Genomic DNA, 72,089 nt, shown 5'->3' on the forward strand with positions numbered 1-72,089 from the left:
GCCGTCAGGTGTGTCTCCTGCAGCATTACTATGTGAGCCCCTCTCCTCTGCAGGTAGGAGTATATCTTATTTCGTTTAGCCATACTATGCATGTCTCTTATATCCCAGGAGACCATCTTGCAATTTTGTAAATCACCCATGCGAAAGCAGTAATCCCTTTTTGTCTCTGTACATCCACTTGTTGTGCATTAGGCGCATTATTACATTGTTTACCTTCTGAAGTACTTGTCGGATGAGGCACCTGCGGGGTTTTCTTATAACTGCAAACAACAAACTCCCCAACTCCCCTTTCCCAGAACAGGTGTCAGAACAGCCCCCCATAGTAACTATTACAAACTGGTATCAGTACTTAAGGGGTGGGTGAGATTAGTTCTCCAGCCGCGCAGAGCTCACAATGCCGGGCACTCCCCGTCCTGTTCCTTCGAGCCTCGGCGTTTCAGTTCTCATCGAGTCCCAGATTCATCGCGGCAGGACCCTACATAACAGCATCAGTTCCTGACCATGGTATCAGATTATATCATCAGATGTTCCCGGCGTCACCACTGGCAGTTCCATGCTCATAACCGCCGAGCTCTCAGATTCCACGTCGGAGTCTGATCCTCGCTCTTCTCTCGTTGTCACCTCAGACTGTGGGCTAGCTTCTCCCCCGCTTAGCAATGTCACGGTAGCAGTGGCACGGTGTCTCTCCTCTTGGGCTTCCTCTAAGGTGGGTGCTACTCCTCTGCGCCAGGGTCCTCTGGAGCGCTGTTGTCTGCTCCTGGGTCTGGTTCTGTGAGGTGCTCTCGTGCCTGTGGGACCTTCACGCTCATCTAACCATTCTCTTGTTTCTTGTGGTGTACAAAAAAATGTCACCCCTCTGCCACCCTCAGTGTAGCAGGAAAAAGCATGGCGTACGGGAGGTTTAATGTCGCAACTGTTTCTTCATCTCCAGGAAAGTGGCCCTTTGTTTTTGCACCTCACGGAAGAAGTCAGGGAAAATTCGAACTGTGTTGTTTTCCACTCTCAAATCCTCACCTTTTTGAGCTTGAGCAAGGATGTGGTCCCGGTCCTTATAGTGCAGTAGACGGCCACGACCGGCCGTGGTGGGGCCCTGGAGGGGTGGAGATCATGCAGGCACCCTGTGTGCCCTCTCAAAAGCAAAGAATCACGGCAGGCCATCCAGTGCGATCTCAGTTCTCTAGGTACCCTGTCAAGTCTTTTAGTTCAACTTTCTCGGTTAGCCCCACTATGCGGTTATTGTTTCTTCTTTATCTGTTTTCAGCATCCTCTGCTCGGGCTATTAGGGTTCCTACTTGCTTCTCCAGGGTGGATACATGGTCTCCCGTTGCTGATACTTCCGGTTTGAGCTCCTCCATATTTCGTTCCGTCGTTGTAACGCTTTCTGCCAGGCATCTTTGGTCCTCTTGCAGTAGACCCAAGTCCATAGGCAGTGTGTCTATTTTAGACTCCGGAATTTCCCTGGAAGTCGTAATGCCATACTGTATGTCTTCCAAAGAGGGCCCCCTGCCAGGCCATCAAAAGGAGCTGACAGCGCAGCGTTTGTATGTGAAGAGGTAGGTCAGCCAGGTTGCAAGCTGGTGTCTCCAGCCATGTCCTTTTTCCTGTTGCTTTTGCCCATTGTTTGGTGAGTCTCTGCTGTTCCACCGTAGTGCTGACTTATCATGTGCCTGAGTACAGGAGGCAAGCTTTGTCTGCCTCCCCCCAGGCCCAGCCAGTTCTTCCCTGCAATGCCTTCACCGCAGTCCCTGTCATAAGGGGAGCGTTCCCTCAAATTGCGCATTTCTCCACGCTCTCACCTCATTAGGGCGTGGGGGGAGAGGGTCACCAATGCCTTTGTCACCTCCTGCTGCCTTTCTCGTGCAGTTGGGCCGTGCTCTGTCTCCTGTGATGCAGGGGTGCAACACGCCTCATTCCCCACCGTTTTCTCTTAGAGGCAGGGGTCGTAGGCCTGACAGCCCCAATCATTGGGCTCTCCTCCTCACTCCCATCGAGGGCCCTTACTGCAGCTGGAGGGAGGCGGGCCACCAGCAAAATACTACCAGGCCGGGTGCATCCGCTGGGCCGTGGGTTTGCCCCTGCAAATTCTGTCCCTGTACCTCGCTGGGGTCCCTCTCCCGGCAGCCAGACTCAGCGGCCCTCGGGGGTCCACACGCGCTCCTCGTGCGGCTGCTCTGTTTGTGCCCGCCATTTTGAGAGCGAGCATCTCTGTGTGCTTTGTTGTCACAGGCTGTCTCTGGGCCCCACTGATGTTCTCTCGCACGTTTTTCTACGTGCCCACCCCTTCCTGGACCTGGTGGGGTAAGGTCACCCAGAATCCGGGACTATGAACAGGATTGGTGTGGACAGGGGGTCCCGGGCCGGAGCTCCTCGCTTTCACCTCTCACTCCATGGGCTCCAGGCCACGCCCCTCCTCGCTAAAGGTTAAAGGCGGAGCCTGTGCTTGAATGTTTGTAACATTAGATTTGACATTTTACCAGCCCCTCCTCACTGCTAATATGGCCATAGTTCATGATGTTGCAGGCTTTCTGACATTGGGAGCCATTATAGCATCATAATCAGCTGGGTTGGTGTTGTATGGCTCTCTGGAAAAAACAGAAGTTTCATATGAGTCACCAGTGTGTAAGTTGGTTATTTCTAAGAAGTATATAATACCTGTGATGATGAGATAGATCAGTGAGTTGAGCGCCTTCTCTGGTGCAACTTTCAGATCACATCTGGGAAATCCATTAGGTGAAGTAAGTGCTGTTGACCTCAGGAATAGTAGCACATACTAGCAGCGCCTACAGGCATTTTAGTGCATGCTCTGCACTTATTTGATTTTATGGTGCAACCACATTGGCAGTAGGGGATTCATTTGACTGCTATAAATAGCAATACTGACCCTTCATCTTAAAGAATATAAATTGTTTCAAACTTTGGCAATAATTAGGATACCTTGACGTTTGACTACTTTTGGGGCTGACTTAAAAAACAATATATACATTAGTAAGTAGCTTGATGTAAAATCAGCAATCATTGCTTATCTAGCTCACAGCACTGACTGATTGCCTGAAGGCGCTTAGGAGTTGTTACCATGACATACTTGTGGGCTATGACCTTTCCGCGCTGAGCAAGTAAATGCACGAAAACATTGAATAACAAACTGTTTACAGACTATGGATGCACCTACAAAAGTTGAATTTGACATATTTCTACTTCACCATTCACAGATTACATGTGCTGAAGGTAGGGATTTATTTACAAAAACTGTTGAGGTGGGAACCTTATTAACGGAACACATGATCTATAAATGGCAAATTGAAAGATAAAATACTGAATAAACCTCAAATGTTTAATGACCACAAATATTAAGAGCCAAATTTATGAAGGTGTCAACCAATGCAGCGCAGCAACCAAAAATGCTGTGCTGCATTGTGAGGAGAGCACCATATCTACAGAGATATGGCTTTTTTCTCCCCCCTCCCTAGCACCGGTGTAGAATTTTGCTGCTAAATGACACACACACACCATGATGCCATTCTACAAGGTTGTGTGTAAGTCTGCATAGGTTTTGTACTGGAAGGGTTCCCTTTCAGTACAAATTACGCCTAGACCAGCTTTAAGAATGCCCTTCTTTGTATATGTGCTGTATGGTGCAGCGCACATGCAAAGTCAGAAAAGAAAAGAGAAATAAAAACATTTAACTTTTTAATGCCTGCATCCAAGTGGTGTTAATTTTCAATGCAATAGTCTGCCTGCTATTGTTAGCAGATAGGGTTTTGCATAAAAAAGCATGGGTGGTTGCACGGTAAAGCCTATGTACCACCCATGTAACACCCCTTGAAGCTAAGTGCTGCTTTGTGTTACTTTCTGGCAACTTTCCAGCACAGAGCAAGTTTTGCACTGGAAAGGAAATAACAAAAAAGTTTTTGGTGCTGGTTTGCATCACTTTTGTGATGCAAACCAGCTCAAAATATTATTAAAACTGACTGAGCGTTTTTCACAGGAGATGTAAATGCAGTATGTGTCAATAAAAATAAATGTGTTCCAAAGTGTTTCACAAGTGACATGGGGGTGTAAACTGGTAATTTCAGAACCTGCTGAATTTTTGAATGGGTCATGTCTACAGAAAGATGTGTAAATACGCCAAAGGGCTATTTAGATAAATTTGATTTGGAACTACTTCTGGGGAGATGCTGCAGTTTGTGGCAAACAAAACTAACAAGAACTGTTTGGAATGAATAGAAACATTTAAAATACTTTTTGCTTGAACTCTTTTTAGGCTGGTCATGCAGGCTGCCCATGTGCCATGTCGCTTCTGACGGCTATAGTCCACTCCACTTCAATGTAACCTAATCTACCGCAATCCACCCCAATTCACACCACTCCAATCTACACCAATCTAACCCACTCCAGTCTACCCCTCTCTAATCTGCCACACTCCACTCTATTTCAATCTGCCCCACTCCACCCTACTCCAATATACCTCACCCCACTCCAATCTACCCCACTCCACCCTACTCTAATCTACCCCACTGAGACCCACTCCATCACAAGCTACCCACTCCACTTCACTCCAGTGTACCCACCCCCAATCCAATCTAGCCAACTCGAACTCCAGTCTACCTGGGTCTGCTCCAATCTACCCCACTCCACTCCACTCTACCCACACCATTCCAATTTACCCCACTCCACTACAATCTCCAGTCGACTGCAATCTACCCCACTCCACTCCACTTCAATCCATACTACTTCACTCTACCCCAGACCACTCAAATCTACCCCATTCCACTCCACTCTACCCCCACTTCAATGTACCACAATCTATCCCAATCCACTCCACTCCATGTGCCCCAATCCACTCCAATCTAGTCCACTCCAATCCACCCAATCTTTCCCACTTCACTCCAGACTGCCCCTTGACTACACTCTATCAAATCTACCACACTACACTCCTCTCTACACCATCCACCCCACTCCATTCCAATCTACCCCACTCAACTCTACCACATTCCATTCAAATCTACCCCACTCCAGTCTAACTCACTACACCCCAATGTACCCTATTCCACCCCTCTCCAATCTACCCCGCTCCACCTGAATCTACCCTTCTCCAATCTATCCCACCCCAATTTACCCCACTTCAATATATCCCAATCTAGTCCACTCCACTCTAGTCTACTCCACTCAACTCCAGTACACCCCACTCTAGCTTAATCAAGCTCATCCAACTCCTGTCTACCCCACCCACCCCAATCTACCTCACTTCATTCTACCCCACCTCAATCTACCCCACTCAAATCTATCCCAATCTCCACCACTCCAAACTACCCCACTCCAATCTACCTCACTCCACTCCGATCTACCCGACCCAATTCCAATCTTCTCTTCTCCCATCCACCCAATCCGCCTACTCTAATCCACCCCCCAATTACACTCCACTCCAATATTCCCCAATGTACCCCCACTCCACCCTAATCTATCCTACTCCAATCCGAATGTACCTCACTCTGGTGCACTCTAGCCTTCCCCAATTTACCTCACCCAACTCCAACCTACCCCATTTCACTCTACACCAAATACCCACCTCCAATCTAACCTACTCCAATTTATCCCATCCACTCCAATCCACCCCAATCTAACCCACTCCACTCCAATCTACCCCACTCCAGTCTATCCCAATCTACGCCAGTCCACTCTGCCCCAATCTGCCCCACTTCTCCCCACCCCAATCTACCCCTCTCCGCTCTACTCAAATCTACCTAACTCCACTCTGTCTCAATGTACCCGTCTTCTGTAATCTATCTCACCCCACCCCACTCAATGCCACTCATTTTTAGCCATGCTGAACAGCAGCCACACTGATATACAACATGGCTAAACCACATCGCCAAAGGCAATAAGTCTTACATAGGCGAGACATCTTGGCTTAGCCAATGCTTGTTTTGTTTGGAAGATATCGCAATGCAGTTGATGGAATCCTTCCTGAGGTGGTAACATTTTGTGCCAATTCCGATGATACTGTGCACCAGAAAGCCTGCAGAGACTAGGAAGGATGATTATGGAATTATTAATGAGCAGGATTTATTCAACATTTTTTCTCGCCCTTTCTTGTTCTCTTTCTCTTCAGTTGCTCTCTCACTCCTCTCCTGACATCTCTGTTTATCACTTTGTCTCTCTCTCTCTCTCTCTCTTTTGCTCTCTCTTACCTGTATTCACTTCACGCTCTCTACCCCCTCTTATCATCGTTCTATCCATGTCTCTCTGTTCACTCTTCCCTGCCGATCAAAATATTTGCCTGTCCCTCCCATTTTTTCTGCGCACCACGAGCTCCATGATGCTTACAATTGGCCCGGTCCTTGAAGGCTACTTTACCTCCCCGTGCCTACGTTTGCAAAAATGTAATTGAGTAATAATGATAGATAGCTGGAGAGCTCCCTGCTGCTAGTTTTATTTTGTCATCACAGCGCAGAGGACATTAGAAACATCCCATCAATACAAGATTACTATTATTATTTTGTGCATGAGGTCCATAGAAGCATAAATATGCATACAAATCTTTCTCAGTTGTGGAAAATGTTTTTATACTAAAGTGAACCATTTCATTTGTGACTTAAAAAGAGAACAATCAGCAAACAGTCAGAGCATGAAGTACAGTTGATCAGACCGGAGGAAAAGCACCATAATTTGTTGATTTCCTCAAATGGCAAAGGATTCAAGGTCACAAACACAGATGTTTGTTTAACTTATCAGAACAACGTATTATATCACAGACCACGTTCCGATCTGTAGTAGAAAAACGCGGCCAGTAATTCGTACAAGAAATAAAGCAGACTTTTTAATGACGTTGAAATTGCATCAGCAATTTGCGTGGCTAGATTTTAACTTTAGCCTTTACTTTAGGCTCACCAGAGCTTTCTTACATACAGTCCTAAAAACAATGTAAGAGGATATGTGAGTCACTTGCATAATTCGGAAACAACATTTGAAACGCATCTACAGGAGAAAAGTATTAAATATATGAGATAAATCAGGAACAAATGCAGTTTTGGGCTTTGAGGAAAAAACACGGGATTTACAGATACTGCACCAAATGAATTGTTCGCCTTGGCCAGCGTGGGTTGCATTTGCTCAGAATATCCTTCAGTCACATAAAATAAGCATGCACATTTTTGATAAGCCAGTGGGTAACTTGTGGTTTATTCTGAGGAAATCGGGTTTCCCAACCACATCACCACAATTTATGTGTAAGGGTTAATGCTTGTCTGTTTCTAGATGTGTGTGTGGGGCTGACTTTCCATTCTAAGAATGACAGAGTTCACTCTCTACATCCTTCAACTGGTACCAAATGTTCCAATACTTAATCAGGGAAATAGAAAAATTGTTTTTTAGAAGGTCTTTTCTAGGCCTTAGTCATGTTATCGCGTCTGACCTTATTTGGTTAATTGACATTAATTTGTAAGACGTGCTTGTAGGTCTGTGGACCTTTTGTCTGCACTTATAGTAGTTCCCACCATAAGACTCCGAACCAATACAAATCTATAACAATAACAATCAATAGCATCAATAATCATAAGAGTCAGTAATTTCCACATACCATGACCTCTCGGGCATGAATGACCACACCTTTATGTAAAAGTTAGAATGTTTATTTCCCTATATTAACAGTGCTAATATCACATGACTTGGGGGCACATGTACGTACCATTTTTCCTGTTGCAAATGGCCCGATTCGCAGAATCTGACCGTTTGTGACAGGAAAAAAACATGTTGTTATGTGCAGATCCTATTTTGCAAATCAGTAATCTATTGACCGAATCGCAAAATAGGTTTGCGGGGCTTTCCCTTCCTAACTGCGTGTCGCAGTGCGATGTAGCATTGTTTTGTGACCAAGAATGCGGTCACAAAACAATCGCAGTTAGCACCAGTTTCAAACTGGTGCTAACCCATTTGCAAACGGGAATGGGTCCCCATGGGACCTCTTCCCCTTTGTGAATGGCAGTGAAAATATTTTTTCAGAGCAGGCAGTGGTCCCATGGACCACTGCCTGCTCTGAAAAATTTAAAAGAAAACTTTTCATATTTGTTTTTGAAATGCATCTTGTTTTCCTTGAAGGAAAACGGGCTGCATAAAAAAAAACTTTAAAAAACTGCTTTATTTAAATGCAGTCACAGACACGGTGGTCTGCTCTATCCAGCAGGCCACCATCCCTGTGCGGGCAGCCATTCCCAATGGGGTCGGAAATTGCGACCTACCTCATGAATATTCATGAGGTAGGTAATTTGTGACCCCATTGGGAATCGCAAACAGTGTAAAGTACACTGTTGTACATCCGGTTTTGAGACTCGCAAATTGTGAGTCACTGTACGTCCAGTTTTACAACTCCCAAATTGCGGATCTTTGTACATGTGGCTCATAGTCTCAAAATCAACTGATAAGCATATAGAAACAATACTGGCTGCCCAAATCTCCTAAAGAATCACAATTTATTCAAGGCTTGGACCACCACACATTCTAAGGTTGCAGTACAAATCAATAGCAAGAATAACTGCACAAAAGAAATGGCACACATTTAGATTCAGCAAATAAAAGACATCAACCGTTATTACATGTAGCGAGCATCATTAGTGAGCAGCCTAAATAATATTCAGATTAGAATAGCATGTTTGGACTTCATGCAACAAAAAAAAATTGGAAAACATCTAACTGTGGCTCTATCAAAATTAGCAGTCGGACCTAGGGACAAAAGCAAATAGACATAACAAACAATAACATCGTCTCATATCTTGCCTCAGTATGGTTCAGCAAGCTGTGACAGTCCTCCTCAATTGGACATCAGTTCGGTCAGCAAGGCATCAGAATTCAGCAAAGTTCAGGAAAGCAAAGTCTCTTCATGCAGTTCGAAAAGAATAATAGCTAATAGCGTCTCGGGCGGGTAAGAAAGAAAGAGTGAAATTACGCATCTTCTCTCAGTGCAGTCTGGCTAAGTTAGGTTTCCTAAGAAAAGCCTGTCGATGATTGGCTTCTCTTCTCCTGTTCCCGTCGTTGGGCTTGTCAGGTAACAACTTTGTATCAGCTTATACTCCAGTCAGTGCATCCGTTGTCCTCTCTTGGGAAGGTTGTCTTTACACACATGTATGCCCAGCTAGTCCAGCATATTCTAGCACGCAGTTCTCATGGGAAAGAATTTCAGCTACTAGCATTTGGTCAATGCAATGGAAAATTACAATTTAATTCTCTAAGCAGCCATTTCATAATTTTTCTAAGCAATGCAGCTTGACATGAGGTCGTGCAACTAGGCCCAGGACCTCGCTAAAGCAAGGGCTACAATTAATAAAGCAAATGCATAATACATAACCTTTAATATGGCATACTACTACGTTAATTCAAGCATTAGCTCAAACTTTTACATTAATAAGCTGTTAATAAGTACACTTCATGAATGCTGGTGGACAATCTAGTAGGCACAATTTCAAATGGGTGTAATATTTTTCTACGCTAACTCATTTTCCTTGCAAATTCAACATTCAGAATACATGAATATTCATTAGTAAAAATTCATCATTACCAATCCCTCCTGTGATGACTACATATGTCATCACATCTACATCTTCCCACACAACGTTTCTGCTTCAGCTAAAGTTTGTCATTTTTATCCCTCTTAACCTTTGTTCCCTCTTTGAATTGTCCCTAATTTTTTTTTCCTTTTCATTTCTTCCCTTCACTGATCATTTTTCATTTTCTTTAATTTAATCATGCAACACAGTTTACATATTCCCCATGCTCCAATTATACAAGTCACAATAATCAATATCCCTGATATTATTTTCAATATTATCCCTTTTCTAACGTTGCTGAGTCAATTTCCAACTGAAGCATAACCTTTGCCAACGTTCTACCAAACACCTGGTTCTTTCAATTCCTTCAAATCAGTACTCACATTAGTCAGATTAGTAAGTAAGCTTCTAATTTCTCTGCTATTATCAGGAATATATAAGCAGCAATGCTTCAAATTAAGCATTTTGCAAAATCCTTTGCTAAAAGAATGTTTAACGCAAGGCACTTCTGAAGAGTGATAGATCAAACTGTAGTCATTTCTGTATCCATTAGGATCATGGCTCCTGAAAAATTTGTCAATATGTTATCCACAAAAGTAGATAACTTTTGAATCTTTATGGAATTCGGAACAACTCCTACTGAAGTAATCATTGCTCTAAATGTATCTCCCACTATACCAGAAGGAGAGTCTCTCTTTTGTTTAATGTGAAGTATTTCAGTCATTTTCGGTAACCTTTTCAAGTCCTCAAGTTGGAATATCTTTGGGCAAACCATCCCCAAGTAACGTGTGACACACCATCCTCTTGGAAGACGGTAATAATCATTTGGCCCACAGATGTAATATATAACAGGAATCGCTGGATCCTGTCCATTCAACATAAATGTTACAAAAACACATGTCTACATTCACTCGTTCCCACAAACAAAGTGTCAGTATTAGATTTAGGCCTATATACACAAAGTTTTCCTACGTGTTGCACAACTAAAGCAAATTTCCCTTTCGTCTTTATTTCACTATAAGCGTAATCATTTCTAAAAGTCCTTTTTTCTAAACCCTTTTCTAACTTTTCCTTTAATGCCTTTCTCCTGTCATCTGTCAGATCTAAGAAGCTCTTTTCTAATGGTGTAAGCAAGCATGTCAAGTTATTCTTGTGCGCATATGCTGTGCCAAAAGTTAATGTAGGTTCAACGAACCCTCTCACTAATTCTACATCGTTCTGCTTAGCTGTTCTACTCAGGTACTTAATTATGGGGACAAACAAAAACACAACATCATGGTTAGAATGGGAATACTGAATGCACTCCTGGTTATAGAATCTTGTTAGTAATAGACTACAATTTATCCTATAAGTGAGAGACAAACTATGATAGGTAACTCCTTCGACTGATGAAGGAATCTGTGGGCATACATAACAATCTCTTGCATCCATTGTCTCAATATACTCACTCAATAAGCGATAGAGGACATTTAGAGGAAAGTTACTCTTGTGCATTGTCTATGTGTAGATACTTCTCATCTAATCTGAGCTTCTCTGTTTTTGCTATTGTGGTAGTTATCTCTAAAGCTAAAGTATGGTTGGCTTTACTCTTGTCAAGAACAGTCATTCCCACAATCAATTCCAGACATAATGTCATGCAGACTATCGCCAAACCAATACTCATGTATTTACAGCACCTATTCTTCCTACCCTGCTGGTTAAGGTTACTCATGATCTGAAAGTCAAAGAGAATATTTAGTAACTATGCAGCAAAATAAATAAAAAAATCTTCAATCTTCTTTCAGCAATTATTTACAGCTTTCAGTCTCACTTCCAGGATCCTTTGTCAAAATCCGTAAGGTTGTCAAAAATCAATTTAGCAGCTTGTCAAATCAGGTTATCTTGTCAAATCAGGTTTTCAAAAATCTTTTCTGGTTATTTTCAAAAATGTCCTTTTTTTCTTTGTAGTTCTCCCAGCTTGTAATTTCCAAAGTTCAGTTCATTGATTTCCTTCAAGTGCCAAAATATTGACCTGCAATATCTTGATCAAAACAAAAAGACAAAAAATCTCTTTGCCATTCACTTGTTGTTGCATATGCCCATTCAGGACCTGAGTACCTTCGACTTGCTATTCCCTTTCTTTTCAACTTTTGATCTCCATTCAATTCTCCTTCACTCAGGTCTTCTCTCCTTGTCGTATCTTAATCTTCCTCAATTGTTGTCACTGCAACTGCTTCCTTTCTCTTTGCTTGTGACTCTGGCCATTTATCTCCTTTCAGTGGACCCTCTGTCTATGCTCTTTTCAGTGTTGAACTTGAAACTACTTGTTGCTCTGCAGGATTTTCTCTTGACGGACCTGCGACTGGTTCAGGCGGAGGCAGACCACATTGGCTTTGACCCGCCTCAACTCCTTTCCCCTCAGGGTCTGGCGTTTGCTCTGTTTGTCTCTCAAAATCATCTACTTCTGGAAGAGCACTCTTCTGACTAGACTCTCCTGCTCCTTCAATTGAGACAGGCTCACTGTTACTCTCCTGTAAGTCTTCTCTTTCGTCTCTCACAGGAGTGACTGAACCATTCTCAATGTGCTGAGATCTGGTCTCAGTGAGTTTTTTTTCTCTTTCGCCTCTGAGGTTGGTCTGGTCATTGAAGGTACTCTCAACAACTCCTCTTCATTGTCCAGAGGACATGCCACTTTTTTCGTATGGCTTGCGTGGATCCAGTTTGGAACTCCAGCGCACTTCACATCTGTGGTAGTGATCAGCACTACCTCAAAAGGGCCTTTCCACTGAGGCTCCAAACACGTCTTCCTCACATGTTTTCTGATCACAAGCCAGCAAACAGCTCTCAGGTTGTATCCTTGATCTTGAGATGGTTGCTGTGTGGTAGCTTCCACCTGATGAGAGAAAGAGTGAACCACATCAGCCAGACCTTTGCAGTAGTCTAACACCAAATCATCTGTTATGTTCACAAGAGTATTTGCAGGAACCGCTGGCAACCTCATTGCTCCGCCCATGAGGATCTTATGCGGTGACAATCCTATCTTCCTGTCGGGTGTATTTCTCACTGTCATCAGAACTAATGGCAGTGCATCTGGCCTTTTCAGATTTGTTGATGCACACATTTTCACTGTTCTTGATTTCAAGTTACCATTCTTCTATTCCACAAGTCCTTATGCTTTAGGGCGGTAACTACAAAGCAACTTCTGCTCAACATTTAAGGCTAAACATAGTCATTTAATTTCTTCATTGTTAAAGTGACTTCCTCTATCTGATTCTGAAGAGATCGGAAACCCAAAATGTGGTATCAGTTCCCTAAGCAGTAGTTTTGCTACTGTAGGGCGGCAATTTATTTGTGTCAGGCAAGCTTCAATCCAATTACTAAAGATGCAGACAATCACCAACATATATCTCAATCCTCCACACACAGCCATCTCAATACAATCCATCTGCATTCTGCTGAATGGACCGCCTGCTCTTCCAATGTGGCTTCAATTGGCCACTGTCCCTTTTCCTGTGTTCATTTGTTGACAAATGATGCAACAATGGCAAACTTCTTTAGCAACTTGTCTAAATTTCAGATTGAACCAATTCTGTTTGAACAGTTGAATCATTGCATCCCTTCCAACATGTGCTTATCCATGATAATATCTAGCCATTTGAGTCAACAAACTGTTTGGCCAAACCAATTGACCCTCTTCTGAAATCCACAGTTCATCCTGTCGCTGTACACATTTAGTTTTGACTCATGACCATTTGTCCTGCCTGTCAACATTATTTTGCAATGTTCTTAGTTCTTCTAAAGTATCTACTACATGTAATGTATAACTTTGGCATATTTCATCGTCTTCAGGTAACAATTCCCACTTATCCTTGAACGATATACAGTTCAATGTGCAACACCTTGCAAATTGATCCGCATATCCATTTCCCATTGACACAAAATCTTGCGATTTCATATGTACACTGCTTTTCATCATGGCAATCTTTCCAGGCATTTGGATAGCTTGCAACAACTCTTGAATTCTCTCACTGTTTCTTACTGGTGAACCAGAAGGGGTCAGGAAACCTCTCTGTGTGTGACCATAACTTCCCAAAATCATGCACTATTCCAAATACATGCTGGCTATCTGTATAGATGGTAACTTAAAGCTGAGCTGAAACATGGCACGCTCTAGTAAGGGCTACCATTTCCCCTACTTGTGCAGAGTATACTCCTCAAAGCCAAGATGCTTCAAGTATACCAGAAATTGTGCACACAGTATATCCTGCTCTCAATATTCCAGTATTATCCCTTAGACAGGAACTATCAACAAAGACAATTTAGTCATTTTCTTCCAATCTGGTGTCCCTAATATTAGGTCTCAGTTTTGTGCACAGATCGGTTACTTCAAGAAAATCATGCTCAATATCTTCCAATTTTTCAATCTCAACATTTTCATTTGGGAGTAAGGTTGCCGGATTAAGCACTGTACATCTTTTCAGTGACACATTAGGTGACCCCAAGATGCTCGTCTCATAGCGAGTCAATCTGGCACCTTTCAAGTATTGCGTCTTTGTCCTTCTAAGTAAAACTTCAATGGAGTGAGGGACCATAATAGTCAGGGGATGCCCCATCACAATACCTTCAAAATGTGTGACTGAAAAGTTAGGAATTCATTGGTGACAATAGCCTACCATCCCCCAAAACAACCTGATAGCGCTCTGTGTTGCTGGGGGACTCATCTGCAATATAGCTGTGACCTTTTCTCTGGATATTTTCCTTATTCCCTTCTCAATCTGGTGACCCAAATATTTCACTTCTTTTTGACAGTATTGTAATTTTAAGTGGAGACACTTTATGACCATTCTTTCCCAAATGGTTCAGTAAGGCAATCGTGTCATATTTGCACTCTTTCTTCGTATTGGATGCAATCAACAAATCATCAATGTACTGTACCAATGTTGATTGGAAAGGCATTTCCAAGGACTCAAATTTTTTTTTCAAGATCTGATTTAATATGGAAGGTGACTCTAAAAACCCTTCAGGAATTCTACACTAACAGTAAACTTGATCTAAGAAGAGAAATTGACAATCATCATGAAGTGGCACCGAAAAGAAGGCTTGTGACAAGTCTATGATGGTGAACCATTCATTGTCACATGGAATATGAAACAATATCACAGCTGGAATTGGTACTAAAGGACAACATTTGATCACAATGTCATTTATTTTTCTCAAATACTGGACAATCCGAACTTTCCCACAGGGCTTTTGCAATCCCATTATAGATGAATTACATGGGCTGCTCAGCACTTCTTTCAAGACCCCTTGGTTTTGAAAATTCTGCAATTATAGGAGCAACCTAACCAATGATATCCTGTTGCATTTGTGGTACTGGGAAATCTGGGGAAAAATTGTGTTCGGCTTTACCGGAACATTGACTGGCTCAACTCCCTTTATCAGGCCAATCTCTTTCCCTGTCAAATCCCACACTTTCTCTTTAACTGGTCCTTGTAAGTCAGAGGGAACATCTTTTACTGTAAAAACTGGAAAGAAACTAATCAGAGGGTACTCTCATTTATGACTTCACACTCTGTCTCTGGCGCTGGGTCATCCACATCATCACAGACTGTCTGGATCTCAATTCCATAATTTGAGCAAGAAATCGAGCATCTGGCTCTACACAGCAAGTCTCTTCCCAAGAGGGATACTGGAATTGAATCACACATTATGAATTTGTGAAATCCTTTAATATTGGCAATTTTAACCTGAACTGATTCTGTGATTGGATTGGTCAAATACTGATTCGCTACTCATACAATCTGGACTGTTTTCCCTGAAAGAGGCAGGTTTGGAACTTTGGCAGTTCTCACTGTAGAGAGTGTTGCTCCTTTGTAAACCAAGAATGAAACTTTATGACCCACTACATGTCCCTTCACATATGGATCTTTCTGATCTACTTCCAAGGAAGCTGCAAGCACACATTTCTCTTCATCAGAACTCTCACTCACCCAGTCATCGTTATTCCATTCTCACTGTACAATGGGAATTGGTGTACTATGTTATTACTCTGGTTAAGCCTTTGACCTGTGACCTGTTGAGGAAGCATCACCTGCTGCTGTTCCATTGGGAATTGAGGTATTTGTATTTGCTGTCTAGGTACCATTTGAACCTGCTGTTGCATTGGCTGTGACTGTGTCGTGTCATCTGCACACATGGCATTTACACCTGCTGCATGGGTTGAACATTTTGCATCTGATTCACATTGTTATGGAAATTTGGATTATGAACTCTCATTATTGGTCCTCTCATATTTTGGAATGAATTGATGTCACTTGTTTGCTGAACAACACCTTCCTGTACCATCACTGGACACTCCTGCTTCTTATGTCTGATTGTTCCTCAAGATTGACAAGGCAACAATCTCTTCATTCCCTGCACATCATTCTGAACCACTACAGTACCTAAATCGGGACTACGGTTTCTATTTCCAATTCCTCTGCGACCTCTGCCTCTCATCTGATTTTGAAATACCATGATGCCCTGTTGCACCTGCTGCTGTGGAAAATGTCCCTGCATCCCTGTTTGTGCAGCTCTAATCTGCATCACCATCACCTTTTCTTTCAACTTTCTCTGCTTCAACTCAATCTTGTCACTGCAGTTCTTGCATACTGCAATACCCCATCGGTCAGCTTTGCTTGCAAGCAAATCAAATGACTTTGAAATACCTGGCTAATTTCAGGTCTCAGTCTTTCCACAAATCTAAACACAAAATGAATCATGTCTTTTGGCTCAATTGTTTCTGTACCACTGCAATGCTTAAATGTCTGCAACAATCTCTCATAATACGCATGTATCGACTCTTTCGCTTCCTGAGCTGTCCTGTCTATTCTCTGCCAGTCTCTGTTTTTGGGTGAAATTCTCATTTTAAAAATTAAATCACTTTGTAGTAATAGTTCAATACCTCAGGAGAAGGTGCACCTGTAATCGGATCTCTCTCTGGTTCTTTTGTCAGCCAATCTATACTCCTCTTGCACTCCATCCATAAGTCAGCTGGAACAACTATCTTTAATAGAGTGTTCAAGTCCTCCCACAGGCATTGTTCAAGTTTCACAAACCTATCTGTCTGAGGTACCATTCTACTGGTTTCTCTCTCAACCTGGGATAATCATTTGTAAAGGATAGAATGTCACTTCAGCTCCAAGGGACGAGCAAAATTCCCTATTGGACTCTCTCTCATTGGTAATATTTTTACTGGATCCTCACCCTGCTGCACATTTGCAGTAAAATTCACAGAATCCCTTTTCCTTTTATCTCTCTTCTTTCCACATCTGCCTTCCCACTTGTCTAATGCTCCCCATGTCTGCATGCTTTGAAGCAGCTCCCTAAGGTATGCTTTCATTACTGCAGATCTCATGTGTTAAAAAATCTTTTGTGTCAAAATCTAACCTGCAACTCCTCTTCAAATGTTTTGTTTTCTCTATCTCTATTCCATACTTCCCTGCTAAGTCTACTAGCTTCTGATGTACCTCGCTTGCCTCTCTTGTAATTTTTGGCACAAATACATCAATTCTGCTTCGGTGTAAGATTTAAGTCTGTTTACACCCGTAGTTCCTTCAATGAGCTCACCCGCTTCCATCCCTAGTCTCGTATAGTTCAAATACTCCCCTCCCCTAGGAGCACTCTGAAGGGTATTCAGCTTATCTAACCATTCAGTCAATTTCTGGGCAGTCAAACCTTGCAGCAAAATGTTATTAGGCTGAGCATTAACCAACGATTGCACAACTACATTTGGCGACTGCAGTTTCAAGCTATGACTGACCTTTGACCCTGTTCCAGTATTCGAAAGAATTCCAAACGGACTAAGGTCTAGCAATGATCCTGTTCCGTCAAAGGTCTTTCCCACAGGTCAGCATATTTGAGTATTCTCATTGAATCCTCCCTCATTGAATTCTGACTCAGAACTCCCCGTCTACTTGCATTGTCGGTCTCCTGTGCAAAGAAAGGTACAATTGGACCAATGGTGACTAGTACAGATATGGCATCTGGGCTTGGTCTGACATTCAGGTTCTGTGGGTGCACAATTCCCGTATTCTGGCCTCATCAGTACAGACATATCTGTCTGAGTCCCTGTTATCGGAGTGTACTTTGGCATTGCTTGTGACTGCACTTGTTGTATTAAGAGTGGAGTTGGTTCTGTCTGAACCAATGTCGGTTTCGGGAAAACCTGTCCTGTTGGCACTATTAGGTTAGTGGCAGTTTCCACAATAGTTACATAAGGGTGAATTCTTGGGACATTTAGCTGTGTCATCTGATTTTGTGCTACAGGTATAATAGATAGATTAATACTGCTCTGCATTGGGCTCTGTGTCATACTAGGATTAATCTGTACTGGAGTCTTCGTCATGTTAACCTATGTTGGTGCTGAAGGGTCTACCCTGGTGTTCAGACCGCTCTCTTGTGCTGCATATGGTGGGTGACGATTTCTCAATAATTGTAAAATAAACTCATTATCATCTGACTCTTCCTCAAGTGTAAAGGATCTACTAGACTCTTTTGATCTCCGCTCCCCACTCTCGGAAGGGCTTCCGTTTGTCTTTCTGGTAGCTTTCCTTCCTTCTCTCTCGCTTTCCTGTGTAATTGCAGGAAACAATTTAATCCCCTGTAAAGTCTCAGTTCTCCAACATTTCTGATCACTGTCCCATCTATCCTCCGCTAGTGTCTTTTCTGTCTTTCTCATTCTCCTCTCAAACTTCGCTTACTGTTGCTGTCTGGCTACTAATTCCCAGATTGCTGATGCCTCGATCTGCACTGGTCTCGGAGGAGGTTTCAGGTCGTACAGCACCCTCCTCAGATTCTCTAAGCTCCTCAAATTAACTGTTCCATTAGCTGGAAATTCTAAATCATTCACACTGTCACTAGAACACCGAGAACATCCTCAAACAATCATTGCAAAGCTCCGAGGTTCTGGTAAGTCATTATAAGTACTCAGGGGGGCATTTCTTTTCACTTTGTATCATCAAATCTGAAAAATCCAAACTTTCACCAAGTTCAACTACTTCCCTACTCTCACACTTCAGAGTACGCACACTCCTTCTACAACTTCATTTGGAGTACGCAAACTCCCTAAACCCTCACATACATCACAATTCACCTGCAATTTGCAGAAGCTTTGCAAGTGCAAAACCTACTTCATTCACACTGTCACAGAACACTGAGAACACCCTCAAACAATCACTGGCAAGCTCTGAGGGTCTGGGAAAGTCATTGTAAGTACTTAGGGGTGCATTTTTTTCCACGTTGTAGCATCGAATCTAAATAATCCACCAATTTATCTTACCAAATCTGTGGATTATTTTGCTCTTTGTAGGAGAGCATGGTAGCTGACCCATACCCCACTACCATCTCTGGGAAAACCTATTATTCCTCACTTCCTATGTCTGAGGCCAAATACTCTTCTACCTATCTCTGGACTTTATGATGGGCTCTTAAAGAGACAAACCATGTACTGGGCCTTTATGATGGGCTCTTAAGGAGATGAGCCATCCTCTGCTACCATCTCTGTTTGTGTGTCTGACATTATTTGGTTAATTGAGTCAACAAGGGGGGGGAGGGACCGGGAGATTATATGGTCCAGTGTACAGTCTCCCAATAATAGTGAATAAGTAAGAAATACACTGTTCCAATGAGGCTGCCAAACTAGGAGACCAGTAGTCTCAGGAGCAAGAGCCCTCAAGCATCACAATGGATGACTAGCATCATCATCGGGAATTGCTCCTCACCAGGCCCACACTGCAATGCCTGGCGGGCACCCCGATAGGGGGGCTCTGAACCGTACTACTCTGATAGTGACCGGTAGGTTCAACTATACAGACCAAGATGCTTATAATTCGGCACCAGTACACAATCGAGAGGGAAAAAAAGGTTAAAATTGGTTATTCATCACACAAGCACCATCATAATTTTAATCAGTTAAATAGGGATGAAGACCAAGGTTTAAATCAAAAGTTGAAAGTCACAAATTGAGATGTAATGCTCAATAACTTTCAAAAACAAATAAATTTCAGAGGACTCTTGGTATTATAGGACCTCTGGGCTCGGGTCGACATGGTTCGTGTCTAGTGGTCCAACCGGATCCATTGACACTTCATCAGGACCAAACATAAACAAATTTATTTTTTTAAGTCACCTCTTCATCAAAAAGAAAACCTCAAATTAGGGTAAATAACACCGGTCACTTACATTTAAGTAAACTGGTTAGAACAGGTCACCCATCCCCAAGTAGAGAACGGGTTCCTTGGGAGGCACGTTTCAAGGACTCAAAATGACAATATTAATCACAGGTCCATAGTGGTGGACCTACCCTCTGAAATGAGCGACCCGATACAAATCAATAACAATAACAATCTTTAGCATCAATATTCATAGGAGGCAGTACTTTCCACAAACCATGGCCTCTCTGCCATGAATGACCACAACCTTATGTAAAAGTTAGAATGATTATTTACAATGCTAATATCATGTAACTTTTGTCTCAAAATCAAATGATAAGTATACAGAAACAATACTGGCTGTGTACATCTCCTAAAGAATTGCAATTTAATCAAGGCTTGGACCACTACACATTCTAAGGTTACAATTCAAATCAATAGCAAGAATAACTGCACAAAAGAAATGGCATACATTTAGATTCAGCAAAGAAAAGACATCAACTGTTATTACAAGGAGCGAGCATCATCAGTGAGCACCTTAACTAACCTTCAGATTAGAATAGCATGTTTGGACTTCATGCAAAACAATTTTGTCAACACCAATTTGGAAAACATCTAACTATGGCTCTATCAAAATTAGCAGTTGGTACCTAGGGACAAAAGCAAATAGACATAACAATGAGTAACATTGTCTTATACCTTGCCTCAGTATGGTTAACAAGCTGTGACAGTCTTCATCAATTGGACATCAGTTCAGTCAGCACTAAAATTCTGCATTAAAGTTCAGGGAAGCAAAGTCTCCACATGCAGTTTGGAAAGAATAATAGCTAATAGCATCTCGGGATGGTTAAGAAAGAAAGAGCGAAATGGCGCATCTTCTATCAGTGCAGTCTGGCTAAGTTAGATTTCCTAAAACTACTTCCCATGTTGGTATTGGTCAAAAAATTAAATGTTTACATTCGGTCCAATGAAGGTAGAATCCCATCTAAGAACTTACTAGTTTACTGTTCACATGTCGATGATTGGCTCCTCTTCTCCTGTTCCCGTTGTTGGGCTTGTCGGGTAACAAATTTGTATCAGCTTTTACTCAAGTCAGTGCATCCATTGTTCTCTACATGGAAGATCGTCTTTACACACACTAAGTTTTACAATGTATCCCTAGCTAGTACAGCGTATTCTAGCAAGCAGGTCTCATTGGAAAGAATGTCAGCTAGTAGTATTGGGTCAATGCAATGGAAAATCACAATTGAATTCTCTAAGCTGCCATTTTATAATTTGTCTAAGCAATGCAGCTTGACATGAGGTCGTACAGGTAGGCCCAAGACCATGCTAAAGTAAGACCTACGCTTAATAAAGCAAATACATAATACACAACCTTTAATATGACATACTACTACATTAATCCAAACATGAGCTCAACATTTTACATTAATAAGCTGTTAATAGGTACACTTCATGAACCTGATGGCCATTCTAGTAGGCACAATTTCAAATGTGTGTATTATTTTCCTACATTAACTCATTTACTATGCAAATTCTACATTCAGAATACATGAATATTCATTAGTAAAATTCAGCATTAACAGTCACTCTTTTGGTCAATCTGGCAAGCAATGACCTCTTTATTATGCTTATTCTCAGAAAAAATCTCATAAGGAGAATATTTTTTCCTGGATTGCTGTAAGCCCCTGTATCAGTGTATTAAGTCTCTGTAGATATGTTGTTTGTTGTATTTGATTGTGGCCTTATGCTGATGAGGTGTACATGACTGATTTAACATGGTCCAGGCTGATTGGGTAAGCAAATGATTGGGATGGTCTTTTCTTTTTTGCTTGCAACTTTAACACTGTATTCCTTCTGCATTGTTCTGATCCAGTGCTTGACCCATGTTCCAACCACTGATGGTCCATCTGACCAATGCCTTGCCTCTTTATTGATCAGACTAATCAATAGTGCCGTCATAGGTTTTCTGAAGTGACTATCTGGAATGTTATTCGTTGAAATACTTAATTATTGCCATTGGAGGAATGCAAAATGTGTTTGAAAAGAAAACTGAGGTGGGGGTAAGCTTAGCTTGGCATCTGGGTTAAGGACCTTGCCTATAAGTTGCTCCCTGAATCTCTCCGCTAATTGATCAGCAGTGATTCTCCCCTGCAACCTTCCAGTTGGCTCAGTTTGCACATGAGTTGTTAGTTATAGGTTCCCGAAAGTCCAAAAATGGATGAAGCTTACAGTTAGTTCCACACAAATGAGACTTTGAAAAAATAAAACAGTGAAGGTTCATAGGATTTATCAACAATTTTAACAATTAAAGGCAGCCAAATGATGGGCAGACAGAATGGCTCCCAGAACATCCCACAAAATATTCCAAAGAAAAAGAAACTGTTGCATGGAGGCATCCTCAGCACTGGAACAACACCAAAGAAGTTCATCCCTCCTCCTGGCTCATACCTTTTCTTATACTCTTGATGCCTACCTCCATGGCACATTACATGTGACCTATTGCTAAGAACCTCTGAAAGCCACAGAGTCTGCAAGCAGCAAAGATAGCCTCCAACCTACAACATCCACAAAATGTTAATTTCCATTCATGGGGGAGGGGATTGGTTCGCTCAAGTGTCTACTTCACTGTTTCTCTCCATCTCCATCATCTCCATCGGTCAACTGTACCATACAGTAAGGGAAAGATCCCCACTACCTGACTGAAATGGTTGCTCAGTCAGGTAAAGTTAAATTAATACAGAGGCAGGGAAATAGAAGCTGATGAATGCAGATGTTGATTGCTGTTAGGCCACACCATCATCCCCCAGTAGTTGCAGAAAATAAGCAGTTTAAAATAGTACCATATCCTGATAATCAAAATAAAGGGATCTTTTGTGGAGGTTTTACCTTGCTGAATACCAAACCACATGGAACGCGGTTGATAGAGCATAACTTGGCTGTGACATTATGCTTTGCCAGAAGAAGAGAAATGAACCATTTAATCTCATATATATTGCATGCAAACTATATCCATGAAAATGTGGCACATTAAAAGCAAAAGACCACAACATCATATTGCCTTTATGAGTAAATATGCAAGACGTTACATGTAAAGTGTTTTTAAACAATGTTAACCCAATACATTTATATTTTAACAAATTATGGCCCTCATTACAACCCTGGCGGTTGGTGATAAAGTGGCAGTAATACCACCAACAGGCTGGCGGTAAATACTTCTAAATTATGACCATGGCGGAAACAGCTCAGACAGACAGCCACTTTAACACACCGACCGCCAGGGAGGAATCGACAGGCACCACAGCGGTAACCGCCTACAGCCAGGCGGAAGACAATGTTCCGCCCACTATATTAAGATACAGGAAACCGCCTGGCGGAAACTGAGCTCAGAACTCAAAGGACTCACCTGTGGAGACTCAGGGAAGAACCACAACACCATGGAGCCCGAGCTGCACATATTCTCAATGTTGATTTATGTCCTGCTCCACTACAAACACCAACTACTGTGAAGATGACCACAGTGAGTACAGCCGCCTAGCACACGGGGAGGGGGGAGGAAAAAAAGAGTGACGCACAACACCCCCCACACCCCGAACACCATACACACAAGCAGATGCAGTAACTTAACATATTTACCCCGTACCCCTCAGGAATAATGCAAGGACAACTCCAATAGAGAAAAGTGAGTGTAATAAGATAAATATAGTAGAAATATGTACATCCAACTCAAAAGTATATACATATTTACAAAAGAAGGGACACTACCCAGTCCTCAATGTTTGTGGGCCACAGGGCCACATTACAAAGTCCAAGGCCACACTTCGCCCTTTCAACAACACGGAGAGAACACTGCAGGGGCATCAGGTCAAAAATAGGCAGGCACCTCAGGGGGACAGGGAACGGGGTGTCACTTCAGCCGGCAAATGGAACAACACCACTGGTCCTGGAAGTGGCAACATGCCCTGTGCTTTGTCCTGGGGAGTGCAAGACCACAGTCTCTCCAGCGGGGGACTTGCTCACTTGCTCTGGAGGGGGCCTTGTGCCCTGTGCTTTGTCCTGGGGAGTGCAAGGCCACAGTCTCTCAAGTGGATGGCTTCTCCACTGGTTCTGGAGGGGGCATCGTGCCCAGTGAGTATCATCCTGGAGGATGGGGTGAGTGGATGGCTTCTCCACTGGCGCAAGAGGGGGTATCGTGCCCAGTGAGCTTATCCTGGGGAGGATGGGGTAAGTGGATGGCTTCTCCACTGGTTCTGGAGGGGGCATTGTGCCCAGTAAGCTTATCCTGGGTAGGATGGGGTGAATGGATGGCTTTTCGACTGCCTCTGGAGGGGGCATCGTACCCAGTAAGCTTCATCCTGGGGAGGATGGGGTGAGTGGATGGCTTCTCCACTGGTTCTGGTGGGGGAATCGTGCCCTGTGATGCAGATCTTGGGGAGTGCAACGTCACAGTCTCTCAGCTGGGTGTCATACCCACAGGATTTGCAAGGGGCAGGCCGCACAACAGTCCATGGAGGTAGGTATGCTGAATGTCCACCGGCGGTGGCTGCTGTTCAGTGGTGGCAATGGTGCTGCTGCTGCTGGTAGTGGTGGGGGAGGCTCCACCCCATCCCTTGCAGCCTCTGATGGCTGTCCACTAGTGCTGCTGGTGGAGCTGGTGGTATTAGTGGTGGGGGAAGGCTCCATCCCATCCCCTGAAGCCTCGGACGTCTGCCCACTGGTGCTGCTGGCAGAACTGGTGGTGGTAGTTGTGGGGGGAGGCTTCAGCCCATCCCCTGCAGCCTTGGACTGCTGTCCACTGGTGCTGCTGCCTGAACTGGTGGTGGTTGTGGTGGGGGAGGCTCCAGCCCATCCCCTGCAGCCTCGGATGGCTGCACCACCATGGTTGGTGGTGGGGGTGCCAACTGTGTCCCAGCACCAGGCCCCTTGTCCTTACTGCCTGCTGGTGCAGGCCCCTAGCCCTTCCTGCCAGCAGCTTGGGATGGCTCCCTGCTCCTTTTAGCAGCAGCTTGAGATCGCCCCTTGGTCCTTTTGGCAGCAGCTGGGGGTTGTTCCTTTCTCCTTTTGGCAGCAGCTGGGGCTGGCTCCTTGCCCTTCCTTGCTGCAGCTGGGGGTGGCTCCTTGCCCTTTCTTGAAGCACTTAGGGCAGGCACCCTTTCCGTCTGGCTGGCTGGTGGCCGGGATCATTTCCCACCTGGAGTAGCTGGGGACACTACTGTGCCTGTGGACTGGGTGGCCAAGGTGCTTGCCTGGGTTCTGACCACCCCGGCCTGACATGAAGGACGGGGGAGGAGAATTAGGGAAGAGTTCAAAGGTGTAGAAGAAAAGCTTCTTATAGACATTGGGGTGGCAAGAGGGAGAAGGTCTGGGAGTGGTTGTAGGAGATGTCTGTCTGCTGTTTTTGGGTGCAGGTGCCTGGGCTGGATGCTGTTGTGTGGGGAATGGCTGTTGGGTGTCTGAGTGATTGCGTTTGTGTACTTTGGGAGGAGGGGGCACAGACACAGTGGGAGAGGACACAAGGGAAGTGCGTATGAATGCGGGTGTGGTGACTGCCAGTGTGGTGTGTGCTCTGATAGGTGTGCTGGTGATGATGGTAGTGGATGAGGATGTAGTGCATGCAGGTGTGAGTGTAGACGGAAATGGGAGGGAGGTGGAGGACAAGGAGGAGGGGGCTACAGTGGAGTCAGTGGATGTTGGTAGGTCTGCATCTGGATGGTGTTTGTGTGAGTGCCTGCAGGATGAAGTGTGGTGCTTGTGTTTGCCATGTCCACTCATGTGTTTTCCTGTGTGCATGCTTGTCTGCCTGTGTGCTTGAGATAGGTTGGGGTTGAGGGGAATGGGACTGGGAAGAGGAAGTTGAAGGGGGGAGGGTGGAAACAGGGATAATGGCTGCATTGGAGAGAGGAGGAAGAGCCTGGATTGATCTCTGTTGGGCCGCCAAGCCAGTGTTAATACCATCCAGAAATGCTTTGGACTGTTGCATTTGGGTTGCCAGCCCCTGAATGGCATTCACAATGGTTGACTGCCCAACAGAGATGGATCTCAGGAGGTCAATAGCCTTCTCACTCAGGGCAGCAGAGCTAACTGGGGCAGGACAGGCGGTGCCTGGGGTGAAGGAGATGCCTACCCTCCTGGGTGAGTGGGCAAGGGCAACTCTCTGAGGAGCTGCTGGGAGGCGGGTGCTGGTTCGGGGTTGGTGGCTGTACCTGTAGCTGGGGTGGGCACAGAGGTGTTCACCACCACCAGGGAGCTTCCATCAGAGGAGGTATCCGTGTCCGAACTGTCCCCTCCTGTCTCCGCTGTGGTGCTCCCCTTGACCTCTGTCCCACTGGTGTCCTCATCGTCGGTGGACTAGGCCTCCCGGGTCCTGTGGGATGCAGCTCCCTCCGTCACCGGTGCCTCTGCTCCTCCGCCAGATGATGCTAATGCACATAAGGACAGGATGACAAAACAAAAAGGGGGGGAGAGACAAATGATACACTTGGTGAATGATGGCACAAACACCGTTGGCGTAAACAACACACACACACTAGGAACAGCCCTACACACTAGGCAATGCACTACCAATTACAATGCTAGTCACCAGGCCATGGGTAGGGAGAGATACCTCCAACTGCAGCATACCTGGGACCCACACACCCCTACCCAGTAGTGGGTGCCTACTAGCTAGGTTGGAGGATTTTCACATCAGAACCTTGCCCAACATGGGACCTACACTGCAAAGTCAGGTCTGGCCTAGGGGCACCCACAGGCCCACATCCCCCACCCAGATACTACCCCACTAGGTGTAATTACTAATGAAGGGCACTGTACTCACCCCCTTGTTGCTGCTGTGATGCCCCTAAGCACCCATCCAGCTCCGGATAGGCCAACGCCAGTATGCGGGCCATCAGGGGACTCAGGGTTCGATGGACACCCCTTCCTTGTTGGGAGGTCATCCCCAGCTGGGCCTCCGCTGTCTTCCATGCCAAGTGTCTCAGGTCCTCCTACCATTTGCGGCAGTGGGTGCTCTGCCTGCCGTAGACACCCAGGGTCCGCACGTCCTTGGCGATGGCATGCCATATACCCTTCTTTTGATGGGCGCTGACCTGCAGAAAAATAGACACAGGGAAGGGTATTAGTCAGACTGTCCTGCCTGTAACACTCATGGCCCACCACGCCCCTTACCATCCCCATTTGCACAGACATGCCCCAGCATACATGCTGCCCGCTGCCCAGGGCCCATCCACTACCCCCCCACATGAGGCCTTTACACAAAGCACTCCATACATTCCTGACCCATGCATCGTACTCATGGTGTACTCACCTGTTGGTCTGGAGGCACAAACAACAGTCGGTACTGGGGTAGGACCCCATCCACCAGTCTCTCCAACTCCACTGAGGTGAAGGCAGGGGCCGTTTCCCCAGGCATACGGGCCATGATAGGATCCAGACACAGGTCACAGCAGCACATGCAGTGTAGGTCCTCCTCTGTTGCAGGTCAGGTAGCAAGTGAGTGAATAGATAGAAAATATTGGTGACGTCCGCGGCGGTGCATACTGTCACTGCCGGCGTACATCACCATCGGCCACTGTACCCCATATGGCCCAATGATAACCAATGAGGAGTTGCACGGCGTTTCCCAACCACCTTACGCCATGGCACACGTCAGCTGAATTACATCATTTCAACCTGTCCCTCCTTACAGGACAGGTGGATGCCATTTCAAGGGGGGGGGAGCCCATGGATCCTAACTGCGTCACAATTCACAATTGCACATTCTGGACATATGCCACCAAAATATTATGACATTCACAATATGCATTGTACTGTAGTGGTTACAATGTACAGATAATGACCAGCTGCTCACTCTTTTGCCCCATAGATTGCAACTGCTGCAGATGAATAGGAGATGGAGACATCCCCTAGTGTACAGACCTCTTGTGGACTTGGCAACAATGGAGGACAGGCACATTATCCTCACCTACAGTCTTGACAGTGCCACAATAACAGAGCTGTGTGCCTAATTGAAGCCTGACCTGATATCTTCTATCCGTCACCCCTCGGGGATCCCCCTCTTGTGCAAGTGCTATCAGTGCTCCATTTTTTGGTAATAGGTTCCTTTTAAGTGACAGTTGGCCTGGCAGCAGGAATGTCACAGCCAATGTTCTCAAGTGTCCTGATTAAACACATATGCAGCTATATTGTTTTCCCCTACGTGGAGGATTTGGCCACAGGGTTGGTGCGATTGATGGGACACAGATTGCATTTGTCACCCCCCTCCCCGGCTAAATGAATAGGTCTTTAGAAATCAAAAAAGTTATCACTCTATGAATGTGCAGATGGTGTGCTTGGCGGACCAGTACATCTCCTATGTCAATGCTAAGTATCCAGGCTCGATGCATGATGCTTTTATCCTGAGGATTAGCAGCAACCCAAATGTGATGGCCCAACTCCAGAGGCACAGGGTGTGGCTAATAGGTGAGCCCTGGTTCCAATCCAGTGGATGTTGGTGTATGGAGATGGTGTGGGACATAAGGGTTAGTGTGTGGCTAACAGTTCTCCCTGAATATTTGCAGGTGACTTAGGTTACCCAAACCTATCATGGCTACTGACCCCCGTGAGGAAACCCAGGACAGGGACTGAGGAACATTACAATGAGGCACATGTGTGAACAAGAAGGATTATTGAATGTACCTTCGGCCTCCTGAAGGCTAGGTTTCGGTGCCTCCGTCTAACAGGTGGATCCCTGTGCTACTCACCCAAGAAGGTCTGCCAGATAAACGTGGCATGCTGCATGTTGCACAACCTTGCCTTGAGCCGCCATGTGCCTTTTCTGCAGGAGGAGGCTGGAGATGGCCGTGTGGCAGCAGTGGACCCTGTGACAGTGAAGATGAGGAGGCAGAGGATGAGGATGAGGACAACAGAAGTGCAGTCATTTGTCAATACTTCCAATGACACACAGGTAAGACAGTGTTATTTCACATTTCATTGACAGTTTGACGTGTGACATTGTCACTGGCAGGCTGTGAATTCCTACTTCTATGCCCACTCACTGTACTCTTTGGCATCTCTTTTTGCAGATGTTGGTGCCCCACTATTGCTCCTGCTGTGTTCACTGCAGCCAACTACAGTCTTTCCTATGTAAACTTTACTGTACAGTTGAATTGCAATGTTTAAAGCAAGTTAAACGAATATACACTTAAATCATTTGACATATTCCATACTTGTATTTTTCAAAGGGTGTTTAATAAAGTGATAAGGAGTAGAGGGGCAAGTGCATTGGGCTGGCGTGATGATGGAGGCAAGTCCATCATTTAGTTCCAGTCTATTTGTAGCACAGGTGCATTGTCCCAGGGGATACAGGAAGGGGAGCAATGGCAGTTCAAGGTGGACAGGGTGATAGCGTGGGACACAAGGGTGACAATCAGGAGAGTCTTATTTCGTGGAGGGGGTCTTGGCAAGAGTCTCTGGCTTCTGCCTGAATCGCAGGTAATGTTTGTGGAGTGGTTCTCCTTCTGCAGGGGGAAGGGTGCTGGTGGCCTGTTGGTCCTGTGGCGGGGCCTCCTGTCCACTAGCAGCAGCAGAGGTGGAGGGCTGTTCTGTAGTATGGCTAGTTTCAGGGGCCCGCTGGTGTGTCACTGCCTTCCTCATACTGTTGGCCATTTTTGCCAGCACCCCTGCAATGGAGACCAGGGTGGTGTTAATGGCCTTCACTTCTTCCCTGATACCCAGGTACTGTCCCTCCAGCAGCCACATGTTCTCCTGCTTCTTGTCCAAGATCTGGCCCAGCGTATCCTGAGAATGTTGCTATGCTCCAAGGATCGTGGTGAGTGCCTTCTGGAGAGTTGGTTCCCTGGGCCTGTCCTCCCCTGGCTCACAGCAGTCCTCCCAGCTTCCCTGTTGTCCTGTGCCTCTCTCCCCTGAAACATGTGCCCTCTGACTCCAGGTTCCTGATTGTTGTGGGTTTGTGGGGTGCCCTGGGGTCTCTGTAGTGGTGGACACACTGCTGATTGACGTGTCATGGAGACAGAGCTATGGGCCCGCTAGGTGAGTGCTGTGCTGGTGTTTCCTGAGGGGGGGGGGGCTCTGTGGTGGTGTGAGACTGTGCCTGGTTAACCAACTGTCCAGAGGTCCCTGATGAGCCAGGTTGGTCATCCAGATCCAGGCAACCAGAGCTGCTGTCATAACTGTGGGCCTCTTCTGTGGGGGGACTGGATGTTGCTGGCACCTTTTCTCCGGTGACATTGGCTGGGATACCTGTGGGAAAGTAAATGCAGTGTTATTGTTTCTGTGTGTGACATATTGTGCATGGGTGGGTTGCCCTCTATGGCTGTTATTGGCCTGGCAGTGTGAGTTGTTATTTGGTGGCTAGCTGATTGTCTCTAGTGGGCATGCTTTAGTGATTGGTGTCCATGCAGGGCTGTGAGTGGTATCCATGTATTGGTATGGCATGCAGGGCTAGGCATTGGGATGGCTGAGATGTGAAGGTGGGGTGTGTGGGTAGTGGTGGAGTGGTGGAGTGATGGGAGTGAGGGTGGGGGTATGTGATGGCATGCAGGTAAGGGGTGATAGTAGTATAGAGTTGACTTACCAGAGTCCAGTCCTCCTGCTACTCCTGCCAGGCCCTCAGGATGCACGATTGCCAAGACTTGCTCCTCCCATGTTGTTAGTTGTGGGGGAGGAGGTGTGGGTCCACCGCCAGTCCTCTGTACTGCGAGCTGTTTTTTTGCTGCAATGGAACGCACCTTCCCCTGTAGGTCGTTCCACCTCTTACTGGTGTCATCCCATGGCATTCACCCTGTCCACGATTCTCCGCCATAGCTCCATGTTCCTAGCAATGGATATCTGCTGCATCTGTGATCCAAATAGCTGTGGCTCCACCCGGATGATTTCCTCCACCATTACCCTTAGCTCCTTCTCAGAGAATCTGGGGTGTCATTGTGGTGCCATGGGTGTAGTGTAAGTGGTGTGGGTGAGGATGTGTACGGTGATTTGTTGGGGTGTGTGATGAAAGGTACATGGATGGTGTATAATGTGATGGTGGTATGTGGCTCTGGTTATGTGGGTGCTCCTGCTGTCTCTCTCTGCTGGCAATTATTGGTATTCGTAAATGGTTGTGGGTAATGTGGGTGTGTGTTTTTAAGTGGTGTCGGTGTGTGGGTGTGGTGTTTGTATGGGTGTCAGGTGTGTGTAGTTTAAATTGTCCAATGTGGTGCTGTTTTGTTAGTGTGTGTGTATTTTGAGCGCAGCGGTATGTACTGCCAATGGTTTACCGTTGTTGAATATCCGCCCTGTTGATTCCTGGGCTATAATGTTGTGGGTGCTGTTCTGTTGGCGTAACGGTGTGGGTTTTGCTGCCGCCACTTTATCACTGACCTTTGGGCTGGCGGATTTGTGTGTGTGTCTGAATAGTGACGGATTGCTGTGTGTTTGTCATAAGATGGTGATCGGATATCCACCGCGACGGCAGTATGTTTGCGGCAGTCAGCATGGCGGTAAGGGGGATTTACTGCTAATGTCATAATGAGGGCCTATATATTTTATATTCACTCTTCATTTTGTGTAAGAGACCTGCATTTATAAGTGTACAACCAAATCATGCACTTCTTCTTCGTTCAAGCTGGAGTTAAAGCCCATACGATTCCTATGTTTAATTTCGACATGAAGCTTGTTTCCTTTGTGGATTTTGTTTCTTTCCTCTGCAGGTGTTAGAAAAGTAAGCGTGAGCTTCATTGCCAAGGATGAGAATTGGTAGCAAGAAGTCATAGCAGCAGACTCCCCTTCCAAATTCTTGAGTGTGGATGTAATCAAAGGTCGAGCGAATGTGTTCAGAAGAGGATAAAAGTTAATTATTTATCATTCACAATAACATCTTGTTAGTGGAAATTTCCCTGAGTGTGATGTCAGCTTCAGTAAGATTCTGAGGGTGATTAAAGTGTTGTTTAGTTAGTCAGGCTTCAGATTACCTTTGCCCCTTTACTAGAACAGACCTTTAAGGGATAGATCTGCTTTCTTTTCCTAGACTAAGGGGGTCATTACGACCTCAGCGGTCTTTTCGCAAGACCGCCGAGGTACCGCCGTGCTGAAGACTGCCAGTGGTGGTGATCTTCCACGCCGCGTATTATGACCATTGGCAGCCCGCCGTCCTTTTTCGTACGGAAAGCCGCCAGCAGCCATACTGGTGGACGGCGGGAAAGTGAAGGTTGCTCAACCTCCACTGCCACGTCAACAGAACACTGCCCACTGAATCACGTCCCATGATGCGGTGTGGCGGTGTTCTGGTGACGGTGTTCTGGTGGCGGATGTGCCCTCATGGATCCCGTCCCCTCCCGGAGGATCAACGGACAAGGTAAGTTGATCGTCCGTTAGGTAAGGGGGTGGGGGGCGTTGTGTGTGTGCGTGCATGGGGGTGTGCGTGTGAGAGTATAGAGGGGTGAGTGAGCGAGTGTATGCATGCGGCGGGTGTTGTGTGTATGGGAAATGTGTGCGGGTCGGACGGTGTGCATGTCTGTTTGTATGTGTGCGGGTATGTGTTGTCGGAGTGTATGTGTGCGTGTAGCGGTGTGTTTAGAGAAGTAATGAAGACAAATCAGAGAAATAGACGTAGGTGCATAGTAGGTATAATATTGATTGTCTTTTCTCTCACTGTGCTGATAGCGCTATTAATAAGAGTGCTTTACCCAACTGCATATTTAGATAATGCATCTATCCTTAGTGCACCTCAATCCACATCAACCCCTAGAAATGGCAAATTTCATAACTTAGATGAGAAAGCTTTGTACTGAGATGCACCTAGAGAAGATTATTCTGCAAATATATATTTTAGCTTACTATATGCATATGTCAACACAACTGGCTGTCTCTGTGTCAGAAGGGACACAATTGCCTGTCTGTTTGGAGGTATCACTTTTCATCACATTTCTGAGACTTATGGGATTTCATGTAACGTTTTATGGGACAGGACATTATCAATATTATTTTTCAAACTATGACTTGATTCTTTCAGCGATCCCTATAAATTATAATTTGAACAGATGCCTAGCTTCTTAGAGCTAAAAATTATTGTAAGTTTCTTTAAACCTGTTACAGCAATAGACACAGTATATGCACACAGACACAATTTAACATGTATATTGTCAGAATTAAGAAGACGTTTCTAAATCTGGTTGAAGGTCGAAGAAGGGAACCAGAAGCCAGCTCACAAATAAATGAGGGCTTCCGAAGTCAGAATAAATAGACTGAGGAAGAGATTGAACATCGGTTAGCTGGAAATTTAGCTGCATTAGCCTTAGATTGGAAACATAGGGGAAAACTAAGCATTTGTATGGAAAGATCTCATACTGACAATGTATTTGTGGGAAATAGCGAATGTGAACGTACTTTCGAAATTCAAGGGAATTACAAGTTGTATTTGGATGGAGAAGGCACTGTTATACCTGGAGTTTATTTTATTTGTGAAAAGCATGTTTATTTTAAACTGCCAAAGGAATGGTATGGTTGTTTGGGGGTAGTTTTCCCAAGATTTATCATAAAGGACATATTATGATCCTGGCTGGACTAAAGGTTCTAGACCAAAATGAGGTGTTACTGCTGGAGAAGCGGTGGGTGACATATTCGGTGTTTTGATTCCATCTTTGGGAGTGACCTTGAAGGACTTAAGGATTAAAGGTCTGTATATCATTGTGTATAAATTAGTTACCAGCATAGCAGGATCTTTATTGGATGTAAAGACTGAAATGATAGCGATCAGATCTATGGTTTTGCAAAATAGATTTGCATTACACATGCTACTTGCAAACAAGGTGGAGTCTGTTGGATACTGAAAGTCCGGTAGTGCTGCACTTACATCCTGGACAATAGTAAAGAATTGGAGAAGTACTTATAGAACATTTCAGGCTTGACGAAAGACTTGAAGGAATTGCAATCAACAGGCACATGGGAAGCAATTGGAGATGGATTTTCTGCTATAGGCAGGTTGTTTGGGAAATGAGGAAGTGGAGCTGTGGGTTTAGCCTTGAAGTCTTTGTTGGTTATGGCCATATGTGTGGTAGTTTTGGTGGTGGGATATAAAGATTTCTAGAGAGTGTAGGTTTCAAAAGACAAAGAAGAGGAAGAGGGGTGATATTGAGTTAGAGGATCAACATTGTGAATATTATAATGCACTGAAACGTTTGGAAGAATCTAGGTGAAAATTGGTAAACAGCACTATGTTCTAGAGAGTCTCATTCTACAAAAAGTAGTTTGCGATGACTTGATACATCACAGGAGGGGTTCATAGATCAAAACTTGGCTGCACCATTATGCTTTGTTGAAAAAGAGTAATGAAGCATTTAATTTCTTCTATATCTCAGGTAAAATATATCCATGTAAATGTGGCAATTAAAAGACCACAACATTATAGTACCTTTAGTGCGTTAAGGCCTACACAATTCCTATGTTTATTTTTAACATGAAGCTTGTTTCCCTTGTGGATTGCTTTTCTTTCCTCTGTGGGTAATACATAAGGAAGCATGAGCTGGGTTGCCAAGGATGAGAACTGGTAGCGAAGAGTCATGAGAACAGATTCCCCTTTCCAAATTCCTGAGCGTGGATGCAAGGTCCTGCAGATGGGTTTAGAAGAAGATAAAAGTTAACTGGTTATAATCCCAATGACACTTTTTTGTGGAAATTTCCTTGAGCATGCTGTCAACAACTGGAAGGTTCTGAGGTTGATTAGGGTGTTGGTTAGTTAGTCAGTGCTTCCTGAGTCCCTTTGCCCATTGACTACAGTGACCCTTAAGGGAGAGATAGATCTCCTTTCTTTTCCTAAACTAAGTGGCTTAATGCTACTCACATTTCTTAACAGGATTTCTGCCAAAGGTTTCTATGATGCCGACACTTTCTTCCATATTCATCTTTAGTTTACTAGAATAGTTAGGAACTTAGGGGATCATTATGACCCCGGCGGTCGGAGCTAATGTGGCGGTAGTACCGCCAACAGGCTGTCCGTACTTACCGCCACTTTATGACTTTGGCAGGTTGGCTGAAGCCAATCCGCTAATGTACCACTCTGACCGCCATGGCGGGAGCTGCCGGCGGGCTGGAGATAATAATCTCCAGTCCGGCGGTCACCATTGTGGCACCGGCAGTATCATGACCCTGCCTAGCTATGGTTTCCGTGGCATTCGTAACGCCACGAAAACCATGGCAGTAGGCCCTATCAGTGATAGGGAATTCCTTCCCTGTCAATGATAGGAGGCCCCCTCCCCCAAAACCTCCCTTGACACCCCCTCATTTCCCCCACTACATCCATGCTCCCTGCATAAACACATAGACACATACACACACTCATCCACAAATGCACACATGCATGTATTCATTCATTCATGCACATATCCAAACACACATCTAAACTTACACACAGACATGCATTCACATTTCCATTCATACACGCACTCACACACATTCATGGTAGTAGCAGTGCCACCTTACCACCATCCGCCAGTATGGCCAGAGCCAGATTTCCACCCTCCTTGTGGCGGTAATCTGGCTGTGGTCATAATTTAGCGAACGGATGGTAGCCGCAGCGACGGTCTTTTGGCAGCTGTCGCTGCGGCAATAGGCATTTTTTACCACAATTATAATAATGAGGGCCTTAGTTTCAATGGCTAGGCAGGAAACTGTGAGTCTGAATTCGAAGCACCATGTGTTTTTCCTTGTTTCTGCACTGTTGCAATAGAGTTTTCTGTCTTTTATATGTTAGTAAAATTTAACATTGTGCAAAATGTTGATTCTCCTTTGGTGATCACATGCATATATACCATGTTTTTGAGATTCATTTATGTAAGTTTGGCTTTGAGTCTGTAGGAGATCTCTTTCTAAACTTCAAATTTGTCTCTGAGATTTAATGTGCAACCAAATGGGTTACACTATCATAAAGTACATTGGGAGAAGGTACTTCTTCTTGCCCCTCCAGACCCCTAAAAAGATCCATTAGGCCTAGAAAGAGAAAGAAAGGACTTCACTGGATCAAGGGCATCAATGTGAAGCTCAGGACTTAGCACCTTGATAGAACAGAACTTTTTTGACACTAGGTCATGGCCTTCATTGACTCATTGTTTTAGAGAAACTGTAGACTTTGGGGGTGATTCTAACCCTGGCGGTCGGTGATAAAGCGGCGGCCAACCCGCCAACAGGCCGGCGGTCCAAAAAATGGAATTCTGACCCTGGCGGGAACCGCCAACACAGCCCGCCACATTAACACTCCGACCGCCACGGCGGTACAAACAAACAGCGCGGCGGTCACCGCCAACAGACAGGCGGCAGACAATGTACCGCCCACACTATTATGAGAGGCCAATCCGCCACCTTTTCCGGGGCGGGAGCACCGCCGATAAAAACACGGCGGAAACAGACTACGAACGGGAAAACGCGCACCTCTACGCACTCCACGAGGAAGGAGGACAGCATGGAACCCGAATTAAACATCCTACCTGCTCTCGTCTACCTGCTCATCTACCACGAGTACGAACGCCGGCGCAGACGACAACGGTGAGTACTGCACCTACGACACAGGGGAGGGGGGAGGACGAAAGGTTATGTGCACACACATACGCGATACACCCACCCCCCAAACCATGTACACACCAATGCAGAGCAACAAGTCACAGTGACACCACCCAAACCCCCGTGAAAAAAGCAAGGACATAATTAAATTGTGATTCGAAATTTATGGGGAAAAAAACCCACTGATAAGTCACGGTCAAATAGCAATAACAATTCAAAAAAATCAATTCAATCTTTAGTGCATACGATAAACCGAGGCAATAAGTCCTGCACATCTAACGAAATTCCAAGTGTCCGTGGGCCAAAGTGTATCAACACAAGGGCAAAGCCCACACAGGAGACCTGAGTCCTTTGGAGAGAACACTGCAGGGGCATCTGATGACAAAACTACAGGCACCTCAGGGGGAAGGGAAGGGGGGGGCACCACAGCCACATGAGTCCACGACGCCAGATCCACGAAGGGGCCACCATGCCCACTGTGCCATCCTGGGGAGTGCAAAGCCACAGTCTCTCAAGTCTCTACAGTGGGTGGCTTGCCCACTGTGCCATCCTGGGGAGTGCAAAGCCACAGTCTCACAAGTCTCTACAGTGGGTGGCTTGCCCACTGTGCCATCCTGGGGAGTGCAAAGCCACAGTCCATAAGGTGGATAACAGTCTCCACCGGTCAAGGAGGAGGCATGGTGGGCACAGTGAACCGTGAACAGTAGCTCGAGACAGATCCGGCACTGTCATTGTGCCAGTGGTGCATGAGACGGCGGGGCCCAGCGGAGCGGTGCTTGACAGGAAGGGCCCAGCGGAGCGGTGCTTGACAGGAAGGGGCCCAGCGGAGCGGTGCTTGAGACGGCGGGGCCCAGCGGAGCGGTGCTTGACAGGAAGGGCCCAGCGGAGCGGTGCTTGACAGGAAGGGGCCCAGCGGAGCGGTGCTTGACAGGAAGGGCCCAGCGGAGCGGTGCTTGACAGGAAGGGGCCCAGCGGAGCGGTGCTTGAGACGGCGGGGCCCAGCGGAGCGGTGCTTGACAGGAAGGGGCCCAGCGGAGCGGTGCTTGAGACGGCGGGCCCAGCGGAGCGGTGCTTGACAGGAAGGGCCCAGCGGAGCGGTGCTTGACAGGAAGGGGCCCAGCGGAGCGATGCTTGACAGGAAGGGGCCCAGCGGAGCGATGCTTGACAGGAAGGGGCCCAGCGAGCGGTGCTTGAGACGGCGGGGCCCAGCGGAGCGGTGCTTGACAGGAAGGGCCCAGCGGAGCGGTGCTTGACAGGAAGGGGCCCAGCGGAGCGGTGCTTGAGACGGCGGGGCCAAGCGGAGCGGTGCTTGAGACGGCGGGGCCCAGCGGAGCGCTGCTTGACAGGAAGGGGCCCAGCGGAGCGGTGCTTGACAGGAAGGGGCCCAGCGGAGCGGTGCTTGAGACGGTGGGGCCCAGCGGAGCGGTGCTTGACAGGAAGGGCCCAGCGGAGCGGTGCTTGACAGGAAGGGGCCCAGCGGAGCGGTGCTTGAGACGGCGGGGCCCAGCGGAGCGGTGCTTGACAGGAAGGGCCCAGCGGAGCGGTGCTTGACAGGAAGGGGCCCAGCGGAACGGTGCTTGACAGGAAGGGGCCCAGCGGAGCGGTGCTTGAGACGGCGGGGCCCAGCGGAGCGGTGCTTGACAGGAAGGGGCCCTGTTCAGCGGTGCTTGACAGGAAGGGGCCCAGCGGAGCGGTGCTTGAGACGGCGGGGCCCAGCGGAGCGGTGCTTGACAGGAAGGGCCAAGCGGAGCGGTGCTTGACAGGAAGGGGCCCAGCGGAGCAGTGCTTGAGACGGCGGGGCCCAGCAGAGCGGTGCTTGAGACGCCGGGGCCCAGCGGAGCGGTGCTTGACAGGAAGGGCCCAGCGGAGCGGTGCTTGACAGGAAGGGTCCCAGCGGAGCGGTGCTTGACAGGAAGGGGCCCAGCGGAGCAGTGCTTGAGACGGCGGGGCCCAGCGGAGCGGTGCTTGACAGGAAGGGGCCCAGCGGTGCTTGACAGGAAGGGCCCAGCGGAGCGGTGCTTGAGACGGCGGGGCTCAGCGGTGCAGTGCTTGACAGGAAGGGCCCAGCGGAGCGGTGCGTGACAGGAAGGGACCCAGCGGAGCGGTGCTTGAGACGGCGGGGCCCAGCGGAGCGGTGCTTGAGACGGCGGGGCCCTGTTCAGCGGTGCTTGAGACGGCGGGGCCCTGTTCAGCGGTGCTTGAGACAGCGGGGCCCTGTTCAGCGGTGCTCTTCTGCACGGCGGGGCCCTGTTCAGCGGTGCTCTTCTGCACGGCGGGCCCCTGTTCAGCAGTGCTCTTCTGCACGGCGGGGCCCTGTTCAGCGGTGCTCTTCTGCATGGCGGGGCCCTGTTCAGCGTTGCGTGTCCAGTAATTCAAGGGAGCCAGACCTGGCCTGGACTCCCTGCTCAGTCGCCCTCCGACCGTGCAGTCGCAGGACCCTTCGGTGACGGAGTCCTGGGCCCTTTGGTGTCCTTCCTTACAGCCGGGATGGGTCTTGTGGGGCCCTCCTGCTCCGCGCTCCTGCTGGCTGACTTCTCCGCCCTGCTGCCCTTTCGCTCCTTAGAAGAGGCTCTCTGGCCCTTGCCTCCCCTGGATGTCGTGGCAGGTGAAGTGGCCGAACTCTGGTCCTTGGGGGCAGCCGTGTCAGTCCTCTCACGGCGGCCCTTGAGTTTCCGGGTCCTCTTGCCTGGGGGGGGGCTGGCTGTCCCCTTGCTGATGATAGAAGTGTCACTGCTGCCAAAGGGTGGACTCCAGAACCCATGCACCACAGTGACACTCGAAGCTGGGCTGGTGGTGGCTGAGGTGCTCTTGGGACTCTTAGCAGATGGAGGGGATGGGTCAGGGGAGGGAAAGAGGTTAAGATTGGAGAGGTAAACTTTTTTAGGACCAAGGTAAAGGGTGGGAGTAGTGGTGATGGGAGTGGAGGAAGAGGATGTGGTTGTAGGAGAGTCAGGTGTGCTGTCTTTGGGTGCAGGTGATTGTGACGTAGGCTGTCGTGAGGTGGATGGCTGTTGGGTGGGTGGCTGCCTGCGTTTGTGTGTCTTGGAAGAGGGGGTGACAGACACAGTGGGAGAGGACACAGGGGACGTGTAAATGGCAGTGGGGGTGGTGACTGCACGTGTGCGGACTGGACTGGAGGGTGTGCTGGTGATGGAAGCACTGGCTGATGGTGGTGTGCATGCAGGTGTGAGTGGAGACGTCACAGGGAGGGAGGAGGGAGACGAGGAGGAGGGGGACACAGAGGTGGTAGTGACTGTTGGCATGTCTGCATCTGGATGTTGCTTGGGTGAGTGTTTGTGGGATCTGTGGTGCTTGTGTCTGGATGAGCTGACCTTGGGTGTTGAGGTGTGTGCAGGCTGGTCTGATGGTATGGATGGGATAGGCTGAGGAACAGGAGACAGAGACAGGCTGGAGGCAGTTAGAAGAGGGAGGCTGGAAACAGGGACAATGGCTGCCGTCAGTGCTGAGGCCAGAGCATTGAACGATCGTTGATGGGCAGCCTGACCTGAATGAATGCCCTCCAGGTAGGCATTGCTCCGATGCACCCCCCTTTCTACCCCCTGGATGGCATTCAACAGGGTAGTCTGCCCAACAATGATGGTCTGAAGGAGGTCAATGACCTCCTCACTGAGGGCAGCAGGGGTGACAGGGGCAGGGCCTGAGGTGCCTGGGGTGAAGGAGATGCCAGCCTTCTTGGGCGAGCGGGCACGGAGCGTAGGCTGAGGGGCTGCTAGGAGGGCGGGGCTGGTGCGCTGGGTGGTGGCTGTACCTGTAGAGGCGGGGGGCACGGATGTTGCCGCCACCGCTAGGGAGCTCCCATCCGAGGACGTGTCGGTGTCGCTGGTGTCACCACCGGTCCCCGTTGTGGTGCTCCCCTCGCCCTGCGGATCACTGGTGCCCTCGGTGTCTGTACCACGGCCCACCGGGGCCTTGTGACTTGCAGCTCCCTCGTGCTCCGATGCCAAATCTCCTCCGCCTGATGATGCTAATGCACACATGCACAAGATGATCAAGAAAAAGGGTGGGGGGAGAAATAATAAAACAGGTTGAGTGCATGCAATGTCAATACCGTTGGCGGAGAGGACAGACACAGGGGCCTCATGCACTACGCTGCGCAATCGGGTTATACTACTCAGTACTTGTGACCAGGCCTACAGGTCTATGGACAACAAATACACACATGGATGATGCAGGACCATGGATAGCTGTACTTGGCACCCTACAGAGGTGGGGGGCGGGGGCACAGGGCCATGCCTAAAGGAGAGGACTACACTACAGAAAACGCCCTGGCCTAATGTCACCCACAACCCTCCTCCCCCACCCAGACGCCTCCACTGCGCAGAAAGATAGCAGAATGTGCTGATACTCACCCCCTTGTGTCTGCTGTGATGTCCTCAAGCGCCCATCCAAATCAGGGTAGGCCACCGCCAGGATCCGGGACATCAGGGGGGTCAGGGTACGACTGGCACCCCTCCTAGGTTTGGAGGCCATCCCCAGCAGTGACTCGGCGATCTTCCTGGTCCCGCGGCGGATGTCCTCCCACCTCTTGCGGCAGTGGGTGCCCCGTCTGACGTGGACCCCCAGGGCCCGGACTTCCTTGGCGATGGCATGCCAAATGTCGACTTTCTGATGGGCGCTGACCTATTTGACATGTACAGGGTGGGAAAGGAAAATTCATCATTTATCTGCATGTTAGATGTGATTGCCCCCCCCTCCCCAAATTTGCCATGTGGCACATGCTCTCATCTGTCGTGCGTTGCACTCCTCATTCGCTCCCCACCCCACCATCATACATCCACCCCACTCAACACAGGCATAGCCCATTCCATGTGCACCCAGTGTACTTACCTGTTGGTCTGGAGGACCGTAGAGTAACGCATACTGGGGGAGGACCCCATCCACTAGTTTCTCCAACTCTTCAGACGTGAAGGCAGGGGCCCTTTCCCCAGTCGCAGCAGCCATTGTATCTTCCAGACCGAGGTCACAGCAGCACTTGCAGTATAGGTCCTCTCCTGTGGATGATCAGGTCTCGAGTGATTAAGCAGATAGAAAATGGCGGACACGCCCGCGGCGGTGCGTACCGCGGCGGTGCGTACCGCAACCGCCGGCGCACCTCGTCATTGGCTCCAGAAACCCATAGGCTTCAATGTTAACCAATGCGGCTTCGTATAGCGGTCTTCGATCGCCTACCGCCACGGTGTGCCACGCCAGCGCATTGACCTCACATCCCATTGTCCCACTTCACAGGTCAGGCAGCCGCCATTTCAAGGGCCCACATGGCATAATTTGTACTGCGTCACACAGGCCTAGGCCTTGCATTGCCACACATACACGCCTTTCAATACATAGATAATCGTGTGCTATGCATGCTGTGGTGAACGTACCTGTGATTTGCTTGACTCTGTGCTCCATGTTGTCCTTCCTAGGCACCGTCCGCTGGGACTTGTGAGGAGAAGGATGAATCCTCGCGTGTACCGACCGCTGGTGGACCTGTCGACAATGGAAGAACGCCATATCATACTACGATACCGACTTGACCGAGCCACTATACATGAACTATGTGCCCAGCTGGAGCCAGCCCTGATGTCCCCCATCCGCCAACCCACAGGAATTCCCCCTCTAGTGCAGGTTCTGTCAGTCCTCCATTTTTTGGCAAGTGGCTCATTCCAGACAACAGTGGCCATGTCATCTGGAATGTCTCAGCCTATGTTTTCAAAAATTTTGTCTAGAGTGTTGTCTGCCCTGACGAAACACATGCGGAGCTACATTGTATTCCCTGAGGAGGTTGATTTGGCCACTGTGAAGGGTGATTTCTATGCCCTTGGACATATCCCCAACATAATTGGTGCCATTGATGGGACCCATGTGGCTTTAGTACCCCCAAAAGACGATGAGCAGGTGTACAGAAACAGGAAAAGTTACCATTCTATGAACGTCCAGGTGGTCTGTTTGGCTGACCAGTACATCTCCCATCTAAATGCCAAGTTCCCTGGGTCAGTGCATGACGCGTATGTGATGCGAAATAGCAGCATCCCTTATGTGATGGAACAGCTACAGAGACAACCTGTGTGGCTAATTGGTGACTCTGGTTACCCCAACCTGCCTTGGCTATTGACCCCAGTGAGGAATCCCCGGACCAGGGCAGAGGAACGGTACAATGAGGCCCATGGGCGAACTAGGAGGATCATAGAAAGAACCTTTGGCCTCCTGAAGGCCAGGTTTAGGTGCCTGCATATGACAGGGGGATCCCTGATGTACTCACCAAAGAAGGTGTGCCAGATCATCGTGGCCTGCTGTATGCTTTACAATCTGGCATTGCGACGTCAGGTGCCTTTCCTGCAGGAGGATGGTCCAGATGGTGGTGTTGTGGCAGCTGTGGAGCCTGCGGAGAGTGAAGAGGAGGAAGACGAAGAGGACGACACAGACAACAGGGACAGAGTTATCCAACAGTATTTTCAGTAGCACACAGGTAAGAATCACCCACGCCATTTCACATTTACTGAAAGCCCCCTGCATCTTTACTTTGTGTATTTCCCCCCAGTTCTTTTAAACTGATGTTTGATTTTCCCTTCCCTTTTCAGTGCTGTATGACCCACTGCGTGACTTCTGCTTGGTTAGCCCATGGACTAATGCTTATTGACATCGGTATGTTGTCATCACAAAATTAACTGAACATTATTGATCAGTAATGTGTTATACATTTGTAAATAATACAGGCTGACTCCTGAATGATTTCAGTGCAATGAGTGATTTATTTTTAGTGCTAGATATTGGTACATGATATTAAAACGGTGATGGGTGAGGGTGGAGTTATGTCCATGGCAGAGTCCAGTTCTCAGTTTCACAGGTGCATTTTCCATATGCCTGTGGAAGGATGGAGCAGGGGCAGTTCAAGGTTGGACAGGGTGACGATGTGGGACAGTGGAATGACATCCGGGGGGATCTTAGGCTGGCGGGGGTCTTGGCATCCCACTCTGTCTTCCTTTGTGATCTCAGGTTCCTCTTGCGGGGTGGTTGGTCTTCAGCAGGAGGTGGGGTTCTGGTGGCCCGTCGTTCTGTGGGGGCCTCCTGACCACTAGCGCCGGCGGAGGTGGTAGGCTGTTCCTGGTTAGTGACAGGGGCCCTTTGTGGTGCCACATGGTCCCGCAATGTGGTTTCTATCCTGTTGAGGGCCTGGACTATGGTCCCCATAGCGGTAGCGATGTTCCTGAGTTCATTGCTGAACCCCATGTACCGTTCCTCCTGCTGTGCCTGGATCTTGGTGAACCTGGCCAGTACCGTCGCCATCGTCTCCTGGGAGTGATGGTATGCTCCCATGATGTTGGTGAGGGCCTCTTGGAGAGTCGGTTCCCTGGGCCTGTCCTCCCCCCCTCTCGCACAGCAGCCCTCCCAGTTGCCCTGTTTCCCCGGGCCTCTGTCCCCTGGACGGTGTGCCCACTACCACTGCCCCCAGGTCCCTGTTGTTGTTGGGGTGTTGGGTCAGCCTGGGTGCCCTGTAGTGGCGGACACACCGCTGCTTGACGTGTCCTGGAGACAGAGGCATGGACCCGCTGGGTGGGAGCTGTGCTGGTGTTCCCAGAGGGGGTTGGGTCTGCTGTGGCCTGTGTCTGTGTGTGGGGAACCGACTGTCCCGAGGTCCCCGATGGTCCGGGCTGGTCATCAGGTTCTAGGTCGACAGAGCTGCTGTCCTCACTGGGGGCCTGTTCTGGGGGTAGGATGGACAAATCTGGGCCCTCCGTGGCGGTGTGTTGGCGTTCGGGCCCTGCAGGGGTAAAAGAGTATGGTTATTGTTTCTGTGTGTGACATGGCGTGCATTTTGAGTGCCCTTGTCCCCCAGTGCTGGCATTCCCTTGTGGGAGGTGTTGTGAGGGTGGTGGGGGGGGGTGTATGGGCATGTGCAATGGTCATGCTTTGGTGGTGGCTGTCTATGGTTTGTGTTGGCATTCAGGGATTGGTGTTGTTTAGGGTGGGTTGTGCTGGTGAGACATTGGCAGGGAGGTTGTGTGCTGGGGGGTTGAGATTGGGGGTGAGGGGGGGTGGCATGCTGGTGGTTGGGGGGGGTGAAGTAGTTGAGATTCGACTTACCAGAGTCCATTCCTCTGTGTACTCCAGCGAGGCCATCAGGATGCAGGATGTTTACTACCTCTTGCTCCCATGCTGTGAATTGGGGTGGAGTGGGTGGGGGTCCGCCGCCAGTCTTCTGCACAGCGATGTTGTGTCGCGACACCATCGAGCGCACCTTCCCCCGTAGGTCGTTCCATCGCTTTCGGATATCTTCCCGATTTCTGGGATGCTGTCCCACAGCGTTGACCCTGTCTACGATACTTTGCCATAGCTCAGCCTTCCTTGCTATAGTGGTGTGCTGCACCTGTGTGCCGAAGAGCTGGGGCTCAACCCTTATAATTTCCTCCATCATGACCCTGAGTTCTTGGTCCGAGAACCTGGGGTGTCTTTGGCGTGCCATGGGGTGGTGTGGATGAGGTGTGGGGTGGTGTTTGTGGTGATGTGTGTGGTGATGTGTGGTGATGTGTGCGTAGATGTGGTGTGGGTGATGAAGTTGGGTTCCTGTGTGTGTTGGGGTTTTCGATTGCTGTGCTCGCTCTCTCTATCTCTATCTCTATCGCCTTCTCTCCGATTTCCAACTAGTGGGGGTTTGTGGGTGATGTGGGTGTGTGTTTTATAGTTGATTGGATGTGTGGGAGTGTTGGTTGTATGTGTCTCAGGTGTGTGTATTTCAAATTGTCCAATGTGGCTGTGTTTTGGAGCTGTGTGTGTATTTTGACCGCGGCGGTGTGTACCACCAATGGAATACCGCGGTTGAAAGACCGCCGCGTGGATTCGTGGGTCAGAATGGCATGGGCGTGTTTGTGTTGGCGTGACGGTGGAGGTTTGGTCATCTCCAGTTTTCCGCGGCCCGCTGATGAGGCGGCCTTCCTTGGATGTCGGGATTTTGGCGGTTTCGCAGTTGGTGGTCAGAATGACCGTGGCGGTTTCCCGCCGCCGTGGCGGTAGCATGGCGGACTTCTGACCGGCGGTAAGGGCCTTTTACAGCCGAGGTCAGAATGACCCCCTTTGTGTTTTATGCTGCTGTAATTAATAGCACTGTTTCTGCCCTCAGAACAAAAGGTAACCATCAGTAGACTACCTCCACCAACTCATGATACTTTTTAATAGATCACATTAACTTCATTGGAGAGACACTGTGGAAGCAGCTGTGGAAGCAGACTACAAATAATTTTGTTTAATAGACACCTAAATATGAATCACAAAGGCTCTATTTTTGCATGAATTTGAGTTTGAAAGGAGCATGTGTAGGTCTTATTTGCCCAACAAGTAGATTTCATGCATTGTGCTGTTTTGTTTTTTGAGTGAAGGCACAAAGTGCTTGATTACACTTACCTTGGAGCGCTTAGCTAATTATTTGGAAGGTATGCCATCAACCCATATCCAATTCTGAGACCCAGACCTTAGATCTACAAACTTCCACTGTGTCCTGGAGTCAAAACCCTAGGTCTGGAAGGATTGCTAATATCTCATCAGAGAAATTAAGTTGGAAGAAAGCACAACAGTCCCCATTGTAATTGACAAAGGATCCAAAACTCCCACCTGGAATTCAGAAAGGTGAAATGAGGTTTTAAATTCATTATTTTAACTTTGCTCTAATCCTAAGAATTCTGTACACTCTCAAACACAGTAAACAAAATCACCAATCAACCTGAACTGAAGATCTGAGGACATCATAGGTCGTATAATGATGAACAATTTGCACCTGTGCAAAATTAGGATTGGACACCTCCATTTGTAAAGATGTAGCCACATTTCTGTAAGTTATACACTTACAGGTTGTGGCAAGTCTCATTTGATCAAGCTACATATTTACGAATATTGGAAAAAGGAAAGAAAAAATTGGCACACTTACTAACCCACTCAGATAGTCACGCACCCACTCACAGACCGACTCAGACACACACACACCCACTCACAGATCCACCCAGACACTTGCATTCCTACTCACAGACCCACTCAAACACATACTCACAGAACCAATGAGGCACTCATGCACTCACTCACAGACCTACTCAGACACTCAAACATCTACTCACAGACCCACTCAGAAACTCACACACCCTCACAGACCCACTTAAACACTCGTGCACCCAGTTACAGACCCATCCATTCATGCACCCATTCACAGAGCCAATCAGACACTCATGCACTCCCTTACAGACCAATTGAGACACTCATGGCCCTCTCACAGACCCACTCAGACACTCATGCACCCACTGACTGACCTCTTAGCCAGTCATGCACTCAGTTACAAACCCACTCAAACAGTCATGCACCCACTGACTCAGACACCCACTCAGACCCATTGAGACACTTATGCACCTACTCACAGACCCACTGATACACTCATGCACCCACTAACAGACTTACTCGGGCACCCATTCACCCACTCACTGACCCATGTAGCCAGTCTTGCATCCACTCATATACCCACTCAGACACTCACACGCCCACTCACAAACCCACTCAGACACTCCTGCACCCACTCACAGATCTACCCAGACAATTACACGCCCACTCACAGACCCACTAACACTCATGCATCCACTCACAGACCCAATGAGACAGTCATGTACCCACTACAGACCCACTCAGACACACACACCAACTCACATACCCACTCCGACACTCATGCACCCACTGACAAACCCACTTTGTCGGCTATAAACCCACTCACAGATCCACTCAGATACTCTCACACCTACTCACAGATCCATTGGAGTTAAAATGAAGGAGATTGTATTGGAAAAAAGACAAAATTCCATTGGAACGATTTTAATATGTGAATAATTAAAAATTAGGTTGTGATTATTTATACTAAGAAAGTATGTATGTGATTGGCTGCATTTGAATTAAAAAAGTAATGTATTTTTTTATATGGTTACATTTACTAAGAGTCAAGAACACCTGCTGAATTTCAGTTGCACAGTAATGTGCTGTTTATAAAACATAGGTTGCACTTTTGACCTAGTGGTTCTACTGGCTTGCTATAGAAATCCTGCCAAATTAATATTGGGAGCAGGATATTAGAGAGATAGTACTAAATTTAAGTGCAAGTAACGTCTTTTCAGCTTTTATACTAGAACAATTGTTCCCCTAATGAGAAGTTGTATTTGAAGTGTAGTATAATTATAAAGTTTTAACAAAATTAAGCTAGGAATGTTTTTGTATCCCCATAAATATTCGCAAATTTGTCATGAAGTTACACAGGAGTCTTCACCGATGGCCGCAAGTAATTTGTGAATAATGACAGCCTACCATTTAAGTTACTCAGAGAAGTGAAAAAGGGTCAAGGAACAACAATAATTCAAAACTGCAGTAAAGAAAGATACAAATGGAAGGCATCTTTTGAGTTTCTACTTTTTGCAGTATCATAGAGTGTAAAGGTGAAAGTGAAAAGGTTGTCATTAATGGTTGCTTGGTGTGAGAGTGCCATGTCTTTCTTATGCTGATTTTAATACTTTCTGAGAGGTTTGAAAGTATCTATTAAGAGCAGAAAAACTAACATTTTGACAAACTAATTTTACAGATACTTAAAATATATACAATTATAAAAAAGACAATTTAAAATGTTAATGTACATGTCAGGTTTACAATTTATATGACATACAGGGATCCATGAGTGTTGGTGTAACTCTTGTTATATATTCAAGAGATATATGTGTGATGTTCATATGTGCAGAATGATATTATATTATTGTTCGTACTTGAAGAGTCTTTTGTTCCATTGCAAATCTGTATGACGTGTCCCAGAATTCATATTAGAAATAGAAGAGTCCAACAGTTTGTCACAAATTTGTGGGTCCACCTATATATTTCACAAATATATATGTGATGTACTTATGTACAGAAAGATTGTTGTTCAAATATTAATATTTGTAGATTTCTTAATCATTGTAAATTAATACTGAAAGTCCCAGAATTTATAGTAAAACAGTGGAGCACAACATTATATCATGCATTAACGTGTAAAAGTTGTCAGGTATGTAGTACATACTTTTTTTCCATAAATCTTTATTGCCATTTATAGGAAATAAAATTAACTAACATTCAGTATACAGCTGAACAATTAGTTGAATAAAGAACATGTGCTTACAGCTCTGACCGCAACAATGGAGTGGCTGTGCCTAATTGTGTGGGGGGGGGGTCAAGGTCTCTCCATCTGGAGGGGGGAGTGGATTCCGTTTAATTGATAACTTCAGTAGGTATATGTCCCATACTCCACCCCGTGATCTGTGGTCTTAGATAAGGGCATCCGGCTCTGCTGTAGCCCAACGTAAAATTGTCTGTAGCCAGCAGTCAACTGGTGATGGATTAGGAGCTTTCCATTACATGGCAATTGAGTGTTTAAACATTGTCAGTGCTAGGTCTGCAAATTTCAGATAATACTTGGTCTGTTTCGTTCGCTTTGTGACCCCTAGGAGACAGAGCAGTGGTTCCCATGACAGTGGGGCACCAATTACGTCAGAGACATGGTCTAGCACTTGGGTCCAAATAAGTTGCAGTGGTGGGCATGCCTATGTCATGTGAATGAAAGTGGTGCCCTCATGGCTAAACCGCGGGCAGGTTGGTGGTGTGTTTGAGAATATTTTGTGTAAACAGTGTGGTGTAAGCTAGGTTTGGTGTAGAAAATTAAATTGCATGAATTTCAAGTGGGCATAAGGGGAAACCAGCTTCACCTGTTCTAGGGCCATGGTCTACTGTTTGTCAGTCAAAACCCTGCTGAGGCATTCGTCCCACTTAGTACATCTGTGGATGAGGGTGAGCCGTTGTCCCCCAGTGGGGCCGCACACAGCACCAAGGTGCCACTTCGGCCCAGTCCATGATTCAGCATACAGTGGACTCCCTTGTGTAGTGGTGGTTCTGTGCAGCCCAATTTCCATATCTCACCACAACTGATCTAATGGCGTTGTTGTCCAAGGAAGAGTCCTGCCTCCAGATGATATGTGTCTGTGATGTCCTAGAAGTACAGTAATGTCCCATCAGTGTATAAATCCCCCTACTACAGTAAGTCCTGCGTCCCTTCACAGAGGGCAAGAGTAGGTTTGTAGGTGGTGTTTCAATTTAGGTATGTTCCATAGGGGAAGCTGAGGGGTATATGGAGGCAGCGTCTTTTGGTTTGGATAAACCAGTTCGAGATCTGTTTTGCCGTGTGCACAAGCGTACCTGACAGGTTGGATGGCAAGTCAGGTGAAAGGAGCCATTCCAATATCTCACGGTCCCCGAGGTCTTCTTTAACCTCAATTGTGGTGTCACCAGCAATCCAGCACATGAGCCACTGCAGTTGGGTTGCAGCGAAATAATGCTCCAAGTCTGGGACCTCTAGTCCTCCCTCAAGCAGAGGACGCTGGGGTGTGGCAATGGAGACCCTCGTAGGGCCCGTCCCCCACACAAGTTCCATCACCAAGCTCCTTAAGGTCTTAAAAAAGGATGAAGTAGGCATCACAGGTATTGCTGCAAAAGGTATAAAATTTGTGGGAGAATTAACATTTTGGCTATTGATGACCATCCCATGGGAGAGAGGGGGCGTTGTGTCCAGAATGATAGAGAACGTCGGACCGAGTATAAGGCTCTGCTGTGATTACGTCAAGGAAATCAGCATCTGAATGGTACACATTGATGCCGAGGTAGCAGGAGGTCTCGAAGGACCAAGGGAGGTGACCCTTTTCGGAGTCCATACAGTGTGTTGGTTCAAGTGCGTGGAGGGGAAAAATACAAGACTTGCCCCAGTTAACTACCAGGCCTGGTATTTCCCCCAAAGCAGTCAAGGAGATTGCATAGGGCCGGAAGAATGTTTGTGTGTTCCTGGATATAGACCAATACATTGTCTGCATGTATGGATGTATTACGACATTCTGGGTCACCGTACCTGGGTCCCTTGTGTCACAGATGAGCTGCAAGGGGATCCATGGCCAGGGCGAAGAGCACTGGTGAAAGGGAGCATCCTTGGGACGTTCCTCTCCTAATAGGGAAGGAGTGGAAGATTTGACTATCTGTGCGGACTCACGCTCAAGGTTCTGTGTACAACAGCTTTATCCAACCTAGGAAGTTAGGGCCCATCCCGATATGCTTCAGTACATGCAGAAGATAGTGCCAATGGAGCATGTCGAGTGATTTCTCAAAGTCCAGGTACACCGCAACTGGGTTGCCACTCACCCTGGACACCGCATCAATGATGTGACACAGTTGGTGTATAATATAGTCTGTAGCTCTTTGAGGTACAAAGCTACACCGGTCCGGGTGTACAAGTACGGGAACAGTCTATTTGCAAGAATCTTGCTTAGCAGTTTATAATCAATTTTCAGCATTGATAGTTGCCGGTATGAGCTCACTTCAAGAAGGTCCCTACCTAATCTAGGCAACACCACTATAGGTCCTTGCGTAAGGAGCTGGCTAGTTCACCCCAGTGGTGTGCCTCTTCATACAATTCCAGTAGACAGGGAGCCAGGCTAGCCCAATAAGTGGCATAATATTCCACAGAAAACCCGTCCTTGCCCGGAGTTTTACCACAGGACATTTGGTAAATCACCGTATGGATCTCTTCTTTTTGAATGGGTTGCTCAAGGACAGCTACTTGGAGCGGGGTTAATCTAGGGAGTGTTAAATACTCTAGGTAGGCCCGAAGTCACGCTGGGTCAAGTTCAGGAGACAAGGAATAAAATACCTCATAGAAACGAGTGAAGGCTTTGTTAATTCCTGCTTGAGTGTTTGTTACTTGGGTCGTGGTGTTCCATATCGCTCCGATAATGGTTCCACGTATTTCAGATGTCAGTAACCATACTAGTGTGCGTCCCAGTTTATCACCCTCTGTTTGTTGCCATGTGAGGTGGGACTTATAGTCTACATCACAAAGGGATTTCAGGGCATCACGATGTTGGTGTTGTAAGTCAAGCAGGAGAGGTTGTACCTCAGGGGACAAAATTGTCTCCTTTTCAAGGACACAGATGCAGTCTTCCAGTATTGAAACAGTGCCTGTGAGAGAGGACTTAACCCCAGGTCATAGCTATATAGTGGCCTCTCATGACCACTTTCTTGGCACCCCATTTGACACCTTGATGTCCCACCGTGCCTGCAATTTCTGCAAGTATGAAGAGAAATTAGTGCCTATTTCTTCTTTATATGCTGTGTCCTGTAGGGCCTCTGCTCTTAGTCTCCATGTCGGTATTGGTGTCCTCCCTCTACCCCATTGAAGCATGAGTTTAAGGGGTGTGAAAGGTTAGTGGATGGCCATCCATTTGTAATGCAAATGAATAATCGAAAAAACTGGAAGGATTACTCTTGCATTTATTTGGTGCTCTTTTGGAATTTTAGGATTATCACTGTTTTTGGTTGTAGGTGATTGCCTCAGGCTCTCCTTCTTCTCAACCACTTTTCTGTTTTCCCTCGAGGTAGTTCAGCTGGTGGGATGCCTTCATACCTTGGCCAAATAGCACAGGAATAGGAATCAGGTAAGTGTTCCCTTTGGTTTAGGGTTTTGGGAGGCGTAGTCCTAGTGAGGGGAGAACGGAGGTAAGAGGGTGTTCACCAGTGTAGACTTCTGGCTCCTTGGTGCTCCCCAGATTCTACATCAATGAAGGGGTCAGGCAGTGTCTTGGGGCTCTTATGCAGCCCCTTTCCTGGTCCGCTTTCCTTCCCCCTCCCTTTTCACTCTCTCTCTCAAGGTATGTCTGTATGACCTAGCAGATGCCCTCCCCCTAAAATGGTTTGTACCTTAGACAGACACATCCCTCCTGGAACGTGGCTGGGAGCTTGCACCTGATGTCCCTCTCTCCTCCTTTGGACTCCTCTGCTTCGCCTTTCCTCATCTGTGATGGTCCTCCTAGCCTCGGTCGTCTCTCCACAAGTCCCCTTCTTCACTCCTCTGTCTGACACTGCTGTTCCTCGGGTCACGTTCTTCTGTTCCTACTTCTTGCTTTCCTGGCATCCCCAGTCACCTCCCTCACTGCCTAACTTAACCCGGAAGTCGCAGAGACTTTTGGGTGGTGGTCCATCCATAGTCCCCCAGGGGGACCGGGGAACTGACCCGTTGCTATCAGAGGCTCCTGTGTCATACTGACTCTTAACAGCTTCCCTGTTACAAGGGGATTGTGATCTTTTAAGGCCCTACCTAAGTATTCAGAGCTCTAAATGAGGGGCCAGCAGTCTGTGGTGTAGAAGAAATAATCTAGTCGTGTGTGGATTTGATGACCTGGTGCATAGTAGGAGTATTTCCTTTACTGAGGGTGGCCCAAGTGCCAGGAGTCATTGAGGTCCAACTGGTGGCATGTATGACAGGTGTATTTTGGAGAGAAGGCAACGACCTGTCAAGGTCCATGTCCTGTACCCAATTGAAGTACCCTCCCCAGAGTCCAGGGGCTTGCGGGTTAAGATGTAGGGTAACGGAGAATGAATTCAGCAACATGGCTTGACCCACCCCACGTTGGGGACATATCACAACATTATTGTAAAGGGGCAGCCATCCAGCATGCGCTCTAGAAGGAATTTATATTTCAGTGAATTTCAATGTTTTTTTACATTTTATTTCCTAAATGTAACGTACCTGTAAGCTTTGATTTTTTTCAATGAATTTTAATATTTTTTTAAATGTTATTTCCTAATAATAACATCCTTGTAAGCTATGTTTTTTCTGTGAATTGCAATGTTTTTTTTATTTTATTTCCTAACTGTAACTTGTATTTTTTGTTTCTTTTAGAGATGTTTTAAGTTATTTAAGGGTGGGTGCAAGTTGTCGATAGTAATATGATGTTTAAGTACATATATTACTTTCTTCTGTGACTACATGTATAGGTGAATTAGTGACTGCCTGAGTGGGGTATGGATGAATGACTGAGTGCATTATTGTGTTTATATGTGAATAAATGAGTGACTGTAAGAGTGATGTATTTATAAGTGAATGAGGACATGAGTGTGTGTATGGGTGACTGAACAAGTTCTACAGTGCATATATGTGGGAGACAGTGAGTGTTTGAGTGGTGAATGTATGAGAGCATAAGTGGTGTATGGGTGTTTGACTACGTTTGTGAGTGGAACTATGTACGAGTGAGTCAGTGCATGATAGGTGTATGGGTGGTTCACTGAGTGTATGAGCATGTGTATGTGTGAGTGTGTGCATGTATGTGCGAGTGGGTGTGCCTTTAGGTGATTGAGTGTATGAGTGGTGTATAGGTGACTGAGTGTGTGCGTGAGTGGTGTATGGTTGATTAAGTGAGTGTATGATTGTGTATTGGTGAGTATGTGTATGGAAGACTGAGTGAGTGCATGAGTAGTGTATGGGTAAGTAAGTGAGCGGTTAAGTGGCGTGTGGGTGATTACATGAATGCATCTGTACATATACAGGTGAGTCGGAGAGTGCATGAGTGATATATGGGTGAGTGTCTGCATGACTGATATATAGGTGTGTGAATGAGTGCATAAGTAGTGTATGAATGAGTGAGTTAGTACAAAAATGGTGTATGGATCATTGACTGATGTTGAACAGGTTAACTAATGCACAGTAGAGGTGACAGTAAAGTTGCACATTAATGCTCACTGCTACTAAGGTCAAAACAAAGTATGTTAAAGTATCTGATTGTTTGAATCAGCAAATAGGTTGCATCAGGCCTATACTACTTATGAGAATGACTGTAAAAGTTGCTAAGTATGTGTGATACTATAGTATACATAGTTGCTATTGTGTCTATTAAGTATCAATTAATTAAATGTAATGGTGCTTTCTTTATTATTATTATTATTACTGTTTATCTGTGGTGGGGAAAACATAGATGGCCGCACTCTATGGCTTTTGTTCCGATCACGTGATCGGGATGGGTCCGCAGATCTGGATCCTGCTTTTTTTAGAAGATTAGTTTTAGTATATAGAGGCATCTGTTTTTTCTGTTGGGGGCAGGGTGTAACCATATGTAAGTAGATACAATTTTACATATACTCGCTTTACTTTTAAATATGTGATTGTATGTGTTTTTGGGAACTGCTGATCCACGAAGGGAACCACTGATCTACCCATTTTGTTAAAAAAACACTCTCATTTTATTGGCTGTATTTAGACCCTACCCTATTACAAATGCAGCCACACCCTACAGTATTCATTTCTTGTTTCATCTCTGTGGAAACAACACTCAAATCCTGAGTAGCTGTTCCATTGGGTGTTTTTCTTTGGAGTTTTTGCAAAGAAGTGGCTTCTACTTCATCAGAGGCACAAGAATCGGAAAATCCCACCATGGACCAAGAGAAAAGATCTTCAATAAAGAAGGAGAGTGAAGTGTGGATATACTTTACCATCTCTCCAGGTAAGAAGAAGGTGACAACAAAATATGTCACTTGTACTATTTATGGGAAGCAACTTTCACATGGGACTTAAAAAATGTTTTCACATGGAACAAGTTCCATGTGTAAACACCATCCATGAAACGGTGTAAATCCTTCTTCAACATTTAAATTGTGCCACAAAATTACCTTAGAATTCTTACAAACATGTAAACACTTTTCTAATCAGACAGTTTTGGAAACAGAGTTTTCCAAACAGTTGAGTTTTGACTGTTATTTTTTTACTCAGCGGTATTATCACTCCTTGGTGTTCAATTTTATCAACTGATATTAATTCCAATATTTGTTCTTTATCCAGTTGTAATAAATCTTCATGAAAGAGGTACATTCTTTGAGGGCAGGCATTAGACACACAATGGATTTTCCTTGTTGAATGAATTCAAACATTAGTTGTGGTGCGATATATGTTCTTTGTAAGTCAGATTTCTAAGCAACGTTTCCATTCTTTTGACAGTATTCCTACTCTAACATCCTTCAGAATATTTCCATGTTGCATATCAGATGCTTGACACATGTTTGTAATTAGTTCTTTGTATTGGAAAATCAACCAAATGTTAACATATCCAATGTTTCCTAAAGAAGTATGAGTTTCTTCATGTAAGAGAGCTTTAAAGAAAGGCTGTCCTTTTACGCGGGTCAGTTGTAATAAATCACCAAAAACAATTAGATGCTTTCCTCCAAAAAAAACATCATAATGTGTCTTCAATATCTGTTGTGTTCTTAAATGTACAAAGGAGAGCATTACATTTGAGACCATGCTCACCTCATCAATGATGAAAAGTTTCAATTTCTTCAAGACTCTTGAAACTTTGTGACAAGCTTCTCCAGATAACATTTGGTACTCCAGTTTATCATTGTGTTCAACAGGGACCATAAGTATATGATGTTAGGTAATTCCTTTGATATTGTGTGCAGCCAATCCAGTAGGGACAGTTACTACATGTGATAAAATGGAATCTGTAGTCTTTACGGATAAGTGGTTAGAACCTGTACTAAAAAATATAGTCCAGTGCCAGCTTGTCCGCTTACATGCAAAAGAAGTGGCTTAAGATATGATTATTTATCATAGAGGAACACATGTTCTATTTTTTCTTTAACTTCCATGTACATTTCTTTCTGCTCTTCATTGAGTTGTTTTACTAACTGTTCCATGTCAGCATTTTTTTCTTTTGCTTATTGCATTGCTGGTTCCACTTCATTCATTGCTATGGCAGCTTCATTTTTGATTATTGGCTGTTCAAGGGGATCTTGACTGAGAGGTCCTGAATTCTGACTGCCTTGAGAACTATCCTTTGCTATCTCAAATGGAATTGTTTCCTCTTGCTCAAATTCTTCAATTGACATTTTCAGGTAGTTCAGAAATATTGAACACTCAATGGTATCTTTTATAGCATTGAAAGAGTCTTCATAGCAGTCATACTGTCCAAGTACCTATGTTACAGAACGCCATGGTTTGTATAGGTAGAGAAGTGCGAAAAAGAAAAAAGAACAATTCCCAGCTGTTTGACAAGTATGTTTTCTATAGTTTATTTAGTTACCGTCTGCATGTCAAACTAAACAACTTTCGCAATGAGCTACATCATATTTCCTTTCATCAATATTTTTTAAAACATTATTTTTGTATCCATAGTGCTGCAGAATTTTGTAAAGACACATATTTTCTAGGTTTTTACTTCTTCTTGGATAGTAGGTATCCAGCATATTTATTTTTACAATATCTATACTCTCTGCTAAGTACTGAATTTCTGGATTAGATTTTAAGACTCTGTTTCTCATGTTGACAAGGCATAGACTAAACCGAAACAATTCCTTTAGACTTTGAGAACAAGCTAGCTGAACTCAACCAATCACTGCACTCAAATGAGCGTATCTCCCTATGTGAGAGCATTTACAGGCTGAAACTGAATAATTTCTTTGATAGAGATTTTTCATCAGAAATCTCCTCCCACTTTTCCTTCATCTCTATTTTTCCTGACATATCAAGCAACAGTAATGGAATTATCAGCAATAAACTGTATGTCCATGTTTGTATTCCATAATTTGAGGATGACAGGGGTATAATCAATAAAATATTTGGAGGCCTCTGATCTTTTCAGATTACATGTATTTTTTGTGATTTTCTTGTCAGTAGGCCTCACTGCAGATAAAAAGCGTTCACTCTTTCTTTTGAAATGATAGGTCTTCAAAATCTAAAACAACACCTTGCATAAAACCTTCCTTTACATCTGTGTTTTTTTGGTGGCAATACTTGCCGCATATTTATGTTTGGAACTGTTCAAGTTGCTGCTGCAGTGTCTTCTCATCTGGAATAGTACATGTAACATAGTATTTTATGAAAGACATTACACACTCATCAGTATCAGTTCTAAATTTTGGTGCATCCTTTATCCATAAGAGCATGTGTATATGAGGTGCACCTCTTGTCTGGTATTCAAACAAATCTGTGACTTCTCCAAGAGGAGGATTTGTTTTATTGCATAAAACACTCATCATTGCTTGAAGCGTGAGATTGAAATACCTACATACAATATCAGGACACAAACAGCAAAGTTTTGCTGCTGTCTTCAAATGTATATCTTTAAGGTTAGAGTTTACTTGTCATAGAAATTGTAGCAAATCACCCTATGAATACTCTGTATGACTGAGCATAACAAACCAAGTAGGTGCATCTAAGTTGCAGGGCATTCATTTAAGTTCTCCATGATGATGATACCAGTATTCATTAGTCCCATGTAGACATGCCATCAAATTAATTAAGTTGTGCTCCAGATTTTCACCCTTACCTTCTATTTTATCAACAGAGTCCCATGCAGGAACATTTTACAGATTGACTCCTTTCTTAAGAATATGATTCACAGCATAAAAGAGTCCTGACAAGTCATTCTCAAATAGCAGATGGAATATATAGGGAATAGATTGTCAAAATCTAGGTCCTCTGAGTATAGTCTTGTTGACCTATATGCAACTGCTGGCATTTGTATAGGTCTCTCAACATTGTGCCCCCCTACTCCTGTGGGAAATAGCTGTGGAAAATGGCAAGCCTCTAAACCTTTTTCCCACACACTCACTGGAGTTCCTCTAGCTTGTTGAGTTTGAAACAGATCAGTAGCATCCCCAACAACGTCTTTTGAATGTAGTGGATGAATACTGTTGTGCTCATATATTTCTTTTGAATTCTGATTATCCACTTTTTCTATTTGTCCACTTAATTGCAGTGCTTCATCATCGATGCAACTTACTTCTCCAGTAATATCAACATGTTTGCAAAAACATTATTTTCTTTCCTGTATATTGTAGCTTTTGTTACTTTATTCACATCCACTAATTCTTGCCACATTTTTTTAAATGTTGGTAGGTATGCCATTCACTAGAATAATGAGCGGTACATTTACATCTTTTTCAACACCAACAGTATAAACATGTTTTTAAATGTAGAGGTAAATTCACAACTTGTCCTTTAAGGCCTTTTTGTAGTTGTGTTGGTGGCAGTTTCCCTGTTTTTTGCTCCATTTGAATAATTGCTTGAAATGTGTGCACAGTTTGTATTAGAATTGATTAGAATTGATTAGTACACATTTAATTGATTAAGTACTCCTAGAATTGGAATTAATTCTAATCTATTATGAATTGCTCTAGCTCAGTGGTTCTCAATACTGTGGTCCGGGGACCTGTGGGGGTCCGCAAAGCCTTCTTAGAAGGTCCTCTACTGCTTGAATAATCAAATAATATTAACAGATTAAGTCCACAGCTTTCAAAAATTGACTCAGTGGGGGGGTCACCAGATTCCAATAATGATTCAGTGGGGATCCCTGGGTTCCAGTAATGATTCAGTGGAGGTCCTTAGAAGTCAAAAGGTTAGGAACCACTGCTCTAGCTGTTATTTTCCAACTCTCTCAATTTGTTATTAAAATGCTTCATTCTCCAATTTGTTATTAAAATGCTTACATATTGTATCTTTTGTGTCTAAATTAAACCGTTCTTCTACAAATAGATATTCACCAAATTCCTTCTATTCATGATTGCTATTTTCTTCAGTTTTAGAAAATAGAACTACATTACGTGTTTGGTTTTTGTAATGAGTATGGAGATAACAAATATATACATAATCAGGTTTCTTGGAACATAATGTATTGAACTTTTCTATCTCCTGTGTACATTTTTCAATACTTATCTGTCTATCGACTTCTTCTATAGCACTCAACACTTCCTCCTCATTTTCTCTAGTGTCTTATTCATACCCAAAGAAACAAAACTGAATACTTTTGGAAACTTTCTCAACCTCTCAGCGTAACAGAGCTCTATTTAAATCTCCTAAACATAAGGCTGGACTTTTTCCAAAACAAAGTATCCTAACTAGATTGCACATTTTTGAACGATGCACAACTAACATTCTAAAGTGGTGAAAAGTGCTTTTGCACACTTTCTTTGAAAGATAATCCAATTAATGACCTTGTAAATTAGTGTATTTTCTTAATTTACATGAATCCAATTCTTAACGCATCTCAATTTTCTGTTTGAGACTCTTCCATGAAAATTCCTGAAGGAAAGTACAAATACTGTCATTCTTTTACTTGTACATAAGACCTTGTTTATGCCTATTGTGTACTTCCTCAGCTATCACTTGTTTTACATTACTAGCAACTATCTGTTCTTTTTCTATGGGAGCGCCATCATTTGCTTCATAGCAATGATCACTTGCATCAACTGCATGCCCTTTTGTTCTTGTCTGCACCGTATCTATCCTTTTACTGTCAGTTTGAATTAGGTAGTATTAGTTTCTCTGTTTCTTTCTTCTTTGTTTCTTACCTGGCATTGTAATATTTCTTTTTACACTACAAGTGGGTATCTGCAAATGAAACAAAAAAATCATTTTGCTCTTCAGAAAATTGTATTATTTTACATACTAGAAATAATTAGGTGTCTCGTTGTGTGCGCTGCCAACTACATAGGTGTTAGTGATTTTCTTTGTGAGGGGTGAGTTATTTGTGATAAAAGTATGCTTTAAAGCTTGGTAAATGGACTTGTAATGGCAACTGAAGCTACAAGTGCACACTCGTGCTCTGTAGTAGTAGATCCGAGCTATGTTCATAGGACTACTTCCCTGAATGGGATTGTAGGTTATGTCAGTACTTGGGTTCATATCTGACAGAACGTATCAGTACCTGTATGAGTGTATCATCAGATATTTAGGTAAATATGGTAACTATAGGCATATGTAACTCTGTGTACAACTGTCTCAAATACTGATGGAAACATAACTGCTCTGTGGGCGTGTGCATGAATGTAGAGAGAGCCATCACACTGTTTGACTGTATGTGCCATTAGATCTATCATGTTGTTAATAGGTATATCAGTTATAGCATGGGTGAGACATTGCATATAAAACCGGGCATGAGTCTGCAAGTGCTTCTCTAACTCGCTTAAATGTAAAAGGAGATGTTTCATGGTTTAACCACAAAGCACCATGCACAATGACGTAACTAAGTGCTCAACTTTCTGTACTAAAATGACAGTGTAAAGATTGAGAAGCAGCTTTTCTATTAGGAAGTTCAGCTAACATCAAAGAGGTACACTTACAGTCAACAGTACTACACCTGAGCCATGTTTAAAGGAATACTTATGTGTATGTGTGAGTAGGTTGTGTCAGTACCTGGCTATGTTTCTGAGTGACTGCATGAGTCCCTTTATGGGTTTACCAACAAATGTTTAAGTAAATATGCTGCCCACCATGGTATGTAACTGTGTGTGCAACTGGATTCAATACTATTGGGAACATAAGAGGTGTCTGGGTGTGTGCATCCATGTATAGGTAGCTCTCTCACTGAATGACTGGATGTGTCAGTGGCTCTATCCTTTTGTTATTAGCCATATGAGTTGCAGTATGAGATAGACACTGCATTTATACATGTGTATAAGTCTCTGTAACTGTTTTTCTGGTGTCAGTGTTCAGTGACACTTAGAACATGTTCCATCTTTTAAATATAAATCTCTGTTGCCAATGCATTACTTACAGCGTACCTGAGGAGTGAACATTGACCACTAATATGACAACTTAAGGACTGACAAGCATCCTTTGTAATGGCAAGTCCATCTGACACTAAAGCTGCAAACTCAGGGTCTACAGTGGTAGGCCTGAGCCATGTTTAAAATAGTACTTGTATGGAAGGATGAGTTGGTTGTGTTAGTATTTGGTACATATCTAACTGAGTGTATCAGTACCTTTATGACTATCAAACCAGATGTTTAAGTATACATAACTAGTAAAGGGGTATATAATTGTGTGTGCAACTTCTGCCAATACTCCTGGATACATAATAGCTATCTTGGTGTATACAGAATGTTTAAGTGGCATTCTAACCATCTGACTGGCTGTCTGTCATTGATTGACTAAATGAAGGGAAAGTTATTTATACTAACATTACACTTTTAACCTTGTCAACTGGATTTTTAATGACAACCTAATGTAGCAGTAAAACTACACACCCAGGCTTTGAAGTAGTAGACTCAAGTCGTCTGTATGGGGGACTAGTTTCTATCAGTACTTCACTACATATGTGAGTGTGTGTCTGAGTTTGTCTATGACCTGCAGACTGGCTGACTGCTTACTTTACTGTAGTTAAACCACAGCGTGAAGATTCTCAAACATCCTTCAATGTAGGCACTCAAGCTGGCAATAAAAGTGCACACTTACAGTCCCCAGAGGTAGGCCTCAACTATGTTCAAAGTACTACTTGTGTGGATAGATGTGTAGGTTGTGTTGCTATTTAGCTGCAGATCACTCTGACTGTGTCAGTAGGCGTATGAGTGTCCCAACAGATGTTTAAGTAAATATAGTGAGCACAGGAGTATCTAACGATGTGTGCATGTTGATCCAATACTGCTGAAATCATAACTACTGTCTAGCTGTATGCATAAGTCTACAAGCAGCCCTGTAATTATCTAAGTGTTATATCAGTGGCTCGATCCATTTGGTAATAATAATATTAGCTCTAGTATCTATCTCCGAGTTAATACATTTGTGAGCAGAATACTCTGCAACACTACATATAACCAAGTTCAACTTAGAACAACATGTTTGATCTCCTAATAACAAACTACCCTGTTCTATGGCCTTGCTGTCGTCAACCTTAGGTTAGACTTGTATGGTTAAAATTAACTGTAATCTTTCTTTACTGATTATTATAGCTCCCTTCATTGTTACCATATAGACATTGTTAACATTCTTATTTAGTGCCTTTGAACATGCTACTCGCTGTCACTCTTTTATACACAATTTTTCCTATTAACACATTTTAATTTTAAATATATTATAGTACACATACCTGTTACATATGTTTCTTGCTCTGTTTATTTGTTTCTCAGTATTAGTTTCAATTTCTTCTCACTTAAAATACACAAAAACCAAGCAGTAAAATGGTACACCACACACAAGCAAGTGAAGCATTAATGGCACTGTTTCCAACTTTGCTTTCAAAGTTACTGAATCACGAAGCCAATCAGAATCTCTCTTTCATATTTAACATAAGCTACTTGTGACTGGATATCCAATTCTCCTCAAAAGAAATCCCAATTCCATACCAGTTTTGTCTGGATCTGCAGATCCATTGCAGCGCTCAGCTTGGCCCCCGTGTACCTCTGTGGAGGGATCCACGGACCCATGCGGGTGGACGAAATTTATTTTTTGTGTATATTCTAAAACAATGCTATATTTAGTCCTGTTTGAATAAACACATGCATTGTCACCTAAACATACTTTTAAACACTTTTTTGCCAGTGGAAGTGTAACTACCAAGTCACAGCCTAGTTTTTTTTATAGCTTTTCCCTGATACTACTCTAGCTGTGCTACCATGCTGATTTAGTTTGTAATATTCTCTTGTAGCACTAGGTCACAATTTCATAACAGTTTCTGCTAGCACCATCCTTACTTTTAAATGCAAAATAGCAGGTGTGGTTGACTTTTTCAAATAATACACATATCATAAATAACACTTTTTTTGCTTTTTCAAAAGCCAATCCCACATCTACTTTATTTTATCACAATATCACTACCTACCGTTATACATAAACATAGAGAGAACAACCAATAAAAACTATTTCAAGTCTTAACTAGTACCCTCCATTTTCAGCTACATTTCTGCATTTCATTTCCACACTACCTCATTCAGAGTTAGCCTTGTTTTCTGTGGTACTCCAGCTTCCTTCCAGAATGCTCAGAGTATGGATTGTGGGGCACAGCTATGTGTTTTGGTCCAGAAAGAGTGTAATAAAGAGTGGCATTGAGAGGCACCTGGGTTTACCTAATGTGGATATTACATGGATTGCCCAGAGAGGGTTAAAGTATCATCAATTGCTCCCTTTGGGTGAAGGCATTATGGATTACCAACATCCCGACCATATGATTGTGCACTGTAGTCGAAAAGACCTAGGCACAGTTACAGGGATACGATTAGAAATCCTAATGAAGGATACCCTTAAAAAATGAATGGCAATTTTCCCACACTCCCTTGCTTTTTGTAACCTTTGCCAAAGGTAGAAATGGAAGTGGTCAACTGAACTCTGTCCAGAAATAGGCAAATCCAGGAAACATGTTAATAAAACTGTTTCTGCATTCCTCAGAGACGATAACATTGGCTCGATATACCACAATAACTTACGGTTTGATATGGATCGTATATACAGAAATTATGGTGTTCATCTAAAATACAAAGGGAACAGGGTGTTCCAGCTGACCCTGAGAGACTGCATTCAGTTTGATCTGTAGTAATCATCTACTCATTATCAACACAAAGGCTCTTTACCATACATAGATTCATTTATGTTTAAATACTTATTTTTTCAAAACAATCTCATCCAAAATCCGTAGATCTAAAAAAAAACCTATTAAACCTTTTTGGCACTCTCTTCCCAATTATTTCTAATGTGCCATATTTATCTCAACCTGTCTGGTCAGGGAACTCCTACCCTGATCCCTTTATTTGTATCCACAGCTCAGATCACTGCTACCCTACACTGTTTGAGTATCTCCTTGAGTGTAAGTGTGCCAGAGTGTGTGACTGCATATGAGAGTGGCTGTACGATTATGTGTCTGGGTATGTGAGTGGGTTTAACAGTATTACACTAACTGTGAGAGTGGATGTAAGAGTGTCTGACTGTGACAATGGATGTAAGAGAGTGTCTTTGAGTGTCAGTGTAAGTGTCAGTAACTATGTGTGTGTGGGTCAGAGTATATGTGAGAGACTGTCTCTGAGTCTGAGAGAGAGTGGGAGAGATTCTAGATGTGACACTGAATGTAGACTATCTATCTGTGAGAGTGGGTGTGAGAGGTTGTCTCAGGATCTGAGAGTGGCTGTGAGAGTATGTCTCTGGGTGTGAAAGTGGGTCTGTGAGATTATGTATGAGTGAGAGAGTCAGTGTGACAGTTTGCGTTTAAGCATGAGACTGCATGTGGGAGTGTCTCTCTGGGTCTGAGAGTACATGTGAGACTTTTTTATATGAGTGTAAGAGTGGAAGTGAGAGTGTCTGTCTGAGTAGGTGAGTGTTTGTGGTAGTGCCTGGCTGGGTGTCAGAGTGGGTGTCAGAGTGTCTCAGTGTGACAACGGGTGTGCCCATGTCTTTCTGGGTGCGAAAGTGTGTGTCTTGGTGTGAGAGTGGGTGTGAGAGTGTCTGTATTGATCTCAGTCTGGGTGTAACAGTGTCTATCTGGGCATGAGAGTGGCTCTAAGAGTGTTTCTGTTCATGTGAGTGTGTGAGAGTGTCTGTTTTGGTGTCAGAGAGGGTGTGAGAATGCCTGTGTGCAAGAGTAAGTGTGGGAGTATCTGTCTGGAAGTGAGGATGCATTTCAGAGGGTATGTCTTGCTGTGAGTGTAGATGTGAGACTGTCTCTGTTGGTGTGAAAGTACATGTGAGAGTGTCTGGTGGACGTTAAAATGGGTGGGAGAGTTTCTCTATGGATGTGTGCCGTGGAGTGAGAAGGTATGCCTTGGTGTGTGACTGGGTGTGAAAGGATGCATTTGAATGTCAGACTCTTTGTGAAAAGATGTTACTGGGTGTGAGACTGGGTGTGAAAGTGTTGTTTGGCTCTAAGCCAGTATGTGAGAGTTTGTCTCTGGATGTTACAGTGGATGTGACAGCATCTGCAACTCAGTGTGAGAGTGTCTCAATGGGTGCTTGAGTGTGTGCACTAGTATTCATAATTTTTAAAACTTTCTCTGAGATCAGTGGATCCACCCACGGATTTATAGAGGGGCCCATCTGAGCTTTGTGGATGGATCTGCAGATCTCATGAAACACCAAAGAAATTAGTATTTATGCATTTTCTAACAATTATTAATCACTAATGCATATTTACAGGCACGCCCTGGAGTCAGGGAACCTCTACCCTGACCCCTTTCTCTGTATTGAAGCCCCCATTTGAGCTACAGGGGCCATTTCCGGTAAAACAAAATGGCAGGTGCACCACTCCCCAGATCTAAAATGGGGAGAGGTTGCAACAAAACTAAGAGGGTCAGGACGGAGGTTCCCTGATCCCAAGAGCTTCATACCAATGTGGCAAACTTATATATGATAAGTAGTAAATGCACATATTTTATTTTTACTATTTGAGATCCGCCGACCCATCTGCAAGGCTCCGAGCGGGCCCCCGTGTGAATCCGTGGGTGGATTTGTTTATCTCAGAAAATATAAAAAAATAACGACTTTTTCTGCATTTTTTACAAATTATTTATTCCTCAGACACATTTACATCATCCCCCTGGGGTCAGGGAACTTCTACCCTGACCCCTACCTATGAATTGTAGCCCACATTTCAGCCCCGGGGACCCTCCCCAATAAAACAAAATGTTAGCCGCAACTTTCCTGTCAGATTGCGGCCAGCCAATAAGAATCTTCCTATGGCTCACCGATCCGCTGATCAATCTACGTTTCTTTTACCTCAAATATATCTAAAAGCACTGAACAGATTTACACCACATCACAAAGAAAAATAATTTCTATACTAACAGCTAGCTTTGTGCCAAACTTGGCGAAAGTCTGACCAGCGGCTTGGGCTGTAGTCGTGTTCAAAAATTTGAAAAATCCAATTGACTTAAAATGAGGAAAAATGTTTTGGACCACCACAATTTTTCTCAGCCCCCTCTTGATGGATCCCCCTGAGACCTTTTGTTATTTAGTGTATATCTGTTCATTAGTTTTTGAGATATTAAAGGAAAAAGAAATTTGTTCATCTGGGAAGAGCCAAAGCACAGATCTCACGGTGAGACCTGATTGGCTGTCACCTTTTCAACCAGAACATCATGGCAGACATCTTGGGACCAATATACATGATAGTACCCCATTGGAATGCATTGTAGTGAATGGCAAAGTCTGCAGCTCTGGTAGTGATGCCACATTCTCTCCCCTAAGTGTAACATATAATTAAGTGATCAACTGGATAAAATAAAATAAAGATAGCAAATATTTTTAAAGTTCCTTATTGGTATTTGAGAACTGCTTTTGGTGTTACAATTTTGATTACATCAAGATGACATCAGACGTGCCACATTTTTGTAATAAATATAGGCCCGTATTTATACTTTTTGACGCTAAACTGCGCTAGCGCAGTTTAGCGTCAAAAAGTTTAGCGCCGGCTAACGCCATTCTGAAGCGCCATGCGGGCGCCGTATTTATTGAATGGCGTTAGCCGGCGCTAGCAGACCGGCGCTGCCTGGTGTGCGTGGAAAAAAACCACGTACACCAGGCAGCTTTGGGGAAAATGGCGTTAGGGCGTCTTAAAATGGTGCAAGTCAGGTTGACGCAAAAAAATCGCCTCCACCCGATTTGCGCCATTTTTAACGACGCCCAGACGCCATTTACATGACTCCTGTCTTAGTAAAGACAGGAGTCATGCCCCCTTGCCCAATGGCCATGCCCAGGGGACTTATGTCCCCTGGGCATGGTCATTGGGCATTGTGGCATGTAGGGGGGCACAAATCAGGCCCCCCTATGCCAAAAAAAAATAAAAAATAAAATAAAATTATACTTACCTGAATGTCCCTGGGATGGGTCCCTCCATCCTTGGGTGTCCTCCTGGGGTGGGTAAGGGTGGCAGGGGGGGGCCCTGGGGGCATGGGAGGGCAGCTGTGGGCTCATTTTGAGCCCACAGGTCCCTTAACGCCTGCCCTGACCCAGGCGTTAAAAAGAGGCGCAAATGCTGGTTTTTTTGCCCCGCCCACTCCCGGGCGTGATTTTTGCCCGGGAGTATAAATACGACGCATTTGCATCGCAGTCATTTTTTTAGACGGGAACGCCTACCTTGCATCTCATTAACACAAGGAAGGCGTTCACGCAAAAAAATGACGCTCTTTCCTCATACTTTGGCGCTAAACGCGTCTAACGCCAAAGTATAAATATGGCGTTAGTTTTGCACCAAATTTGCGTCGAAAAAAATGACGCAAATTTGGCGCAAACGGAGTATAAATATGCCCCATAGAATCTTAGCAATCTAGTTTTCATTAGAATAGTGTGGGGAGGCAGATGTCAGGTGCACGGACTTAAAAAAATGAGGGCATGGAAGAGGGTGCAGAGGCAACAAATTTACCATGCTGGGCAGGCTTGAGAAGCAGTGACAGCACAACGTACCATGGAGGGCAGAGGAAAGTGAAAAGGAGCAACAAACCAACCATGAAGGACAGACAAGAGAAGTTGTGGCAATATAACAGACCACTGAGGACAGAAGGAAGAGGCAGTGGCAGTGGCAGTACAACCGTATATGCCAAAAGATCTATTTCAGGCAGGAAACTCCAGGTGTTTTTAAGCCTGAAAAGGCTTTTTTTTATCTGTCTTGGGACTAAACTCTCCTCTTTTTCAATGTGAGTCATTGTGGAAAATCAATTCCCCAGGTGTTTTTCAAAATCTCCTTCTTACCAAGTTAAAACTGTTGGCAAGTACAGTACATTGGCTCACTGAGGGCAGGAGGAATGGGGTAGGGACTTGGACTTGGATATGAGAAAGCTGGAGGGAAATGGGCAGGGGCACCAAACTGTCCTTACAGGACAGGAGTCATGGGTTGCAGCAGCACAACACACCACACCCGGCAAGGGGGACGTCAGTGCAGTACAGTGGATTGTGGAAAGCATTAGGGAGGGGCAGGGCCATGCACATGGACAACAAAGAGCAGTGGGGAAAGAGGCAAGGGTAGCAAGCTGACCATACTGGGCAGACAGGAGGGACAATTGCAGCATAAAAGACCATGAAGGGCAGGAGCGAGGGGGCAGGGGCAAGACAAGAGACTAGAACAAGGCAGGAGGGAGTGGATACAGGCTTGTACATGGAAAACAGAGGGTGTTGGCCAAGGGGGCAGGGCTGGAGCAGCAAGCTGACCACGGAGGGTATGCAGGATAGGCACTGAAAGCACAACACACTATGGAGGGCAATAGTGAGACTATAATGGCATACACACAGACAATGGAGGGAAGCTGGGAGTGGGTGAGGGGCAGGAAGCTGACGACACAGGGCAGGTGGGAGGGGTTGTGGCAGCAGAGAAGGCCATGCATGGTAAGCAGGAGAGTTAGTTGAAGCACAATGGCCATGGTGGGCAAGGGGAAGGTGGTAGGGGTATGCACAAAGGCTAATGGAGGTCAGTAGGGATGGGTAGAGGCTGGACACAGACAAGAGAGGGCAGGAGAAGGGGTTTCACACCAAACCACATGGGGTAGGCAGGAGGCGCAGTTGCAGCACAATAGAGCATGGGGTGCAAAAGGCGGTAGCAGTAAAATGGACCATGGAGGAAAGGAGGGAGGGAATAGGGGCATGGAACTTGGACAAGCAGAGTGGAGGTGGCAGGGATGGGTGGCAGTTATCTGACCCTACTAGGCAGGTGGGAGAGGCAGTGGCAGCTCAAAAGAACACTCAGAGTGGATAGAAGGGGCAGTGGCAGGTCCATGGAACATGGGGGGCAAAAAAGGAAATAGCAGGGCAAGCTCCCAGATATTGCAGGGTGGGGGGGATGGAGGGTAGGGGAAGCAAACTAAGCACAAAGGCTATGCAGGAGGACAATGATGGGGCATAGAATTGGGCAAGGAATGGTAGAAGGAGAGGGCAGGGACATCTAGCTAATTGTTGGGCAGTGGCAGCACATCAGACCATGCAGGGAAGGAGAGAAGGGGCTGGTGCATGGACTCGGACAACAGAGGGTAGTGAGTATGTGGATGATAAAGCTAGCTAACTGTTCAGGGAGGTGGAAAGGCGTGGGAGAACAACTGCCACACAGGGCTGTAATGAGGGAGCAGGGGAATGGACTTGGACAATGGATAGGAAGGAGGAGGAGGGGCAGGAGCAGTAAGCTTGGGTGGGGGCAGCACAATGCTAGACCAGGCCCTGCATTCAACTCCATCCCCCCACAGTGCATTGATATGGGCATTTTATTTAATGTAAAAAAAAAACTAGAAATTCACTGAAAGCAAAGGTTACAGAGGCATCATAGTTAGGAAATAGAATTTTAAAAAACCTTAGAAATTCACAAAAACAATACAAAGGTTAAAGGGATGTTTTAGTTAGGTTCAGATTTTACATGCAAAAACCATATACATCAAGCTTTTAAAGGTATTTCAAGTAACTACAACTCATACCATATGATAACTACAACTTGGGCCCCCGCCATGCACTGCTAATTACTCCGGATTTTACATCAGATATGACATCCTCTATGACATCATTGATCATATTACTGTAACATTGTCAGTAAAATTATTGATGAGAAAACTGTGCATGGCTAAGGCGCTGGTTATAGTTACCTCAGGACACAAGCTACAGCTGAATTTATATGGTTTTGTATGTTTGAAATGTGAGCCTAACTATATTGTCCCTGTAACATATATGTATGGGATCTAAAGAAATATCAACAGGAGGCTAAAAGACAGCTGGCACTATGATGTAGATATGAGAAATCTTCATAAATGGCATATAAACATTTGATTGTACTCTACCTTTCCCTGTTTTACAAATGGGGGGATAAGGGCCTTTTGCCAGAGGATGAATTTCAGTTTCTATTAAATAAGAAACCTACAGCACCATGTTTTTTTATGCTGCCAAAAATCCATAAACATAGTACAAATCCACCAGGCAGGCCTATCATATCAGCAAATAGTAGCTTGCTTAAAGATACTTCCATGTACTTGGATTATTTCTTATGACCTTAAGTCCTTAGTCTCTCTTCATACTGCAGGGACAGTATGGATTTCATAACTAAGATACAGGACATCCCCTTGGAGTCCAGTTATGTTATGGTGAACACTGATGTTTTGTCATTGTACACATGTAAAGCACATGATTTGGGCATTGGGGCATGCCAACATTTCTTCAAAGACAAACCATTGACCCTATATGACTATTCTATTATGTTGTTGGAAATGTTGAGGTTTTGTTTGGAGAATTTTTTTTTCTGTATGAAGATCAATAATGCAAGCAAACAACAGAGTCTGTGATGGGAAGCAGGTTTGCTCCCAGTTATGCTTGTATGTTTATGGAGTGGTGGGAATCCCAACATGTATGGGATGATAGTAATGAAACATGGATAAACCATATATTTCTATTGACAAGATACATTGATGACATTGATGACCTTTTTGTAATCTGGGATGGTCCAAAAAGACTTTGAAGGAATTTTTGACATGGCTCTCGAGCAATGATTTGAATTTGAAATTTACCCACAAAACATACAGGGCACCTATGGAGTTCCTGGATATTTTGGTTACTGCAGAGGGAGGGACCCTGTACATCAGTCTTTTCAGAAAGAGTACTGCTGGTAATAGCATTTTGAATAAGACAGTAAGGTATATCACCACCTACGACATTGATTCTCACAGTGTAGGGAAGATTTTGAAGAAGTACTGACATTTGGTAAAAGCTGACACAGCAATTGGTGATCTGGTCAGTTCTTGTCCTCAGATAACATATAGAAATAGTTGCTGTCTGAGGGACATTGTGGTGCATAGCTGCCCTTCTGAGATTACAAGCTCATGGTTACAAGGCGAGCAAGGATTTTATAAATGTGCAAACTGCAAGGCATGTACACACAGTACCAATTGAAAAAACATTCAGTTTACCTACCAGGAGAAAGGTAAAGATCAGGAAGATCGTTAACTGCAATTCTGATTTTGTGGTATATGTGTTAATCTGTCCATGTGAACTTCAGTATGTGGGCAGCATGACTTTCCCTGTAAAAAAGATTCTTGAACATTGGAAGGCTGTAAGAAACAATGATGCCAGCTACCCAGTGGCAAGACATTGTAAACAGGTTCACAATGGTGAGGTTGATGGCATGTCTTTCTTTGGCATTGACAGAGGTAACTCACGCTGAGGAGAATGGAATCTGAATATATTGTTATGTTGAACAGCAGATATCCGGGAGGACTCAGTCAGGAGAAGGAACTTTTTGCACTCATAGGTTAAAGACATTTCAACATTCTGTATATGTTTTGAGAAATATAGTTGAGTGCTAAACTGAGGTCGTAAGAAGTACTTTAGTGTGGTAACTCTCTTCCAATGTATGTGATGATCATGAAGTGGAGGCACAAAGGCTGATATCTTTGTTCTAGGAAGATTTTATTACTTGGGTTTTGTGTTATGATCATGTGTATTGTTTCAATTGTTTGCTATTATATTGTCTATGTGAGGACTATATGCTTTAGTTTGTGCCTGTGGTCAAGGGGGAGTTAGTATGATGTAGATCTTCATAAAATATTTTCAGGAAAAAATAGCCACTGGGCTTAATACACGATTTTTAAAACAGGTTGTCTCATATATGCAATACTGCAATGATAGCCACTGGGCTTAATTTACGATTTTCATAACAGGTTGTCTCTTTTATGAAACATTGCAAACCTGCTATTAATTGTGAATTCAAAAAAAGAAAGATATGATATGGTGGGTAACAATTTAATGTTTTTCTGTTTTATATTGTGTAAAGAAAAATTAATGACTCTGACCGGGCAAGTCTTTCTTTTATATTCATTGAACAGGGGAGTATATTTTTTAATGGGATTATGGGAAATTGGGCATCAAATCACTGTGTTTGGCTATAATTAAGACCTTCATGGTTGAAACGCATCAGCCAGAATAAAACTTGGAGTATCACTGTTTTGGAGGGCCAACATTTTCCTTTGCTGTACATGTAATAGTGTGGAGTTTTGTGGATATAGCGTTGCCACTAGGTAGTTATATATAGGACCTACTTTCTATAGAAACAGCATTTTTACTTACCTATATTTCTGGCGTTGGTAGATGAATCTTCACAAAATTTTCACAAAAACTTGAACGCACACGTCAGAGCCTGTCTGGAGAGTTTTGGGGTGATCCATCAAGCAGGGCCTGAGAAAAAGGGGGAGGTCCCAAAATGCTTTTTCCCAATGCATTTTTCCATAGGTATTTTGAACAGGAATAGCGCCTGAACCACTGGACGAAATTACACCAAATTTGGCTCTTGGTCCAGAAAGC

The sequence above is a fragment of the Pleurodeles waltl genome, chromosome 2_2 (assembly GCF_031143425.1).
Source record: "Pleurodeles waltl isolate 20211129_DDA chromosome 2_2, aPleWal1.hap1.20221129, whole genome shotgun sequence".
NCBI lineage: Eukaryota > Metazoa > Chordata > Amphibia > Caudata > Salamandridae > Pleurodeles > Pleurodeles waltl.